Consider the following 72089-nt stretch of genomic DNA (forward strand, 5'->3'; position numbering starts at 1 on the left):
TCATCTCTTTTCTCTCCTCCCCTCCCCCCTTTCTTTGCAGATTAGAATTCATTAGCAATCAAAGAGCCTCCAGAGAGCTCCAGCTCTTAATTACCTACTCATTTGCATTTTTGCATATTAATGACTGCAGGGTTTTGGTAGTGTTTTTGCCGCAGTGGTTTAAAGGTACCTCAGTCCTCTGTTCTCCAGGGAGGCTGAGGGATGGCCAGAGGCTAGGCTCCAAGCCTCTCCCGTCCCCTCTCTCTCCTTCCTGGTGGGAGTTGGACAGGGGACAGGGAGAGGCAGGGTTGGGTGGGAAACATACAGGGAGGGATTCAGGGTGGGGGGGTGGGGGTGGGGTGAGGCTACAGGGGTAGCATGGGTTAGAGGTCAATGTCCCTTATCACCATAAGAAAGAACACATGTCTTCAACACTGCTTAATTATTGTCATATTGAGTAGTTTAGACACCTGATCTGAACGAAATGCACCCCAAGAGAGAGCTGGAAATGTATGCCGCAGAGAGTTGCTCACGTGTGTTTATTGAGGACGGTAGCTAGTTTGGATGAAACTCATGTCTCGCAGCTTGTGGAGGCAGGGGCATTTTTATATCCCCAGAGAAAGGTGTGTACCGGGGAAAATGAGGCTAGTGTGTATGTGTGTGTGTTTGTGTGTCTTCCCCCTTTTGCCTTACATTATAACCCATCTCCATGCGTTCGTAGCTCGTTTAAAATGGCCCCTAACGACTATGATGTGCATGTGCATTTTACATACAATATAAACCCCATGCTTTCACATGTAAGCCGCATAGCATTGTCAAACACGAGTAAACAGGTGCACAACCACAGACACAGACACACACACACACACACACACACACACACACACACACACACACACACACACACACACACACACACACACACACACACACACACACACACACACACACACACACACACACACACTAAGGGAATAATGCCACCAGAGACATCAGACAACAGCTCCCAGGCATCTCCCAGCCCCTGAAGTGCCGCCGTTCCTCTTATCCAATATGTTTTGACTGCAACAATGGGGCATGTACATGGAAAATAACATCATATCCCACTGTGTTTTAGGTACCTTACAAACATAGGAATTAATGACTTGGAGCCTCAAGACATCTGGCCAACAGGTTCGACATGAATGGATTTGAATAAATACACCGTGCCCTAATATATGGAGTGGCATTGTTTTAACTAAGGAGTTTTTCCAAGAAAAATGCTGATTCACTTCTCAACACAAACTATGGAAATGTCAGAATGTCCTATAGGTACGTAGATGCTTGAAAGGGCAAACAAACATATTATTAAATGCCATGATAGTAGTGAATATGCACACACAGCATGCGCCACACACCCATGCATGCGCTTATACACTTCTCCACCTCATCTTATGGTGTGCATCTACAAAATACTAAAACACGCTGCTCACGCAATGAGCTTAACTGCTATTACTGGAGCATTATACAATGTATGTGTGTGTGTGTGTGTGTGTGTGTGTGTGTGTGTGTGTGTGTGTGTGTGTGTGTGTGTGTGTGTGTGTGTGTGTGTGTGTGTGGGTAGGCAGGGCCTGGGGACTGGAGCAATATGTGGGCTGTTGGGGTGAGGTTAATGAGCTGTTCCATGACCTCTGTCACCCTGCAGGACGGCCTGAGGGAGACAGACTTTCTGAGACAAACAGGAAGACAGGGTGACAACAGGCCTGTGGTTGCAGTCAAGACTTCTGGGAGGAATCTAGGGAAATAAAGGGATCACCACACACATGGGTCTGACACCAACAGACATATTATTTCCTATCAAGGGCATTATGCACAAAATACAAAGATGACGCTCAATTTGTTAACACTCTTTCACATAAAAAGGGCAACATTATTGACAGGAGCTGAGCACAGTAGCTACTAGGCTACTGAAGTACTTCCAGCTCAAAGCACATTGTATTTGCGAACAAAATGTGCTGGATGTGACGCTGGTTTATCTATGTGGGAGATATGAGTTGAATTTTAAGCATGACTGCATTTGTGTCCATTTTTATGTATCTGACAAGATGTAAAACAGCAAGTTAGTCTGTGCTGTGGTGCGTGTGTGAAAGAGAGAGGGAGGGAGCATGTGTGTGCAAGAGAGGGGGGCGAGGGGGGGGGAGAGAGAGAGAGAGAGAGAGAGAGAGAGAGAGAGAGAGAGAGAGAGAGAGAGAGAGAGACTGAGAGAGAGAGAGAGAGAGAGAGACAGAGCAGTGATGTGTAGCAGCACCACAGGGATTATTTCATGCTGGAATAGTTCAAAGTAGGGATAACACTGCCACCTTCTGGGAGATTTGAAGAACCAATTTATAAATTCACAACACCTTAACAAAGGAAAAAAAACAAGAGGTTAGAAGTGGTTTGATGCAGTGGTTCTCAAAGTGGGGCCCGAGGACCCCAGGGGTCCTTGAGGGTGTTTCCAGAGTGTCAAAATGTGTTAATTTAGTAACACTTTAACACCCCATTTCCTACTTTCGCAATCCGAAAATTGCTGATCTACAAATTGGGGGATGCAGCATGCTGTGAGATTGTAGAAAAACATTTGAAACAACAAACTACAAATGTTTTATTGGCACAATGTCTTTTCAGAAAATGATTGAGAAGCGCTGGTTTAATGTGTCTGCAAACATATGCCAAGTTTGCAAAAGTGTCATTGAGGAAGGAAAAGAGGTGTGATTTAACCACTTAAACCCCAGCATCAGTATTTCGGAGAAAGCTTTTGCTGAAAATAGCAGATCGACAAGCTCACAAGCTTAGCTTAGAGCCCTGGGGGACTACTACGCTCAACCATATGGGGTGTAAGTGGTTAAATCTTTTAATGACCTTCTCGGACAAGGTCAACATATTGTGTAATTAGCCTATACATTCTTACAAAATGGTGACTTTTGACAACAATGGCAATAATGAAAGTATCACTTAACGATTCACACTAGTGCAGGGGTCTTCAATGTTTTCAGCTCAAGGACCCCCTAGCTGAGAGAGAAATGAAGCAGGGACCCCCTCTATTTTGTATAAAATTGTGTTTCAGATTCAACTTTTTTTCCTCTTTTTTTCCCTCTACACCTATACCTCTTTGCCAAAAATATCAGATCTACAAGCTAACAACGCCTTGCAGCGCGAGGCGTTGTGAGCTTGTAGATCTGATATTTTCGGGCTAAACTTCCCCTCAGAATAAGGATGCTAGGGTTCAAGTGGTTACTGTAAAAAAACAAAAACATCCTCTCACACAAAGATTAGGCGGACCCCCTATAGTAGCTCTGAGGACCCCCTAGGGGTCCCAGACACCTGCACTAGTGACATTAAGCGTATGGTGCATTATGTGTGAGACAGTGGAATGAAAGATAAGGATCATACACACAAAACATTGAAACCATAGTTTTTTTTTTAATAGAAAGATCTTGTATTCTTTAAACCAGACAACCAGATGCCAGACATTTTTGGATATATTAAAAAAAACAAAAGAACAAAAACAAAAAAAAAACTGAAACAAAATGGAATTATATGTTTTTTTTTAGACTGTGTGGATTTAGTGGTCTCATATACAATACAATTTTTCTTATCGCCAAAAAGTGCAAATTCTCCAAAAATCACCTATATACCCCCTGCGGCTTCCAACACATACTGCTATGCAAGTGAAAACAACCTTTTGTGAAGAGAAAAGGGGTTAATTAACATCCAAGCCTGAGTGTCAGGACATTTGTCCCCATAATCTACCCCAGGAACGTTTCAAACTGCTGTAAAGGATTATCTCAATAATCACAGTAACAAATCAATCTATTATAAATAATAGCCTATATCTCTTTCTGTCCCGAGTTAACCATTTACTGAACTATAGATTTACTGTAGGTCTATTTTTTTGATCAACACTTAAAATTCTCTCTGTTAATTCTACTGCAAATATCTTGATTTGACATTAGATGTCACGGCCCGGGACAAACTGTGCAGTTTCGACAAAAACTGCATGATGGTCATTTGGTCATTTCAGCTCTCTTTCAAATGTATTTCTGTACTGTGTGGATACCAGATCCAGTCATTTACTTTTACAATAGACAGGGTATTATAGCAGACAACGACAGATTCTGCAGTGGATACAACACTGCAAGTTTTAACATTCAGCACAGCTAGCCTTCTCTGAAAGCTTTGCGACTGTTACATAGGTTTCTGTACAAGAAAGAAATTCTCCCAAAATTAGATCCATAAGGACCTTTCTCCCAATGAGATCTGAGATTGTAAATGGAGAGAGGATAAGGCGAAGTCCCTGGTCCTATAAAAACTCCATAGTGTAAGTATGCAACCAGCTGGATAGAACAGAAATAAGGTGGTGGTAAACTGGAGACTTTTGTTTGTCTCATGTCCTGATGGGGGCGGCAGCATTGACCAACTTCAAATCCAAATGTCAAATATTCAAGTTTTTCCTTTTTTCCATTTTCATTGTATTTTCTTTTTTTGCATTTAAATAATCATCTGTAATGAAAAAGAAAAATCCCAAAACATTGACAAGAACAACAAAATAACATTTGTGACAACCATTAACGACAGCAAAATTTGGGATGGCCTTTTCGCAAAGTGCTTTGTTTGTTACAATCACAGAAGCTGAAAGGTGCAGTTGGGTAGCCAAATGCTTACACATAAAATCATCAGTGCTAATTTATCATTTATAAACTAAGAGTGTACAAATGTAAGCAAACCAACATTTGTACACATAAATTAACACTGAGGATTTTACTGTGTGCTGTGTCTACATGTCTCTCTTTGTCCCTCTCACACACTGCAGGGGCATTTGGAAGATAGAAAGACTTTAAATAAACCAACTGCAAACTGGTGATTGTTCTCCTCCTGGTGTCACCAAAACACCTTTGAATCTGCCAAGTTTGCAAATTGGGAATCACTGTATGAACTCATGGAATGTATTCTAAATTGTTTTGGGGTGGCTGCAAAAAAAAGCAAAGAAACAGAATCCCATACCCTGCCCACAACCACACCTACCCCCTCTCTTCTAAAATCCCCCCGCTGAGTGTATGATCTTTGATCAAAGGCCAGTCAGCAGCAGAGAGGGTAAGAATGAGGGAGGAAGTAGGAAAAGGCAACATAAACTTCCACCCCTCTCTGTGCTTTTCCATCCTTTCTACTTTTGGAAATGTTACAATCTTGACTATTAGGACCAATTCCCCAGCGCTCCCTCCCCTCCACCAAACGGTTCACTGGATCAATATTAGATGGAGTAATGGGCTGGTCACAGTCCCTTTACAATGAGGGAATCGTTCCTACTTTTAACTTCCCGGGACCCTTGTGTTAAATATTGGTGTGAACCAGACAGGTAAAGACAGGGAAGCAACTTTGAGGGGGAAGGGTACATTTTCACACCTGAGAAGTACTTGCATGGACAGAGAACAGTTCAACAACATAAACCCATGTTGCAATTCCCTCATTGTGAGATCTGTGAGGAGCTCCATTGTACGTCAAGATTTGTAATTTTCCCACACCATCAGTCCTATGAAACCTGGCTCTCTCATATCACCCATGAAAAGCTCTTCTTCGGTACCGTGGCGTGCAGTACATCCACCCTAACCCTCCCACCCCAGCTCCCCCCCCCCCCATCTTTGTGCAAACCATTATACCCCAAGAGACCGAGAAAGACTCCAAGTGCAAACTGTTCCCATTGGGCTGAGAGCGGCTAACAGACTGCAACCTGCCTTTGTGAAGGACCCAGGGCTGTCGAGTGCCAGAGCCATGCTGTGCATGGTGCCGTATCGCATATGCCACGCTCAGCCTGCTGTGCATTGAGCGCCTGATGGAAAATACAAAGATTTCAGGTGTGCATCAGAATGCCAAGGCAAAGCAAACAAGTCTCTCCCTTCTCTGCCACCGCCACCACCATCAGCATCATCATAACAGCCGTTACAAAGTCCAGATTCTTTCAATCATTCACACAGTTATTGTTGTTGTTGGTCATCGTTGTTTTATGGTCTTCGAAAGTTTCACTTCCAATTTCTTGATACAGATTAAGACATGGACAATTTGGAAAAAACAAAACAAAAAAGCAGTAGCCATATGGCTTTAAGACCATCTCAGTGTAGCCTGCGTCAGAGTAACCTTGGTCTGGGGCTGAGGCTATAAGAGAGATACCACTCGTGGAGCCATATAGAGACACAGTTCTGAACTGGTAGATTGATGATCAATTTCAGGTGTATTTAAAAATTAGGACAACCGGACAGAGTTCAGCATTAAGTCACTGTCGACTTTTAGAATATGACCTCAAATTATGGACATAGTGGTGAATTTTCAATGTTGTTCCATGCAGGAAAATACAGGAGACTGTAAAATACAGGAGACTGAGTCCAATTAAGGCACATTGTGACCCTATTATGCTAGTATCCACTTGGTGGGAATGAGCCCCAGCCCCAAACTGCAACGAACTGTCTGGACCCATAAAAACAAGCATAAAGTCTAATTTATAAGATGTATAATTTGTTTAATTTATACTAAGTATAAAATTATACAAAGTATAAATTAGGCTTAAGTCCTCAGACAAGGCCACAAAGTCCCAGATAACATTCTTATTACTGTACAATGTCCACTTGGGTGAGGGTACATTTTGATTCAATTCAATCAATTTAGAAATTAAACTGAAACAATAAAAGCGTTAATCTAAACTACTTATTTTACAAAAGACAAAAACATGTTTTGTTTTTTCCCCAATTGTACAAAGTCTAATTAAACAATGAATTAAAGATCTATGTTCAATGGAGACGGAAAAAATAATAATTCTAAATTGAAAGAATTTAAATTGGAATTCATGCTTGGTAGCCACCCTGAATACATTTGAGCCATCGGACCAGGACAAACATAATGTTCAGAATGTTTTTTGGGAAGGCCTTACCTCCCAAAGGCATCTGTATTTCAACTATGGCCTAGACTTTTGGAACATTTCTTAATGGGAAGAGCAAATGTCAAATTTGCTGTTGTCATACTGCTTCTAGTAACCACAAAAACCTACAGTACATCCAAAACCTCTTTCTAAGAGCCTTCAGATTTGAACATATATAAATTCCATGAATCCAACAAAAGACTGGTAGCTTAAAATGTGCAATGACTTTAATATAAGTCAAGCTTTTTTTCTCTCTCACTCTCTCCTTTGGTATCTGTGGTTGTTGGACGTTTGTATATTACTTAGACTAGATGATTATTTCTGTTGAGGGGTTGGATGGACTCTGTATGGGACCATTGAGTATATTACGCACTGCTCTGTGCTCATGGAAACTCGCAGGCCTTTCTGAGGTCTCCTGCCCTTCTCCCACAAGCAGGACAAGGACATTTAACTTTAGTGCAAACTCTTGCTGTCTCAGCTAAAGCACTCCTTCCAGTGCTATCAGGCTTTATATCCATAACCCCACCCAAAACACCCCTTACCCTACCTCTTAGTTACCCCACCCTCCTGGCACCACAACCCAAAACTATAACCCCAACCTGCGCGCGCACACAGACACACACACACGCGCACACACACACGCACGCACGCACACACACACACACGCTCGCAGCCATGTAAATTAGTTAGAAAAATTTAGCCGTAGCACGACACCTTTTAAAGAGGAAAAAAAATTACAAAGATGGACATAAAGTATAAGCTATTACATCTATTAACCTCTGAGTCTAAAGTCCATAAGGAAAAAAACAAACAGCAATAGAAAACGTGAACTCAAGTAAATGTCTGTATGATTCCACACACTTTTCTGCATAATGTTTTCAGGAGGACATTGGTGTGTGATGGCGTGGTCGGAGAGTCCCAGTCATACCTTCAATATACTGTATGTCTAGTCTACAGGACATTAAGATGCAGGACAATCCTAGAGGGCTTTTTCTCTACTTAAACTTTGGAAGCTTTGGCTGGTGAACAAATAAGTGAGACAAAGACTTTGTAGAAATAACAGTAAGGTCCACGAGGCTTAGCAGTTCTGGATGGCTTCTAGGTCTCAGCGTCGCCAGTTCAAAACCTGACCCATTAACACAAAATTCGTTTCAGTAGTCAATACAATGTACCACTATATGCACAAGACCACACTGCCAAAAGCTCCTCTCATCGTTATGCATGATTTATGCTTTGTCGACAATTTGTTTCAGTTGAAAATATGTTGTTTTTCGTTACGTGACACGAAGCAGGACATTTTGTTGCCCAAGCATACAATTTGGCTTTTGCGTTTGTCCATATACTGTATTGGACAAGGTATACAGTCAGCTTACACAGCTTACTACTGTTATGAGTCAAACAGTACACTAATCAATCAGCTGTTTAGCATAATGGAGTAGCCGAAATGAAGAATTAAAGATGTATAATTTGTATAATCATGTCTAACCAGAAACTGATAAAGATATAGCAATCAAGAGTTATGCAAATATCTCCAAAACCTTGATTTAGCACACCACAGTGTCGCTTGTGGAAAATAACTGATCGGCAATAACACTATCATACTATGGAGTATAAATCAGGCTTAAGGCTGTCACACAACCGAAAACCGACAAGATCCAAGTCTGTTGTTCTTAAAATACAGTATATTTGTTGTCCTGTGTAAATATTGCCACTGAGGTCTGGATCCTATGAAAATATGTTTAGTCATGAGAAGAGCTGGTGACCAGATGGGGTACATACAAAGTTTGTTTATCCAGGCTCGTCCTGAGACCCTCCGGCCTGCCAGCCAGCAACACATGCATGCATGCATGCACTCAGACATGCATGCATCCACCCACCAATGTACAGGCACACACAAGTGCCTTCCCTCCTTTGCCCCTAACCTTCCTCCATCGCATTGCTCTGCATTAAGACATATAGAGAACTCTATATTTTTTGTTACCAACTAACTTCAAGTGCAATCAGTTACATGGGTTAATTTTTGTCTTTTTAAGCATTTTTTAAGGTCACAAAGCCCAACATGTTCGTTTCTGAACCCACCCGACTTCTCTTTTAGAGATCTGTACTCTTTTTTTCTTTTTTTGGCAGTTTGTCATCAAAACCTGAACAAAACCAGTGAAGGTGATCAATGTCACCTCCTAGGAGAGAGGATGGGTTTGATGTCGTCCTCCACTGGCATGTTTCAGAGTACCCGTTTCGTTGACAAAAGTGCCCTTCTCAGTAACAAAGTGCATTCAGAACCTGCTTCTTTCCAAATTAAGGTGCAAAGGACTGATACTCAGAACTACAGCACTGCAGCAGCGTTGGTGGGGTGTGGGGGGTGGGGGGGACTCCATTTTTAGTTCTCTCCTTCACCTACAAGCTCCATTTTCTAGTTTGGAAAAACTGTGGATTTGGACTACAACAACACAGGAACTAGCAAATCCAGATGTATGGAGTCGCTGACAATGTCCAGTGTCCACACATAGTTTGCTGGCTCTGGTGTTTTGTCTTTCTCGAGTGGATGCCTGGACCCTGTGTGTGTGTGTGTGTGTGTGTGTGTGTGTGTGTGTGTGTGTGTGTGTGTGTGTGTGTGTGTGTGTGTGTGTGTGTGTGTGTGTGTGTGTGTGTGTGTGTGTGTGTGTGTGTGTGTGTGTGTGTGTGTGTGGAGAAACAGCATTGGGCTGGCAGTTCAGGGTGCATGTTTGAACAGGCTGTGGCTGACTCACATCATGATGATGTGGCCAGAGGGACCCTGGCTGCCACGCACACATACTCACCCATGTGTGTGTGTGCACGCACATGCGCGTGTATGCATGCATGTGCACAAAGACACATAACACAAAAAACTGCCAGCACCAGGCATCCTCCCCACAGCAACACCCAGTTCTAATACAATAATATCCCCTCCAGGCTGGTTTGGGGGCATTAGAGGACTACAGAGGGAGAGAGAGAGAAGGGAAACAAGGCCTGATTTGATCCCCTCCTGCCTGGAAACGTGGCTGTGCTGGGGGAGATTATTTTTTGGAATGCAACAGACATTGTGAGATCCCCCTCCCCTTCCATGGATTCCCCTCCCCCAACGACCAGCTGCAGCTGTGCTCTTATTTGGCCTCCCAACTTGGACAGGTATTTATTGCTCTCTTCATCACAGGTTGCCTCATGGTTTCGTGGTCCCTAGGGCAAAAACGATTGGAATAAGCGCAATACATAAACCTTTTGCGCATTCTCTCCCGCCGCCAGACACCCTCCTTTAAATATACCCCCTTCCCCTCGCTCTGTTGGATTTCTTTAGTAAAGCTGTGCAAACATAGAAAAGGTGCTCATCTCTCCTTCCCACTCTTATCATTCTCCCATCCAAGGCTCCCTGCCATTCGTTTAACCTGTTGTTGGTTAAATGCTACCCGCGTCTTGTCACACAAGGACAGATTCCGAAAAACTGCACGAAGTTAAGCACATTCATTCATCCAATAATCCGCATCCTTTGGGCAGGAACTATACATGTCAAGTGTTTAAGTTTAGGACCGATTGGGTTTCTCAATTCAGTATTTTTTTTCTTGTTTTCTTATCTAACATTCATACAGTTTGTCTCGTTCACCCCAAAAGCTTCACTCTGTGAGAAATATGACATCAAGCCTAAGAGGAAAAACCCGATTGGTAAGTATACCTCAGCATTAAGAAGGGACTAACGTCATATCCACCATCCGCTGTATATACAATGTATACAATTGTAAAGTGTCAAGTACCCGAAGCAGTCAACTCAAAAAAAGGAACAAACGACATTAACAACAACAAAAATTAAGACAAATCAAAAAGGGAAATAGAAATGCTGAAATCGCAGGGTTGTGAGGGATAAGAGGCAACGTAGTCAAAGCCTACAGATACATCGACGATGGTAGTGCTTTATAAACACAGACCCTCCTCTCCTCATCTTCCCTAGCCCTGCAAACAGAAGAGCCCCCAGAAACATGGATACGGCTCAACGCGAAACATTGTTTTTTCTTAAAAAGTTGAACCATAAATTCTTAAAATAATTATTTTTATAGAGTAAGTAACACTTCAATCAAACCCTTGTCAGATTCTTTCTGGAGCATTTAGAGAAAAGAAATGTTGCATCAAAATTGTGTGGTGGTGAGTTAAGACTTGCATATGCCATAGTGTGGCAATGTTGTTTCTATGGTAACTGTACATTTCAGAACCTGCAAAAGAATAGAAAAAGGGTTGTTTTCACTCAGCGGATTTGTCCTCGTTTCACCCGTACAGCAGCCAGAAGGCGCTTGACAGACACCTTGCTTAGAGCTTGAAGGCTGTGAGGACAAGACCAATATAAATCTAAATTAAACTGCATAGTTTCTCAGAGTTGCTCTGTATCTACTGTACACATTTTGCCCAAGCACATATGCCAATGTACAAAAAACTCCCTAAGATTACAAAGGAAAGAAAATGACCCAGAAAGTGGACGTCGTGGGTGTGTGATTTGAAGCGTTCTTTGCTCTTTTTAAACAGACAAACTGACTTGAGTGTTTGTGTCTACTCTGTTTCCTAAAGCAAATGGAGAAAGAAACATAAAGATTAGATTTTTGTGACACCCTGATTTGGTTTATAGAGGAATAGTTAGTTGTGTTTTTTTCTTTTAAAGTTTGCCTTAGCGTGTTTTTGTTTTTTTCTTCTCCTCTCTGTTCTGTGGCCCATCTCACAGGTCGGTGCAGAGTGACTATGGCGTCCAGCAGTGTCCTCCTTACCCCTGGAGTCTCAGGGCCCCGGCTCCCCCACCCTCTCCTCCAGCTCAGGACTACTGTGTGCATGGGCCATGTCGGCCCCCTCCTCCACCTCTGGAGCCGAGGTCGCCTCCGAGCGCCGCCGGGCCTTGATGCCGCGAGGCCCCCCCGGGACGGCGCCGCCGGGGCCCAGCAGACCGAGAGGGACCTCCGGGTGCCCGGGCTCTCGCACCCGAGGCTTGCGGCCACGGCGGGACGGGATGCCGTTGCATCCGTCCTTCTTGAGGTGGCGGTGCAGGTGATCCGAGCGGACGAAAGTCTTAAAGCAGCTGGAGCACTGGTAGGGACGCAGGCCGGTGTGAACTCGCATGTGGTTCTTCAGGTCGTAGTTGTGGGCGAAGGCGGCCCCGCACTGCGTACACAGGTAAGGCTTCTCTCCCGTATGCTTACGCATGTGAACCTTGAGCTTGTCCTGCCTGAGAGGGCAAAAAAGTAAACAAGATTCATTTGAAAAGCTTGTCGAGTACACTGGAGGACTTGCTCACACCTCTCCAAATACATACTTTACATTACTGCTCTGTCATAGATATTACTCAGCGTGAGTCATGTAAACATAGAGCCACTACATGTTGTAATAATGATAATAATAATAATAATAACAAATTAATTATTCAATGCATATGGGTCAACATACAATATAGGCTTTAGTTGTTTACATGTCCAATTATGCTCCCCCTGACATCTTTTGGAGCCCTTCCAATGGACTAATTCCATGATGGTAGCAAGGTCAACTGAGGACAAGCCATAAACTTTACATTGTTATCTATGCAATTTCTCACTGCTGAAGACTGACAAGAAAGTGCAATGTTCAATGTGTGGCTAGGAACAGTTCAATCAAAACTAAAGTAACAATCAACTTGTCTGTCTAGGCAGAGCTGTAAAATATTAGTTTATGTAAGCTTTATGCGTTCTGAAATTGATTTTTGGTAAACACTTGAAGATAAAAAGTAAAAATGAAGAAATGGTTTTATAAAAGTAAGTGATACATTTTTCTAATGTTTGACCAAAGCTTCCCATTTACACACATTATCATTGTTCTGCCATAACTGTTGGTTTCAGTCCAGAGTTACTACGCTCTAATCCGTGTACAAAGATCACAAATACCACTTGATGACACAATCAATACATCCAGCTCTGGCTCATTGCGTATTGGTATTCTGCTTCTAAATGTTACACCCACCATTCTGCCCTGGTCTCTGTCTAATAGGACTTAGTCCTCTCCCCTAATCCTTCGTACCTCACTCTTCTAGCACTCAAGACTTCTAGCCCTTCACTGAGGACACCTAAACAGACCAGTATTAGTTAAGACAACTAAACAAACATACACACACAGCACCTGAGTGTGTTAGCTTCCATATGAACTAACACATAATCATACAACATCCAACAGCCATGTACTGTAGGTTTGCATTATCTGTGACAAAACTACTCAAATTAGCAAGACACTGAGAGACATGCAGGTAAGTAGGTATACCCCCCCCAACACACACACACAGGCCAGGGCCTTGGAACAAAGTGGCACACTGACAGAGGTGAATTATTTAAAGGACAGGAGTGATTTATTACAGCGTGAGGCACACTCTTAACCCTGATCAAACAGGATTACGATTACAATACCCCTTCCCACTGCCGGACACATCTAGCTGGAAAGCAAGTCAAGATTGGATTCTCCGCCTATCTGCTGGCTAATGCAAAGGGTCCTGGTATTTCGACCCTGTTGCATCTATTTCCTTTGCACTGATTAATTCATTAAGCGAATGGCTTCAAGGAAGAGGCCGTAGCAGGCTTAAACAATTGGGAACCTATGTACACTCCCGGCCCCTCGCCCTGGACGTGCCACAATGAGATGAGCAGCACATGGCAAATTGCATTAGGGAGGTTAAGAGAGAGGGGGCGGGGGGGCAGGGCAGCCATTCTGCTGTGGGCAATAATCAACATTACCAGAGAGATCACAAGTTCAAATTACTGCATTGGCACAGATAGGGCACAACTCTGGTCCTGTAATCCCCCTCAATATCAGAAGAACACAGCACTTTATAGCAGCCCTTTGGAAGATAACACTTTCCCCGGCACAACCCTCTTTTATAGGACCCCTATGTTAACATTCCAGGACTTTGCTATGGAGCCTGTCACAATAAAACAGGCCTTTATGACAACCTGGACACACAGGTTGTCATAAAGGAACAGAAAATGGGATTAGCATTTGGGTGCACATCGGAAGAATTATATATTCAGGCTACAGCATAGGGCGATTAAAAACAAAGATAGGAATTATTAAGCAAATTAAAGGAATTAAAATAGTCACATCATCAAAATGGAGTAGCTAACTTAACACTAAGCTGAGTTGGCTGGTACTAATACCCCTGCCCTTGGTTTTGTATCGACTGCCATTGGTCGTCTACAGAGCTGAGTCCAAGACTATTAGTAGATCTCACACGGGGTGGTCAGCTCATTAATTGGGCTTACCTGGTAAAGCGCACTTTGCAGATGGCGCATTCATAGGGCTTCTCTCCCGTGTGTGTTCGGATGTGGCGGGGCAGCTTGCCTGCTCCCTGAATGACCTTGGAGCATATGGGGCACTTCTGGAAGGCCTTAGAGCGCATCTTCCGCTCTCCTCCGGCCCCTCCTCCTCCTCCACCCCTCTCTCCGCCACTGCCGCGCTCTCCCGCGCCTCCTCCCCCCGCCGACCCTCCCCTCTCTTGGCCCGCGCCGCCCCGTGACGACCACACGGGCAGCAGTCCCTGTGTCACAGCGGCAGCAGAGGCTGTGTCCTCGTGCTGTGCGCTGTTAAAATAATTCAAGTAAAACTCCATGTCGGGATCGTCCCCGTCCCCCGGCTCCTCCCCGGCGGCCGCGCGCTCCATCATCTGCTGCAGGAGGGCGCTGGCCGAGCCCCTCTCCCGGTCTACCGCCTCCCTCCCTCCCCCCTCCCCCACGTCCGCTTCCTGCCCCAGCCTGGACTCGGTGGAGAGGTAGAAGTGGCCGTTCTGGGACGGAGGGTAATAAGACGAGCCTGGCCCTCCCCCGTTGCCCCGCGGCCAGTCTCTAGGCTCCCCCTGCACCCCTGCCTCGCCTTCCTCCTCATCGTCCTCGTCCTCGTCGTCGTCGTCCGGCTCCTGCGTCGGGGCCTGGGCCAGGGCGAGGGCCAGAGGGGAGTAGTACTCACTGGGGCCTCCGGGGGCCCCGTTGCTGTGGGGCCCTCCGTTGCCGTGGTTAAAGTGCAGGTGTGTGGGCAGGTCCCTGAGCTCCGGCGTGCTGCAGCTGCTGCTCCAGTGCGCCCCCCTCTGGAAGTACTCCAGGTATTCCCGGGCCCGCAGACGATTCCCCTGCTCCTTGCCTCCTCTGCCCTTCCCTTCCTCCTCATCCTCGTCTTCATCTCTTTGCTCACTGCCCGCCTGGGAGGGGGTGGGGGGGGGGGGGGGGGCGGAGGGAGTGGGAAGGACAGAGAAAGTGTGTCAGTGGAAGAAATAGGAGACTGACAGAGGGAGATGGAGGGAGTTACGCAGAGAGGCACAAAAGTGCACAGTTACCTCCGTCCACCACGCCATTGCTTGCCCCATCTAAATCACATTCGATGTGAGCATACAGTACATGATCACACACAGAGCGAGGAGGGACACTTCAATGCACTAGGGTACTGCACACACACACACATAACCAATCTATCTGACATGCTTTACATCATGTGAATGTTGAAGCCTAGCTGTGATATGCTGGGTCTGTAGAATGTTGCTAGTGAACGAGCTACCCGCCCCATCGGATCCTCTTCCCAACACACACACACACACACACACACACACACACACACCATCGGCTGAGCATGAGTAAGTGTTAGAGTAACCCTGGAGCTGTGGGTGTATGTGTGGCACTGCGTACGGGACAGATTGAGAAACTAATAAGGCCCATGATGTAACGTGACTATTTGATAACGGATGGAGGGGGCATTGGTATGGTATGACGGCCAGGGGCCCCATTCCCCTTTCAAGTGGCAGAACCAGGAGGACTGGAATCATGATGAGGGATAGCTCACTCATTTCTTGCATAGTGCAAGTTCTTCAACAACACATACCCTTCAAAGTCCCGAACAGCACTGTACTGTGTATCACAAGCCACCGTTCAACAAGACGACTTACCTAGAACGGCAGAGCTGACCAGTGCTCAATATGAATGACATGTTACCTGCGGGGAAAGCACTTTGGTGTCCAGTAGGTGCGTACAGACGTCCTGGACGGGTGGGATCTCCAGCAGGCGGGCGGCGGCCAGGATGTCGGCTACGCTGCTGTGGCTGACCATCAGAGTGGCCGTGTAGGCAAAGTCCAGCAGCGCTCCCAGAGCCTCCGCTGCCACAAAGTCGATGGCGTAGACGCTCTGTTGGTCCGCGGCGGCCCCCGACGTGAAGAGCTTGTGGAAGTAGGTGCTGCACGAGGCCAGGACGGACCGGTGAGCCGGGAACTCGCGGTCCTGGGTGACCAGCAGCACGTCGCAGAGCAGGCCGCTCATCCGCTGCTTGTTCAGGCTCCCGAGGATGTCGGCGCTGTGCTCGGGGAAAGGGATCCCCACGGGGCCCTCCTCCGCCTCCCCGGCCCCTCCTCGGCCTCCTCCGCCCCCGCTCGCCGCCGTCCCCCTGAGCCGCCTTCCCCCTCGCCCGCCGGCCCCTGACGACATCTTCCACCAGCCTGCCGCCGAGCCGCCTAGCACAGCCGCCGCCCGCGTGTCCGTCCTGTCGTCTGTCCGTCTGCCTGTCTGAGGGAGCACGGAGCAGGAGAGGAAGAGGAGGATGAAGCACAGAGGGAAAGGGAAAAGTCGAGTGGAGATCAGTTCACAGTTCATTTCATAGTTTATACAGTATGTGGATGAACGATGGGGAGTTAGAGGAATTCATTGTTTCACCACAGATGTCTACACAAGGCTGCTGAGAATCCAACACACTATAACACACAAGAGCTAAATTGCACGAACGCCAAAATCATGCTGCAAAACCCCCCAAGTGCAAGAGTTCAGTCCATGGTTCATGACCTAATTCCAACTCAACTGCATGTCCCTCCCTAGCCCCGTCCACCCATTAAAAGAGGATTAATTGAAGACCAGTCTTTATCCATATACTTATTGGCAACTCAAGCGTTTATTCTGGGCAACCGTTGTATTTATTTCTTTATTTTTACAATTTACAAGCAGTTGTGTGTTTAAATTCCATGCCATCTATTGAATAGCAAGACACCAGGTCAGTCTTCTCAAATTAAACCTGAATTGTACGATATGTTTGGCCACAAGGCCTGACAATAATGTGCTGTGTGTGAAGGTTTCATAATGTTACATAATTATGCATGTTCCATCTGTCCATTATGTTATTTCCCACTCCTTTCTAAAGCATGTCACCAAAATCAGGCCCAACTCTTCCTAAGACTTTGGGCTGGCTTCCCTGCCTGACAGGTTTGTTGAAACACCTTGGCACCTGAAAGATGACTTCTAAACGCACTTCGGCTGAATGGCCATTAAAACCATCTGTATCCAGACAAAAAGTAATAAGGGGTTCCTTGAAATCGAACCGAGGCATTGGGTCTTAACATTTAAGATATCGCTAACACACATTGATCAGAAAGGTTGTGAGGGAATGGTGGAAGAATCCACGAGGGCTTCAGTACCCAATATGACACTTTTTTTTATGCTTGTGTCTCTCTGCCTGTCAATCCTCCTGCAAGAGAGGCTTACCTCACATGTCCCCCCGCCCCTCGCTCAAAGAAAACAAACTTTCCTCCCTCTCCTGTCTGGGTTCCTCTCCCCATTGTTTTGACAAGGATGTCAACCGTCGGCGAGCAAATACTGTGCACGCATCATATCGCACAGCATCATATTACATTGAGACAAGGGCCCTGAGGGCTGAATTGAATCGTATCGATCCTATTGGGTGCTTAAAATGTATCTGCGCCCAATCACTGATCGCGAATCAAATCAGTCCCAGGGGGTGAGATGCACACCCCTAGTCATAACAAATTAATTAGCAAGACACATTTAAACCACCTTTGACTTAACCTGACATGGAAACAAAAGTGAAACAACCTGTCAGGAGTAGCCAAGTTTATTCTGTTTTGACTGCTGTAGTCGTGAGGTGCGTTTTTAATTACAAGAGATGGGAAGCCAGGGGAAGGTGCTATTGGTGGGGACATTGTGCATTCTTTAATAACCAGAACTGAAGTTATTCTTCATTTAAATTCTCACATTGTTATATAACCGGTCCACTGAGTAAGCGACAATATAGATCAGTATTACTCCCAATATTTCCAACACCTACAGTATGTGACTCTTCATCAACAGGCCCAAGTGCCCAGTCAAGTCCCTCAAGTATCTGGAGGGGAGCCATATTGTAACACCATAAGTCCTGCACACCTCTTTTTCTGCCCATTGATTTTACAGCAACACTATTGGCACAACAAGTGTATTTTGACAAACTTGGGTATAAAACAGAAAATATGAATATTGGCTAAGAGATTACAATGTGTAGTGGTGTGGAATGGCTTGTAACTCAGAATCATTTTTGAATACCGTAAATGCTTTTTTTTGGCCAGCGTTAACATAAGTGAGAGGCCGAACGCAGGACTGAAGATATCTGTGTAACTTGGCTGACATGGCGTGCTGTGCATGTATGCAGCATGGGTGTGGGTGTGTGTGTGTGTGTGTGTGTGTGTGTGTGTGTGTGTGTGTGTGTGTGTGTGTGTGTGTGTGTGTGTGTGTGTGTGTGTGTGTGTGTGTGTGTGTGTGTGTGTGTGTGTGTGTGTGTGTGTGTGTGTGTGTGTGTGTGTGTGTGTGTGTGCGTATATATATACACACATACATGCATGTGCGCATGGCTGTGTACCTGTGTGCATGCACACTCATGCAAATGCAAAAGTAAGAGTTTGCGGGGGACAGAGAAGAGAGAGAGAGAGGGCAGTGGGGATCAGAGTGCATGCCGGGAGACGGGCGGTGCAGCTTGCGCACTCTGTGTCAGTCGGAGTGCCAGAGTGGGGACAGAGGGAGGAGGAGGAGAGCGGGGGGGTGGGGGGGGTGGGGGGGGGGGGGGGGCTGCCAGATACAGCAGACCCTGTGGAAAAACCCCACAGGAGGAGGAAGAGGACACGCAACAAGCTGCAAGGGAACGGTATTAAAAAGGGAGGTTGTCAATCCGGTCTGAGCTGGTTACCCCACCCTGTACTGTGTGCCAAGTTCCAGCAAAGGCTGTCCCCTCGCTCACGTGTGGGGGGAGATTAAAATGATCGACTGAAGCCTGCGCAGGGGGAGGGGGGGGGTTTCGGTGGAACAAGCCATCCTCCATTTGTCAGTTTACAAACACACAAATATATATGTGTGTGTGTAAAGTATATGTATGTATATATATATACACACACACACACACACTATAACTCAAAACACACAAAAAAAACACAAACACGGCAGGCTTGTATGACACGCTCACACGCAGGCAGACAGATAGTCTCCCTGCACCCACCCACCTCCATCTGGCACAGAGTCCCAGCAGGGGGTAAGGCCGGGGGTAAGCAGGGAGGGGGCGCGGGGCACTCTCTATAAGAGCACTTCTTTCAGTTGACATTCCTCAGATTAGCCTTTCTGCTACAGTGCATGTACACCACCACCGTGCCAGGCGTACCTGCCCATACCTCTAGTCTCTCTCGCTTTCCTACCTGTTGGTGACGTTCAGTGTTGCCAGATTTGGCGAGAGATATAAGCAACCAGGTGTATGAAAACAAGCCCAAAAGAAGCGACTATTGGCCACATCACGAGCACTTTTAACCTTTAATTCAATTCAATTCAATTTTATTAAAGTGTCAAATCACAACAAGTTGTCTCAAGACACATGCATGGGGAACTCATTTGAAACAAGCTCTGTGCTTTTATGAGTCTTCCAGTTTAGTAGACCTTGTATTGTGAATTTGTACTTCCATGTACTGTTGTTCTCATGTCTTACTAAATAAAGTACATCAATCAATCAATCAATCACACTTTACATGTAAAGTGTCTCGTTGCCACTGTCGCAAACTTTATGCATCGGCTATTCGAAAATAGCCGATCTACAAGCTTGGCTATTTGTCGCATTGTGAGCTTGTAGATCTGCTATTTTCAAAAAAATACTAGTAAAAAAATGAAACAAAAACATATATTTTTTTTTATAACAACACACATCTGGTACGGGGGTCCCTGGCACAACATATTTTTTAATGTGTGTGTGTGTGTGTGTGTGTGTGTGTGTGGGGGGGGGGGGTCGTGGACAAATACATACTAATTTGGGGGGTACTTGACATGAAAATGTTTGAGAACCACTGGTTTAAACAACATTAGGAAACCAGCCCAAACAAGCAACTACAGTTTACAAACAAGCCCCAAAAAAACGCAACCACCAATATTTACTAGCGACTTTACAGGAAAAACAAGCCCAAAGTCGCTTATAATAAGCAGACATGGCAACACAGGTTGACGTTCACCTCTCCCCTGCTCTGTTCAGCCACATCCACTCCCTTCTCAAAAGCCATGCCTCTCCCTGTCCACACCTTGAGTTCTGGCACCGTGTCAGCTGTGCCCATAGGTCAGAGTTCTCTCTAAAACAGACCTCTCTCCGGAGAGGCAGAAAGTTGGGATGAGTGCACTGTTGTTATCTCCTCGTCACTTCTCTCTTATCTCCCCTTTTTATATTTACCATTTCAATGTCGCTGACATAAAGTAGAATGAATCTGTAGCCGATGCTGAATTAATTTCAACACATGGTTATCTTTTAAAAATGGGTCAATAACAGTTTACATGAGAGCACAACAATGATACAATGGAGACATTGAGAGAGCAATTGATAAAACTGTTTGTACATTCAAATAGGACGTGCCATATTTCAAAGTACCCCTTGTGCTCGACTTATGGTACAGTGTCTACCCACTTGATCTTAGACCCACTCGTTTTTGTTCCTCTCCTTATCTATGTGTCCCTTAACCTTATTCTATTTTTGATAGCTGGCCGACAGCTTAGCCTCTACAAACTCAAACCCAAGAACTCTGATAAAAAACGGCCCATCCGACATTGAAGCAAATTCTATTATCCGCCACTCAGTTCGTATTTGAATACGCTGAGGGAGGGGAGAGAGAGGCTAAAGTCAGAGTGAGGAGGGCAAGTGAGGGACAGTGTTGATTTCGTCGACTAAAACTATGACGAAAAATGTTCGCCGACTACCTTTTTTAACTGACGAAAACTTAAAAAACAAAAACAAATTAAGCTATGATGACTAAAACTAAGACTAAATATGTTGACAATTTCGTCAACAAATAAAAACTAGACTAAAATGTTAGTGAGGGACGAGTGGAGAAGAGATCCAGTAGAACTAAAAGACGCTTGGGTGTTGCGCTCTGAAAATAGCAGATCGGCTATTTTCAGCATACAACCAAGTGTAAAATCAGCCTTTTAGACGCCATCAAGGCACCGCCAAAATACATTTTAGTCGACTAAATCAACTGTAGATTTAGTCGCCTAAAATCTTATGATATTTAGTCGACTAAAACTAGACTAACAGTAAAACATTTCAGATGACTAAAATATGACTAAAACTAAATGGAATTTTATTCAAAAGACTATGACTAAAACTGAATCAAAATTTGCTGTCAAAATCAACACTGGTGAGGGAGAGCAAGCTCGATGGAGGAAGGGGGAGAGCGAAAGAGAGAGAGAGAGAAAACAAGAGGGGGGGGGGGGAGTGGGAGGGAAAGAGGAGAGTAGGGTAGAGAGAGGAGAGAATGAGATGAGACGGATGAAGGATCTAGGGAGAGGGCGACCACATGGCGAACGGTCGTGTCCTTCACAGGTGGAAATAGATCTCAGTGAGCCCTAGCAGAGAGAGAAGAGCCATTCTGCTCTCCTCGGTCTCTCTCTCTCTCTGCCCCTCGCTGCTGCACGTACTGTAGCACCTGCAGAGGAGGCTTTGCTTGCAACATCGCTTACACGTTATCCCCAGGACACACACAGCTGACCCTGGGTCACGGCTTTGTGGGGTAAAGAAGCTGAGCTGAGAGGAGATAACACACACACACACACATACACACACACACCAACTCAATACAGCGTCAATGGAGCACGGAGGCCGGTGTCCCGCATGGAGGGGCCATCCGTCCCCGAATGACCTGCAAAAGAGCAGGTAGAAAGAGGAAACACAGTGCAAACAAACCTGATCCTGACACCTCCTCATGGCTTGAAACATTCCTTATCACTAATTCATGTCTGTGGGTGACAAGGCCCGCAGTCTGGCGTACAGCAGAGCGGCAGAGCGCCCGGCGGGCTGTGTCCCTCTCAGTTCCAGGGGACGGCCCTTCCTTCTCTCTTAAAGGCTGGGCTGCATGCACACACTGGCCTGCTTTGCAAGTCAAACCGCCACTTACTGCAGAACCCACCGGCCCCACCCATATCCTCATCTCCTCTTAACCTTACCTATACTAACCCCTCCGACTCCGCCTCACCACACACACACACACACACACACACACACACTTACGTTTGTATGACTATACTTGTGAGGACGTCAACATTTTAGGATGGCATTGAAAACAGCAGAAATACTGGCTAAAAATTGCAGATGTACAAGCTCACAACGCGTCGCGGCCCGATGCGTTGTGAGCTTAGCTATTTTCCCCGGTGCGCAACACCAGCCTGTAAAGTATACATTAGGTATACCTCTAACCACAAACGTCTAAAGCCAACGTCTAAATGCTTAATAATCCTAACCTGAATCTTTGTCTAATTGTAAACGTATCTCTAAGTTAACTTTTTTACCATAGATAGAACAACCATATATCTTGTGAGGACCAGGAAAGTGGTCCTCACTCCTCACAATGTCTATTTCTCAAATTCTACTATACTTGAGGGGACATTTGGACCTCACAAGTATAGTAATACAAGTACACACACACACACACACACACACACACACACACACGTACTAACCACACAGCAGGGGAAGCTATGTAGATTAGATTTCAGGGATGATTTGAACGCATGGCATACTGGCCAGAGCCGAGCGTCAACTTTGTTTCAGTTCTGTTCCAAGGCTTGTCTCACAGCAGTTCATCATTCACTGACACATACACACACGCTAGCCGTTGCTTTTAGACCAGTGGTTCCCAAACCTTCTCTGGATCAAGGCCCTCTAGAAAATCTCGAAAGCATTCCCGGCCCACCCATCTGATCACTTAACAAGGCAGCCGTGTGGTCACTGGTCAGATGGTTGGTGCATTTTCAGAGTCTATTTTAATGATTGATCAATCGATTGAGTTCCGGCATATGTTTTTTTACATTAATGTTTTTATATTCATGTTATATTATCAATTAAATGTTTGCGTTTTGCCAATTATTTGGGGGCCCACTTGCAATATCATCACGGCCCACCAGCCCACAGGAGTGGAATGGTTGTTTTAAGATAATGTGGCCGTGCACCGAGATCTAGCAGTAGGACTGAATAGTTCACAGTATCTTTGCGTGTGTCTGACACTCATACCAGTCATTCCTAGAATATAATGGAACAGAAACAGAGTTTAACCCTCAATAACTTCAGGTGTGTCTTACAGTAGATACTAGACGAGAATGCAAGCGGAGGAATTATAGATGCTGCGCAGCGATGGTTGGGGCCGAGCGATCTGAGGACTGGTCTGGTCCTGTGTTCAGAGTTTTGTTGATGCTACTCATACACAGAGTTGGCAGAGCCTGGTATCGAACCCAGAACCTTTTTGACTCAAAGGGGAGCACCCATGCATACGCCATGTTAGTTACTGTTCAGTACATGGATCTAGTGAGAAGAAATATAACCCAGCAAAAGTGTTATTGTTTAAGGGAACCATTTGCGGAGTTGTTCTTTAACTTTCACACATCTCTTGCATTACTGTTATAAAACACAGATAGTTGACATTTGACCAATTTATAAATGTTGCTCTTCTTTGTGATAATCAACAAGGGGTGATGTCACCATAGAGAGAGAGAGAAAAGAAGAGAATAACAAAATGTCTTTAAAATGTATTTTTTTTATATCACATGCCTCTAATCCACAAAGCACAATTCTGCATCACCCAGGGCTCGAACTTGAACAACCATACGCACGAAACCCACCAGACACACAAGCATAAGCGCATAGACAGTGCTTTTCTTCCGCTCCATGTTAATGAATACAGCGTATGTGCGGATGCTTTTTTGGTGGGTTGCATTGCGTTAAACACCAAGGGAAAGTCGTGAACTTGATGAGCTACTCACCAAGTGACAAACCACATAATTTGGCTTCACACTATGTGAATTAAAGCTTAGATTTTAGAGTTCTAATTAGGCTACTTGGCTTTTATCACCATGGAGCAACGGTTTAGGTGCTATAGGAAAATGACCAGAGCAAGATTTCAATTGAATCCATGTTTTTTTTGTTTGTTTGCAAAAGTTGCACTGCCATTGATTTAGGGTCATGGGTCAAATCAAGAGAAAACAAGCCTGGAGGAGCGAAACGGGTTCAAACGGGATCCTTCTGATTCTCAGACACTAAAAGTCCTGATTTACTGCATTGCCAAGGTGAATGCTAGTGAAAGAAGCCCCTGTAATTAACAAATGAATATTGGAAACAACTGGGCACAGGGCTATCCGATAGCCAAGTGGTTAGGATGCATACCGCAAGGGCTCTAAAGCCATGACAGCGAGTCCCCGGTTCAATTCCCAGCTGGCCGTACCATTTGCTGTATGTCACTCCCCTGCTCTCTATCTGCATTTCCTGTCTCTCTCTCTTCACTGTATCTGTCTCAATAAAGCATGAAATTGGCAAAAATAAAATTTGCAATTCACCCTGCCATAATATGAAAATGTTATGGCAGTGTGGCATAATATGGAATAAATAAATAAGTAATGAACATTGGACCTATTTCTTTTTCTAAGTTTATGAGAAAAAAAGAGTGATGAAATAATTCCTACAAGTTTATGAAGATTTCTGATCAATTGGGACAACATGTTGGTGAAAGTTCCAAAGTCAGAGCTCTCACAACTGATTTGTCATGGATTTTCAATGTTTTAAACTCCAGACGGTAGCTGTAGCGCCCCCATTAAGACTATTGGCCCACAATGGCAGTTGAGGAACTTTGGCATAGGACTGGACCTGTGTGCCAAGTTGTGTTAATTTTCATGCATGGGAAGGCAGTTTTCCTGATTTGAAGAAGATGATGAAGAAAGAAGAATCGGAAATACAAGAGGGACTGGTAGCATAGCTGCCCCTCTTTTTCTGATGGTGTTTCTGAAAGATAAACAACCTTCTGTAAGCTAAGTGTTTTTTGTTCTTTTACAGCACTGCTTTTATATAGGGTTACTACAGTTATTACTGTACTTACTTTGTAGAAAATGTCTGTCATGCAAAGCATGTGATCTATTCATAGAAGTAATTTCTCATGGATAATAACTATTTGCATGCAGGCTGAGAGCAATATAGGACATTGCCCAGCAGTGACACACTGTACAAGGACACAATATTGAACAATTTGTCTATATTGGATAAAAAAACTCTTCCACACAATAATTTTAAATGTAGGACAACATCTTTTACAAGGACCCTTCTTTCAGAATACCTATACTTTTACTTTATTACAGCACAACAGTAAAATAACATCAAAGTCAGGATTCAGAATATGTGAAAATGGTCTTTCCTCTCCTCTATAATACTCTGGTTATGCCTGTCATTTCAGTTTTTCAACCCTCTCCTCTTTTCTCAACTGCCTACTACCGGTAATTCTACTGGACTGGTGATTAGCAGAGATGGGGAGGGGAATCACTAGACAAGGGTGAAGAGGGTTCAAGGTCGAGGCAAGAGGATTTAATCAGAATCAGTATCGGGACAGTTTCAAGGAAAGGGGGATTTTAAAAGCAAGGGTCTGGGCCAAGTGACTCACTGTTACCAGCGTTGGGAGGAAGCACGACTGGTTGTATTGGGAGTATGGCAGGAAAAGGGCGAGAGTCTGATAAAGCTAAAGTCGAGAGGGCCGGTCTAGGCTGGGCCGTTTCACTAGAAACTAACCAGGAAACTCTGCCAAGCTGGAGACAATGCCAGCAAGAAAGGTGGAGGTTGAGGTGGAATGTAAAACAAACTCACCCATAGGCTCATGCATAACCCCCTGAGTGTATGACACTGACAGCCCGGTAATCTAGGTCTGATGTCAATGATAAACTCATTTAACCTCTCCCTCACTCACCCAATGTGACCCTCATCAACAAGGGAAAACTTAACCACCAGGTGGTCAATAAAAGTTTAGTATGAGGAACTTAGCAGAGTTTTTCTTTTTTATGAAGTCATTAAGGGCTGAGATCCTTTCAGTCAAGTTAAGTTATTATTATAAGTTATTATTATTACAATGTGCTGTCTACTGATATTACCAGTAGCCTACTGTATTGCATTAAACATCAAACTTTTCTTCAATCTTAAATATACTATCTATTAATAGATTTTGGTTGCTCATGACATGAATACCTTCGAGAGCAGATGATTACATCTGCTGTGCTTCTGTTTTGTAAGCCAAGTTTTTCTAATCAGAACTTCAAGACCACTCCATTTCACTGGCATGCTAGCAATCATTTCACCAGAGTATGTGTCACTCACATTTGCTAAATTGTGGATTTCTCATTTTGGAATTAAGAGTATTTGACTTCACTCCACTTCTAGGAGGAGGAGCCACTTTGGAACATGTTTTGACATAGCAGCCTCCTCAAGTCACCAGAGCAGTACAACCACAACCACATTCTGACATTCGTTACAGCTAGAGTAACATGCTCTAACACTGTTGTGCTGTCAACCAGGAAGTGTAGCTAAATCTAACACGTGGCTTCAAAGACGGCACTCAACACATCACAGAGCTGCCAAGTGGAGAGCCCAGGACCGGTCAGTTGGTCAGTCCATGGCAGGTCCAATGTGCCCGGGCTGCACCATTCTGTGCATGCACAGCTCAATGGAGAGAGAGCACTTCCTGTGTGTCTGTGGCAGGCGTGTAACAGAACCCGCTCTGTTATCAGATGACCAGCTCTCTCTTTCTCTCTCCTCCTCCTCTACCCCCTCTCCCTATCTCTCCCTCTGTCCCCACATCTGACCCTCCCCTCTCTCTCTCTCTGTCCATCTCATCATGCTCCATCTTTCTGTCTCAGACACTGCACAGTGCCCACTACATCACCCACTTCCCCTTTCCCCTGCTGAGAAGGCAAAACTTAGACCCACCCACCACCAACCCACCCTCTGCTAATTCTCCTTCCTTTTCTGCAATACTGCAACCTAACCATCTTCACTCCTTCCTCCTCGCCATTACGACCACTAAATCAACAGACCAACAAAAAAAAAAAAAAGAAAAGAAAAGGAGAAAAAAAGGGAGGGGGTAATTTGCATCTTATAACTCGTATATTGATATTTTCACATAACCAAAAGGACAGCCTGGTCTCTCAAGGCACAAATTCTATTGAAGGTCAAAGTGTTATTGCTTAAGGCTGACAACAGGCTGCAGATAAACCCCTTGAGCTTGTCTTTAAAATGTCTCCAGGGGGTGGGGCAGTGGTCGGGCAGAATAAAAAATTGTGCCAACATACAGTAGCACTAAAATACAGCATCAACTCTCACATACTATACAAATGTGGAAGTGTAAAAAAAGTCCAGTTTAACTTAACCTCTGCCCAGACAAACATCCCTGTGCTCTGACTGTGTATCCCAGCCTCTCTCTCTCCCACTCTCTCTCTCTCTCTAATTTGATCAGGTTGTGTTGGCCTCTCCATAATAAACGTCCCAGAACAGAACAAGCCCCTTCACTCCCCCAAAACTCCAGCTAAACAACATGAAAACAACAGAGGGGTCTGTCTGTCCGTCTAACCAGGCTGAGAGCTGTGGTATACAGAGCAGCTGACCAGGGGAGCCAAACTAAAGTGGGAAGTGAAGCTACATTCCCTTGCGTATGAGGCCGATTAACAGGTATGCTATAGGCTATACATGAATGTTTTAACTCATACAGTTTTAACACTCCAGTAAGCACACTGGTTTAAGGGCAAACTTCACAAAACAATGTAGAACTGGCTTGAAATAGCAAGGCTTCGCAGGATTGCTTCCAGTGTATAGATCATAACAGACCATTTTGGACCACATACACAAAACTTTGGACAAATATAGTGTATGTTAAAAAAACAAAGTATCTTTATAATACCGGCCATTTCACCCTAAAATGAAGCCTTGAGCTGCCACAGCAAACCTCACGCAACCTGTCTTCACAGTCAGTCTTGAACCTGCTAGTTTCAGGCTATAGTGGCGCAGGCACAAACATACAGGAATATCAAACTGTATTCAGCCTCACCGCCAAATTGATGGGTGGTGTCTTGGACCTGCCCACAGCCACTGAAGTCCCCTGCAATTCCCCTGGAGTCTATTGTTGGCAACACACACACACACACACACACACACACACACACACACACACACACACACACACACACACACACACACACACACACACACACACACACACACACACACACACACACACACACACACACACACACACACACACACACACACACACACACACACACACACACACACACGTCCTAGTTTAACCTCTTGCTGGAATTTACTTGAACTAAAAGTATAGAGTTACTTGTGTTCTGCAGTGGCATTCAGGAAGCGGCATCGAGGGCAGCATTGACATAAACATTAAACATTTTCGGTGACATTGGACAGAATGAAAAATGTCATTCACTCCGGCTATGCGCTGTGCCTCCTGACAAGGATTCCAAACACTTTCCCAGCGTCTGGGCGTCTTCCTCTTCATTTACTCTCAAGTACTCCCTGCTGCTTGTACCCTCTTTGTGCCCGCACACTTAAAAAACGGGTTCAGCAAGTATGGGATGCCAAAAAAATATGCATCTGTGTATCAGGCAATGCAGGCAGGGTTTGTGTAAAGTCTTCAAACAAACCACAGGCGAGTAGTGCTGTACAGTCAAGATTAGAATCTGCTTTAAGAAACGCTGTGTGTGTGTGTGTGTATATGTACTGTACGTATGTGTATGTATGTGTGGGGGTAAGTATGGTGTGAGCTGAGGAGAGAAACTTGAAATCCATAAATAAATACTGGAGTGCCAAAGGATATTGACCTAAGTTTCCAGACCTTAAGGTTTTAACTTATGGCAGCTTACACAACTAACAAGGTACATTTTCCACAAGAGCTTCCACATTTCCTCCCCTCCCGTGAGAGCGGCAGTTTTTAACTTGCACACCTTTTCCATGTAAACTAATGTGACATAACGCGCCTCTACTACGCCAGCTCTCAACATGGCCCACTCTGCTCCCGTCTGTCAAATAGCTGATGCCATGTCCGTTCATATATCGATCTCACACACAGTGGCCTTAGAAGAATTACCCAGGGGCCCTGAGGAGGAAACAGTAAATGATGTGCATCTTTTTCCATCCGTTTGAAAAAAAAACGAAACATCATCACGACATGCCCATACTAATAATAAAAACACATAAGAAAACCAGCCCGGCAAGGAAACGTTTAAAAAGCCTGCCTGTGGGAATACAAACTTTGACACAATGCGCGTCCTCTTGAGCCGTGTTCTGTGCAGTACCTTACTCTCAGCACTGACCTCCTTTATCTGCAAGTGGGTCAAGAACTCTGAACTCTATCAACCTCCATCTCCCTCTGTTTCACAAACATGCACACACACACACACACACACACTACGGCATTCTATTTCTCTCCCTTCTCTATCTCCCTTCTCGTCTGTTATTTTCTCTTTCACAGTAAAATAAAACAGATTGTCTGTATATATATATATATATATATATTTGGAGTGCTTACCAGCTAGGCAGAAATATTTCCCGGGCCCTGTCTGCCTCTCCTGCCTGCCTGCCGGCCTGCTGTCCTGCCTCCGTCTCTGGGCAGGGCTGGAGCTTTACCAGACAGGAAACTTGCTAGTGGCCCTGGTCGTACAGGCAAGCCCTTGCCTGATCCCACACAAGCAGACACCTACCAGCTCCCCCCCTCTATTTTCAGCCCACAACTCAGGCTCTGCTTGCCTTCCTCCTATTGGCTTGACAGCTGCTCACTCACCACACCTCCTTGCCGGGATAGGCTGGCGGCTGTTCCCTTTCCTGTATGGCCAAGGGCAAGGCACTCTGGGATGTCGAGTCCTTAAATCCTATGTGACCCGCTATGCAGTCCCCACTGTGAACTACGTGTCCCAGCTTCCTCTGCCCTCACCACCCCCACTATCTCCAAGCTTGTTCTAACGTAAGCACTCCGGGCTGAATTATACACTACAGTATGTTGCTAGCAGGCTGCCAGGTATTAAAAGTACAGACCAGCCATCAAACAGGGCCGTGCTTCGTATCAGAAAAAGCTTTCGCTCAGCACTGTCGGAAAACAACAAACAAACATCAGCTATGACACTGTCACACAGTAGCACCTCTAGACACATCTCAGAGACTCTTCCAAGACTCCTGACCTAAATTAACACTTATTCTCATTCTGTTGAAATGTCAAACAACAGTAACAGACTGAAACAAATCCAACGCACATAGCACACAATTTGCACCCCCCTCCAATTGGGGGAACGGGAATGACACTGTCCTGAAAAGTTGTTGTCGCCTGTCCCTTGTCCGACAGAATTATTTTTGGTTCCTCCTTCCTCTTGTCCAGTGCCCCCCCTACCACCACCACCACCACCACCACCATCACCACCCTCTCTCCAGAGAGCCCCCATCCCCCTCCTCCTCTAAGTGCTTCCACCTGCCTGAAAAGTTAATGCCTTGAATACATCCAATAAACTTTATCGCAGGAATTCCCAGAGGTGAAAAAGCAGTCCGGAGGAAGTACTTTAGGAGGATAAGAGGGGAAAAAGGGAACCTTGACTAGTGAATACTGCTGCGACCCACCTCTCCTCCCATGCCAGCCCCCCCCTGCTCTCTCCTTTCTGTCCCCCTCCCTCATTCCTTTCTCTCCTCTCCTCCTTTAGCCTGTTTCTCTCTGGTCGACAGGCCCAGGGCAGACAGCAGGGGGGTAGCAGGGGGGTGTCTTTAGCTCACCTGCGATGGCCGTGGTGGTGCTTGTTGTGGTTAGCTCAGCCCTCTCCTCTCCTCCTCTCCGGAGCTCTCTCTCTCTCCCTCTTAACTGTCGTGCAGCTCAAAGCCCCGTATGCGCTAAACCAAGCAGCAGCAGATCAACTCAATTCCCTTCCTGGTTTCTGGAGGGCAAAGAGGTCCCTCCCTTTCTCTCTCTCTCTCTCTCTCTCACTCTCTCACTCCCCCTCTCTCTTAAAGAAACAGCATTCGCCCCTCTGTTTCCTATTCCTCTTCTCTCAGAGGAGCGAGAAGTAAAGTGTTTCTTCGCAGTTGTTGAAGCGGGGGCAGTTGTAAAAGCACAACATTAAAAAAAAAATGTTGAAAAAAAAATTAAGAGGACAGCATCATCATTAAACCATGGCTATCCGCTGTTAGGTTTTTAGAATAAACGTCGGCGAGTCTTCCCTCTTCTCTGCACTCCCAATGAATGGCACGCGGGGGTGAAATAAAAGTTAGCACTCTCTTCCTCTCCTTCCTCATCTATCACTGCTATTTTCTTTCTGTGAGTAGAGTCGCACCCACCCATCCTACTGCCTGAGGTCATGATGTCCCACCCCAAAAAACAAGCCTTGGCACATTCCAGCACATACAGTAGGGGCTGCCAACAACCCCCTCAACACACTGGCTCAGCCTCATCTCGACATAATACCTGCCAAGCTGCTACAGGTGAGACATCAGGAAATGCATTTACCAGGTACGAAAGCAGGCCTTTGCGATCCACCATGAGGGATGACAGCTTCACTTCTTTCTCTACAGCTTCAAGTGCTTGATGTCTCGGTCTCGGATATTGTGCAATTGCCAACCACCCGCCTGCACAACCCCTGACTCAGTGCGTTGCCAGTGTTTGTGCTGTGTTGAGGGGTGGTGGAGGATGTAGCAACAATTTACTGTGCATACATACCTCACAGGCAGAGAGCTGGTGCAGCACACACACCTGACAATGAACTTGGAAATCATATGCCCCGCATGGATGAATGAATGGCATGAATGACATACCTTATGCAAGGTCGTAAACCTGCCGGTTGGAGGGGTTGCCTGTTTGCCTCCAGTCTCACAGGAAGTTAGAGAGTCCCACATGACAGCATGGCATTGTGGCTTGACGGTGGCACTGCGGAGATCACTATGCGAGGGACTCTAGAGGCTGATTAGGCTGAGGAGAGGCAGTTTCACACACCCTGCCTAGAGGGCACTGTCAAACACCACAACAGGTGACCAAAATACATCAATACAAACAAAAAACAAATACAATATATACAGTGGTGGAAAAAGTACTCACATGTTTTACTTAAGTGAAAGTATCAATACTGCAATGTAGAAATACTCTGTTACAAGTAAAAGTCTGGTAATAGAAATATACTTGAGTAAAAGTACAAAAGTATCAAGTATCAAAATATATTTGAAGTACAAAAGTAAAATTACTCATTGTGCAAGTTTTCAGACATAAAAATGTATTGAAATCTTTTGAAAATAGCAGATCTACAAGCTCACAATGCAACTCCAATTGTAGTGGAGTAAAAGTATAATATTTGCCTCTGAGATGTAGTGGAGTAGAAGTAAAAGTACTGAAAACGGGAAATACTCCAGTAAAGTAAAAAATACCTCAAAATTGTACTTAAGTACAGTACTTGAGTAAATGTACTCAGTTACTTTGCACCACTCATATATTCATGTCATTATATTATATTTCAAACACTGAGTAGGGAATGTACTGCATAATTAAAAGTTGAGATTAAAATACCATTAAAAAAAATACAATTTTGATAAATGCATAATAAAACAATTCTCTTTCGTTTAAGTTTTCAATAACTAAAATAGCTTATTTTCAGCCCCCGGGTGGATGATGTCAGACATTTTTATGACAACGTCGTCGTCCAATATAAAGCAGTCCTCACCCACCCAGACAGACAGACAGCCCCACATCAGCTCTGTGTTTGTCATTTGTGTCTGCCTTATGGTTTCAATTAAAACCTAGACAAAAAAAAGGAGAGAGACGTGGAGAAATCTATTTGAAACCCAGTATTAAGTAATAGCCTATGGTAAAATGTCATTATGACACTTTAAAACATTGTATTTTTCAGATGCAACAAAAATAAAAGTGTAAATAGGCCTGTCACAATAATTACAGTCAACTAAATCGCAATTATTTTTTTGCATAATCGTCATAATCGCCAATCATTTCCATGTTAAAAATGTTCATATATATCAAAAAAAAATCTACAAACTCAGCTTGTAGATCGGCTAATTCCACTATTAATGTTTATCTTTTTAAGCATAAAGTAATTAAATATGTGTTATTTGTCATATCCACCGTGTGCAACTTGTTTACAAAGCCTAAAGCCAAACAGAAGTGTATTTTTTCCCCCATAATGTTCAACACAACAAGAAACACAATTAAAACGTTAATCGCAATTATTTGAGTGACAATGAATCGTCAAGTAAAACGTCATAATCGTGACAGCCCTATGGTGTAACTCGATGTCTGAAGCCCCCTCACCAAGTCACATGTTTCGCATTCAAACCTCAAGAAAAGTAGCCCAAATAAAATACCCAGCCATTCTGGTCATTTGAGGCCGAACCGCACGACTCAGAAGTTCAGTCTGGAACAGTGTAGTTCAGTGTAGAATAGATAGATTACTCACAGAGAAACTAAAGTGGTCGTGGTGTCAGAATCAACGTAGACTAGACAGAAGTTGGTTCCTTCCAAACTATTCGCGGCCGGTAGCTACTCTGGCTCACCTGTGTAATGTGTTGCAAAGGCCACGGGTAACCGCCGGATGAGTGGGCACTGGGTGGGCACCTAAACATTGTGGGCACCTCAATATATTTTTTATGTAAATTATTTGGTGAATTATTTGGAAAATAATTTAATTTGAAAACTCCTAAATTTCAGACCTAAATGTACTCATTTACATTTGTATCCACGGTCATTCCACACGATAAGAATTATTGCCATGCCTATCCATGAAGAAATAAATGCATAGTTATATCGCGTGTTATAGCAAAATCGCACTGAATGCATGCAGATAGTTCAGTGCTTTGTGTGGATTAGGCATAGTTAATAATATCACAACACAACTCGACTGAATTGACCCTATACTGTACATCCACACAGATGAGTTGAAACGGGCATAAGATATATAGTAAACCTTTGTCACAACAAGAAACCGCATGTCACATAGGTGCTTATAGGAGTTGCCGTCTCAAATGAAAAACTGTTAAAGGTACATTCACAAATAAGTTTTTATTTTGATCATTTTTATACATTATAACCTTATCAGACACATTTTTATATTATAATAAAAGAACTCTTCTCCCATGTAATTTACATAAATCAAAATGTGTATATTAAGACTGCAAAGTGCTCCTGTACCTTTTTTTAAATAACTTTGTACATTGAGGTGGCAGTGCATTCCCTTTGTTGAAGATGAATGCAAAGTCTATTGGGGATAATAAGGAAAGTCAGCCAGAAGCAGAGAGGATACAGGAGCAGACTGCAGGCTAGCAAGTTAACATCACCACCACCATACCCCCAAAACCAGACTTGAGTCAAAATGGTCATTAAAAGCCTTTTTAACTGCTTGAAGCATTTGCTTTTGCCTGTCTGGAGTGGTACTTGAGGTTGGCTTGCACTTTTATCACAACAGAGTTGGTTAAATCACAGGGAAAAAAGTAACTGAAAAAAGGCTTCCAATGGCATTCCCCACCAGGAAAACCAGGCTCTGGACTGTGTAGTTTACCAAGAGAGAGAGAGAGAGAGCGAGCGAGCTTGGAGCGCATGTCACATACTCAAAAACATAGCAGTACAGTGGAAACATGACCACATACACTTTGGGGCAATTATTCAAGTACAGACCAACAACAAAGCAGAAAAATCTTAGTAGTCAACATGATTGAAATGACATATTGATGTAACAGAGATTCAGGCATTTGATAACACCAGCTAACCATCATCCCCATCATGATCTTGGGAAACAAAATACCCATACATTAGAAAGATAATAAACCATGCTATATTGTCCAATTAGTACATTTTGATCATTGCTTCCTCATGGTCATCAGAAGACATACAGGCATATTTCAGGGCCCCCGAAAGTGTAATATGACTTCCCCAACATGAAACATGTCACACAAACATTGAAGGTTAATTTAAAGTTATTTTGAGGAAGCAATGTCTATACAATCTGAGTAATTACCTGGAAAAAAAGCAAATGAAATGCCAACATTCAAAGTACATAGATATACTGTTCATGAATGTGCATACAAAATAAAATAAAAATGATCAGGCATTACATCCAAAACCTTAGTAGTCATGAGTACCCTCTTTGGTTTGTCTCTCACCGTTAACAAAGTACAGTAAGTGATTTTTAGCACGATCTCTCTCATTTACCAAGAAGAAAAAAAATTGACTGCTGTTCGATCCATTTGTCCTGTAGGCCTACTCCTAATCAAATATTCAACGGCAGGTAATCGCAAAAAAACCTCAGTTGATAATATCAATAACAAAAAAATAAACAAAAGGATTCTGTTCAAAACATTGCATAATCAATAAATTAACATAATCATCATTAAAACCCAATTTTTAAATTTGTCAGCAGAGAGAGAGAGAATATTTTTAGACTCCTCGTCTCCGTTTCACCCCGACAACTCTCTACCGCAGCAAACTATTAAAGTACAACCCCGCCAGCCATCAGCCGTTGCCATAGAAAAGATTAATACAGAATATTCAACAATACAAAAGTGGTGCTGTGCGATCAATGCAAATTCATCAACCGACACCCTGGCAGCCCTTCGGTGCCTTATGTCTCCCCTTGAAAATGAGTGGCGAAGTGAGCCATAGTTACTCTGACACTGGTGGTGGTGGTGATGGTGGTGAATCTGTGGTCTTACAGTACAGTGACTCAATGGGCCCTGCTGCTGCTGGTGAACAAAAACATGAGGAGGAGACCAAAACAGGTTTTTTGGTTTCTTTGTTTTTCAACCAAAGAATAAGACAAACAGGGTGCCAACGTGTGTGATGACAACGTGTGTGTGTATGTATGTATGCGTGTGTTTGTAAGCATGTACTGTATTTTAAGACCTAGAGGTCTGAGTGAGGGCAGTGGGGCTTGATCCAGGTTTGTTCAGTCAGTGCCACGAGTGGGAGTACTGGGCTGGTTGAGGTTCATGGTTCTACACAGCCAGCCGGCAAAGTCCACCCCTTCCACCTCGGATCGCTTGATAAACGTGTGACTCTGGGGGGGGAAAATGACAGATTTTTAGTTCTGCGCTACTAAACCAAAACATCAGACAAATGTAAAAGAACTGTAATGTCAGAAATCTATGTATGCATTTCAAATGCGGCATCCAGTGAAGTTGTGGACCCACCGTCAGCATCTTGAGATCTGCCCTCTCTGCTGGGTTCTTAATCAGACTACAAACACAAACAAGACAACAACAACAAAGAAGTCAGACCAATGAGATAAAACCTATGCTTTCCATTTCAGTGTAAGAAAACCTTTCATCGGTTAATCTCCCTGACATCTCACTAAACTGACTGCTTAAACCGCCCCCTTCTTAAACATAACCAATTGTTTCGTTCCTAGATGTTTTTCGGTCAACACTAAGTATTACTTTTATGTACCTATTGCAACTTTATAGTACTACTATAATACTTTATAGTTTTGTCCTGGTGCTTTATCCCTTGTATGAAGGGAGTTCATACAAGGGAAGTTGGAGTTGGTAGCCAAAGTCTAATTTACACTAGATTGATTTTCAAGCCAACATCAAGTATTAGCTTAAAATCTGCTATTTTAGGCCAGCGACACAATCATGCAACTACTGTAAGTATAAATTAGGCTTTAGTTTGACACGGCCATGTTGATGCTCACCATTTTGTAACAAATTCCTGGAAGTCGGAGGTGAAGACACCATGTGGCAGCTTAGGAGGAGGCTGAGGAGGAAGCAGGAATCAAATAACATCACCAACAGAAACCAGAACAGAGAGAGAACAAACGTGTGTGTGTGTGTGTGTGTGTGTGTGTGTGTGTGTGTGTGTGTGTGTGCATTTCAAGAGGAGCAAGAGAGAAAAGAGGGAGAAAGAGTTGGGGTGGGGTGAGCTATGAGACTGTATGAGGAAAGAAAGAGTGTAAGAGAATAAGCTGTGTAGTCAGCAGTTCCTCTGACCTCATTCACAATGTAGTCCAGAAGCTCGAATATAGCCATGGCAGGTCGGCTGTCCATCCCATGTCCTGTAGAGGAGTCGCATATCATTAGCAAAATCAGGCATCGTCATCCATGCAATGGCAGTGTTATAACCTTGACATTTTATTTTATATATTTTTTCAGTTCAGAAAGGTACAATAGCAAACTAATCAATATAAAAACTGAGATATGAAATGCAAAACGAAAACTAGCTATACCATCAGTGTTAAGGTCGTCCAAGCAGTGTCTGCATGTGTACGAGTACCATTACGCTTTAGAAATGTTCTGTATAAATCGCATTATCTGTTTATACTGTGTGTGTGTGTGTGTGTGTGTGTGTGTGTGTGTGTGTGTGTGTGTGTGTGTGTGTGTGTGTGTGTGTGTGTGTGTGTGTGTGTGTGTGTGTGTGTGTGTGTGTGTGTGTGTGTGTGTGTGTGTGTGTGTGTGTGTGTGTGTGTGTCTGTGTGTCTGTGTGTGTGGCGCACACACGTGCATTTCTTCATCCCTACCGCTTGCGGGCCTAGTGCCTGGGGGTCTGGGCCTCTGCATGTTGGTGTGAGGCTCTCCCTCTGCCCCACCGTCTATGATGGGCCGTCCGAAGATGGCTTCCAGCTCCTTGGCATCGGGCGGGGGGATGGGAAAGCGGCCGATAGCCAGCTCCACCAGAGACAGACCCATGCTCCACACGTCCGACTGCACCGAATAGTGAGTGCCCTGCAGTCTCTCCGGCTGTTGAGGAACACACAACTACGTCAGAGAGAGCACGGAGAGCCTCTGTGTGCCAAGTCGACAGGCAGGATAGAGAGAGGAATGGGCAGAGATGGCTAGTACGGGGGGGGGGAGGTGGGGGGTGTGTGGAGTGGGTACAGCAAGGACAAGGTGTGGAAGGGGGCAAAAGGACAGAGGATAGTAGGGCTTGGCAGGAAATGAAGGAAGCCTTTGTTCTGTTCAGACTATGAAGGAGTATAAGGATGGTTGTAGGTGTTAGGGCTTATGACAGGCAGAGGCAAAGGGCCATCTACCATTCAGTGAGAACGAACAAGCAGCAAAGTCCTGGGTACTGCAGCCTCCAGGTATATTAAAAGGAGACGAGGTGGGAGAAAGAGAGGGAGAGAGAGAGGGAGAAAGGGGGGAGAGTCGAGGGAGAGGACAGAGCACAGTTGGCAGTGCCTGCCTCAGTGCCAAACAGCCCTTTCCTGGGCACGGCCCTATGCTCTTGGCAGGGACATGAGGGAGGGCCAGAGGAAGGGAGCAGAGAGAGAGAGAGGGAGAGAGGTAGAGAGAGGGAGGGGTCAGTGAAATAGGGAGATGGGAGAGAAAAGAGGAGGAGGGAAAAAGTGGGGATAGGGCCAGAGAAAAAAGAAACGGAGTTGAGGTGTGGAGGGGGCGCAAAGCTGACTCACCGACATGTAGGAGCGCGTTCCAACGAAGGAGTTGGCCATGGAATCGATGAGCTGGCCGCTCACGCCAAAGTCGCACAGCTTGATTTCCCCGCGAGAGTTGACCAGGATGTTGGAGGGCTTGACGTCTGAGTGGTGAGGAGAGGGTGGGCGGACACACACACACACACACACACACACACACACACACACACACACACACACACACACACACACACACACACACAGGGGGGGGGAGACAGGTGCACAAAGGTGAACTCCCTGCTCAGCACCCAGAAGCAGCACATGCCCCATCTTCATACTGCACTTCCTCTACCCCCTTTCTGTCTCCCACACCAAAACAACCAAGCACTGATGAATAGGCCTATAGCAAAAGCTGTGGACACTAGCAAGAAAATATGTCACTGCTAATGGGATTCTGTACAATAAATTACCAAGACTGACCACATCATAAATAAGAGAACTGCCTGGTGTGTTAGTGTAAAGACCCTGGTACTCTGAAGGATGGAGAATAAGTCCTGTATATGACCAAATCTTTCTCACCATGGAGAACCACTTCAGAGAAAAATATTTAGACCAGGACTCCGAAGTCTGCCCGTGAACGAAAAGGCCACCGCGGGTGATGGCAAGCTCAGGCCAAGCCGTTCTGTCTGCGGGGCTCTCTTAAGCAAGGCAGTAAGAAAATAACTAGTGCCGAGCCCCCGTCACAAACAAACCCAGTCCTTCCTCACTACTGGCCCTCAGCGCTGTGGAAAAACATCCTGCACAAAAAAATAAAAATAACGGGGTAGGACTGAAGCCCTGCAATCCATCCTCTGTGGTGTGTGACCCGCCCCCCGCACCACCATCACCACCACCCAAGGACAAACAAGGAGCGACTCTGAGAAAAAGAGGTGGCATGAAAGAGCGGGAGAGCGACAGAGAGGGAGAGGGAGACAGAGGGAGGGGTCGACAGGGCGCGGCTGCTGTATAATCACATCCGAGAGGCTGTAATTACCGCCTGGGCTCGGAGACAACTCTGTCCTTACTGAGACCTGCCACTACTCACTATACAGTACCACCGACCCTATGCTGCGGGAAAGCTATACGCTCGCACCACCCTGAGCTACAATATGGAGGTCAAATCATTCTGTTTTGCACCAGCAGCCCTGATAATGTTGATGTTAATGAGCAATAAATAACGTATTCCTCACTGGGTCCTCCTATCATGACACCACAGCACCACAAGCTCTACTTTATAGTGCTTTTAGAGCACCTCAATGTTTCCAGAAATGTATGCAGCTCTCAATGTACTATGAAATTAAAGCATAGAACAAAGAAACATATAATAATCTAATTTAAAATGTAATAAAACATCATGAATTTGATTCCATGGTAGTTCTTACATAGCCTGGAGGTATGTTATCTTGCTGTAGGGTGAACCCCTGACCAAGTAGGCTGCTGCAAAATGCTATAGTAGCCCTTTTTGTGCCAGTCACTCTGTTCAAGTTCCAGACTCTCAACCCAGCAAGAGGGTTAGGCCATCAGACCATCATGCTTCCTCCTCCATGTTACAGTTGGTATCACGCACTGAGGAACTATTCTTTTGCCTTTTTGGCTTTGGGTCTGGCAGACCTCTTCCCGTCAGAGTTTCCTCCAGTTCCTAAGCAGAGTTGTTCTGATAGCAGTATCAGAAATGCCTACGATACTTCTAAACTGCTGGTATCAGCATTGGCGAGACTATGCAACGATCAGATTCCATATAATTTATCAAGTGATGATAGCTAATTCATCAAGACTTGCGGGCCCTGACCTGTACCATTATGTCTCAAGCGGGAAGAGTGTTAACTCAATTGAATTGACTGCCAAGTGAACTGCCTTAAAATGGTGTGTAATTGTCCCATTGTGCTTTCTGCTAATAAGCTAAAAAGCTATGGGACTAAGTGCCGCTTAGAACAGAAAAGACTAGGGACGGAGGCTTATCCTAACTATGAATACGCAAAATCTCTGCGTATCCATCATGCATCTTGATTTGAGATACACTAGTGTAGGGAACTGTACTATCTGACACCGTGGCCTTTTTATTTTGCAATTTCTTTTAAAGAAAGACCTATACTTTTGAGGGTTATAATGGTCTATCTTCCTTATCGCATTTTCCATTGCCATTATGATAGAAATATACAACTTTTTCCTGCAGTACAATATTGTCCCAATAATGTTTCAGAGGCTGTAGTAACATGCTTTTATAAAAACAGTGTTTGGTAAGTAATCAACAAAGGTTGGGAAACCTGGAGGAATTGTTTGCATCAACTTTCAAGGCTTAATTCAAAAAGGTAGTGCAAGTGATATTTTCTGGTATGATAGTAATCATTGCTCTATATTCTGTTACTTACTAGTCATCAATCATCGCTATAGATCAGGAGTTCTCAGACTTTTCTGAGCACTGAACCCCTTCAGTCTCAAAAGGTTCAACTGAAGATCCCTATGATTAACATTTTTGCTGAATAGGAATAAATGTTTTAATTGCAGTTTACAAACGCAGGTTACACATTTAGTGAAAAATGTACAACTCTGTCTCTCACTTTATTACCATGATAATTCATTAGAACCACATTTTTTGCAGAATTTGGACATAATATATTTTAATTAAAACCTATTTTAAACCCCCTGCAGTACTGCCAAGTAAACCCTCCTATAGTGTATTAAAACTGGAGAGACAGGGAGACCCCGTTACTGAATAAATAAACAGAAAATACATTTTCAGGTGGGTTGCCTATTTCATCTAATATCAGGAGAGAGTACCCATTCATCAGCTTCAATTAGTGTTCTAGTTATAATTTTGTCTGCTCATTTCTTTGTGTCATCACGACTCCTGTTCATGCTGTATGAGTTGAGTTCTCTCTTCTGATTGGATAGAATTGGTAACCTGACTTGAAATCTAATTTCTGTTCACTAAAGAGCTGGAGAGACAGGGAGACCCCTGTTACTGAGCAAACACTCATTAGCAATGATTACTATCAGAATATAGAGCTACAGTATTTACAGCTATACCTTTCATTCCATTGTTGCAAAACAGCGGTAAGTTGTTAACCCAGTAATCATTCCCTTAATAACAACTCTGATATGTACCTTATTCTGGCCGTTCACCACTACCTTTGTACCATTTCAGGTTATTCACTGGACTTGAACAGCTTACATTTAACTGGAGAAATGGGGGTGTTCTAAAACTTTTGAAAAGTAGTGTATTTCACACAACAGTGCACTGGCGAATAGGTTGTGAAGGCATGACCGCATTTGGCAACATTGCATAGGAAAGAACATGGAAGTTGGAACACAGTTGGTTACAAGCTTCAACGCAAAGTAAACAGAGGGCTAAAGTAGGCTAGGTTAACGCCCGATCAAATATTCTTATCAAATCGTCAAATGTTTTATTAGGTCCACCAGGCAAAAATTATCATAGGTATTTGGTAAATACAATGTCAGCAAATGTATTCAGTGGGTGAGCATCACGTTTAAAGAATGAAAAAAACATTTACAAAATACAGTATTTAGGTTAATTCATAGTACAAATATAATGTAATGTATTATGTGCTGAATGAATGGGATTCCTGAATGAACAGCCAACAAAGAATGCTAAATGAGGACTACCAACATGTCGTGATTGCCCCTATAGCAGTTTCTAAATAGTGCTCTATGCAGGGCTGTTGCCAGACGACAACCAAAACATATATTACAGATTTAAACAGGTTCTTAAACTGCTTTCTAGACAGAGAACCATCTGTATATCACAAGAAAAAAATAGGAATTAGCCTTAAATAGCATGCCTGTATGCTATAGTCACACACACACACACACCCTGTAATACTAGTTCACTGGTGCAGTGAGTTAGTGGGAGAGCGAAAGGGGCAAGGGGCTGATGCCTTTTCCCTGTAAAAGCATTATTTCAGATCAAAATCAGATTTAAAACACTATTATTATTAATACTAACTCATAACTGACAGCGTCAATTACAAAGACTCAGTGTTGATTTCGTCGACTAAAACTATGACGAAAAATGGCGGTCGACTACCTTTTTTCACGAACAAAAACTAAATAAAAACTAAGCTATGATGACTAAAACTAAGACTAAATATATTGACAATTTCGTCAACAAATACAAACTAGACTAAAATGTTAGTGAGGGACTATAGTGGAGAAGAGATCCAGTAGAACTAAAAGACAAGTCATTTTATGTTTGGTTGCGCTCTGACAAGATCTACAAGCTCACTGCGACGCGTTGTGAGCTTGTAGATCGGCTATTTTCAGCATGCAACCAAGTGTAAAATCAGCCATTGCGACGCCATCAAGGCACCACCAAGACACATTTTAGTCGGCTAAATCAACTGTAGATTTAGTCGACTATAATCTTATGATATTTAGTCGACGAAACTAGTCAAAATCTGAATCATTTCAGGTGACTAAAACATGACTAAAACTAAATGGAATTTGATTCAAAAGACTATGACTAAAACTGCAAAGACCATCTTCTGAAGAGAAGCGATCACATCTCCGTGAACCTCCCTTAACAGGAATGTTCTTGGAAATCATGCGATTGTACTAGTTATGTAAATGGCTTCTGCCTAGCTTATCATGCTGACAGCTGAGTTGTCAGCATGTTGAGTTGATTTTTCAGCCGGCGCTCTTTATTGGAATAAGATTTGTGCTCAGAATGAGAAAGAGGCGTCAACTATGAAACCTGCTGATCTGTCTTGCAAGACAGATGAGAAAGAACTTCTGCATCATCATATGAACAAATGGCATTGAAGTGGGCTAGAAATGAGCACAAAATATAATGTACTAGTCTATCATTATTCTGTGTATATACTGCACCTTCTGCAGCCCAAAGACCTGATTGTATGTTCCATGTATTCTACCTCTTATGCTCGTACAAAAATATATCTAAAATAAATAGTGGCTTGAATATATAGCTAAATATTTTCATGGTTCAAAACATATTTTCAAATATATATTTATCCAAAAACACAAGTGAAGAAAGTTTTAGAAGCGATATATTTGGGCAATTTGAGTATATTTGCAACTCAATTTATTATTTACTGTAAGGGGAAAAAAAGAACATTTCAATCGTGTAAGGGAACTTAGTCATAAACAGCAGGAACACAGACAATAAGTGTGTTTCAGGCGTTTTAAATAAAGACAATAATAAGTAACATGTTAAAGACTACACTACAGTGCTCTCTGATTTGGGTTTTTGATGTGATTTGATGTACTGTATGTAAATATTGAAAATGCTTATGGAACCGATTGATTGGTTTTGTGTGCACAAAGTACAGGGAAAGAACATTGTCTCCATTTAAAACACCTGCAACGACCTATTTGTATGAACTGACGAAGATCCTGTGCAGGATCAAAATGTTTTTTTTTTCATGAGGTTAAGGTTTCCTTTTGCTGGGTGTTTTTTCTTGGCACAATACCAACTTGGATATGTGTATAGTTTACATTGTATTGTCACATCCTCTGTCATACCATTATGATTATCATCATCTACAATTCTGTGAACAGAAAACAAAAATATAATTACCTCTGTGCATGATCTGATGTTTCTCCCGTAGGTAGGCTAGTCCCCTCAGTACCTAAAAGATAGTAAAATATGTCATACACAACATGCTGAACAGTTGTCTTCCCACACATACACAAACTAAATGTATTCTAATAGTGCGTTCACACGGGCAGATTAAAAGATACAAAGATACAAAAATACACCGCATCCTTGTCGCTGTGTCGCTTTGTATCTGTGTTGCTCAATGCGGTCGCTGACGTCATCAAACGTGCGGACATCGGACTACAGTTGTAGCTTTGTATCTGGAAGTTGTAGTTTTGTATCTTTGTCGCTATAGCTACAGCTACAAACGTCGGATGTATCTTTGTATCTTCATATCGCTGGTTTCCATTGAAAATGAACGGTAGCATGTATCTTTTAATCTGCCCGTGTGAACGCACCAATACACTGGACATATATTTCCAGATATCGATCTCCGCGTATCTACGGCCAATGATCTCCATAAGAATAAGTCAATATTTATTTGTCAACCTGTGCCCCATATTCCTAGCCGTCATCATCATGCATGTACCTGATGTTTTGTAAGAGGATGGATAAACGCATTACAGCATGCTTCTGCTGAATAAACCAGTGTCAATGTTACTGAATTGAAAGCACATGCTTTAAATGCTTTATAAGATTTGTCAGATTTGTCCCGGTAAGACTATAAATGCCAGCTCCACATGACAACCATTTGTCATAATCATTCAAATCACAATTTACCTTAAAAAGAAATAATAATAATAAACTATTCTCTTGAACGTGATTATCAATGCTTGATCACAACTGTCAGTTATGCAAAGGTAGAATTTCAATGTAGTGGGTCCTGGGACCCACGGGTGGTCATCTGAATGGGTTCCCCATTTTTTGACAAATTGTAATGTTTAACTCGTATTCGATATTATGTGGTTTTAACAAAAAATATACATGGTTATATTTATAAATGTATCTGAAAATGTCATATAATCTGAAAAATGTATTTGCAAAAGAAAACATTATACAAATGTCACATCTTCATGATTTAATAGTAGTCTATAAAATTCAGACAAAATAAATAAGGTACTCAGAATGGGCCTTTGACAGTGACTACACATGATTGGTCCATGTCTTAACTAGCCTACGTGCAACAGTAAAGGCAGCGATTACCTTATTTATTTGACATACATCTATGCATTTTTTCTGTTATTTCTGACCATTTGATAACCATGAATGCCTATAACAACAAAATTGGTTTCTAAAGAAATCATGGAATTGTTTAAAACATATTCCTGATGAGTTCTACAATGCTTTGCTATGATATTTGTTATTAATCAAAACAAGTATTAGACCAAGTGATGTCATTCATTTACATAGCATAATGACACAATCCAATTCTTATCAGTCATTTACATGTTATCCATCTGGAAGTCACTGATTATCCTTGTCAAACTAACCTTAGTACTGCCGTGTAAATATATTTTCAGACGGGGAGCGATCAACGCACCTACTAGTAAGTAATGTTCAACAAGAGGCAGGTACGGAGACACAGACAACAGTTTGTTTGTTCTCATCTTACGCTCACACAAACCTGTGCGTGCCAGAGTTTAAGGACGTACAGCTAGGACACAGCGAATTCAGTCATGTTATTTTGTACTTATTTGTCCAATTTGAGACCCAAAGCTCAAAGTACACTTGGAAGACAAATCTTAATATTTATAAACAAGGAAGTGAACTACTTACAGCTATGCTGACTTTGCCCAAAATTTCCTCTGGGATTCTCCTGGCTTCCTTTAGGACTTGGTCCAAGGATCCGCCATCCTGTAAGGAGCATAGACACACAATTAAATAATATGCACATCATTCTATCGAGGTATTTCTATGCACATCGCTCTATCCAGGTATTTCTATGCACATCGCTCTATCCAGGTATTTCTATGCACATCGCTCTATCCAGGTATTTCTATGCACATCACTCTATCCAGGTATTTCTATGCACATCGCTCTATCCAGGTATTTCTATGCACATCGCTCTATCCAGGTATGTCTTTGCAAACCAGGACATTGTATACATTTATTTTTTATTTTTTTAGTAAAAGTACTAAAGAGTCTAATCTTAAATCTGAGCATGCAAACACATGTTCCTTTTCTCTCTGTGCATTCTTTGCCCGTCTGTCTGCGTGTCTCTCACCATGTGCTCCATACAGATACTGATCTCTCCATCACTATAGAAGGCTCCATAGAAGCCCACTATGTAGGGGGAATTGCACTCATGCAGCACCTGCAGCTCTCTGATGATCTGGTTTCTGATGGCGGGCTTGATTTCCAGGTGGATCAACTATGGAAGAAAAACCGGAGAGAGAGAAGGTGCTGTACTGACTAAGACCGATGAAACAAATGTACCAACATCTTTCTCTGTCTTCCCTCCATCTCCAGGGAACACTGGTCCCATTTTGGGAAGAGGAAAAGAATACATTAAGTCCTCTGTATTTATTCTAGGGATTAATCAGAATTTTCAAATATTTGAAAAGTAGTGCCAGTGTCAAAGATGTATACATATTTACACATACCAAAAAATAAATAATAAATGATAGATATATATAAATAATAAATGATATATATATATATAATAAATGATATATATATATATATATAATAAATGATATATATATATACATATATATACACACACACACACACACACACACACACACACACACACACACACACACACACACACACACACACACACACACACACACACACACACACACACACACACACACACACACACACAGCACGTGTATATATATATATATATATATATATACACACACATGCTATGAAGACAGTATAGTAAACAATCTCAGCTCATCACCTTGATGTGGACTGTCACTGTCCAGTTTTAGAGACGGGGCCCGTCTACTGTTTATATCCCATATCCCGGAGGGACTGTGACAATACCACTGCCATGGAAACGGCAATAGGTCACAGCTCGGCGCCTGGGTGTGGACTGTCCAGTTTTATAATTTTGCAAACCCAAGTTTTGGGGATTCTGTTGCCAAGTGGTTGCAAGTTGCAACATGGCTCAAATAAATCTTTAGTCTGAACTTTACGGACATTTGTCCTCTCTACGTTGTGTGACATCAGGCTGCTGTCTACCGGGTCATCACCAGCAGAGCGCCTCTGATTCACCAGATACCGCAGCGCACACAGCCACTGAACATTGATTGATAAGGCAGCCAAAAAGAAACAATGCACCAACACAATACATACAAAACAGCTGTTGGGAAGGACCAAGATATATAACAATGGAAGGTAGTCGCTGACCAACTAAATACAGTTCTGCCGAATTTCAGAAGCCTGTACTAAAAAAAACTTTACAAAAAAATAAACTGTTTGATTCAAATTTGTATGACCCTCCCCTGGAGTCGAACTAAAAATAGTTGACCCTATAACATTTCAAAGGCATGACCCTTCCTTCTTTTGCTCTAATGAGCCCCTTCCATAAATATCGAACGGCCCCCTACAACGACCTTACAAAGACACATGCACATGCCGTTTTTCTGTTTCAGAAAATCAGTTGATAGTACAATGCAATGCTGTCATATGTCCCTGCGACATGCTAGTGTCATGTCCAGGGGCGTGGACTTGTACATCATGCTGCCTCACGCTATAGAAACAGGAGATAGGCTACCGACCGGTTGATTCCCAAGGCTATTAGTTAGGATGGCGAATGGTGTCATTTTTATTTATAGTGCAAAACCCTTTGATTTCAATGATCGAAAGAAGAATAAGCTAATTTATTTCTTCTTTTTAAATAATGTTCAAATGATTTTGGCTGGTCATGGAAATCCCTAAAAACTCATGGTTTTCTGTGCCCACTCTAGGATCCGAGTTCACAACCTCCTCCTAATGTTGGGTCGATGTGGAATTTAGGTTAATTCAGTTCAAGGAAATGGTACAGCTACAACCATGCCCTCCCCTGGCCTTGGAGGCTCCATCAATATTTGTAAAAGAAAACATTTTTTTTCCCATTGCTAGAAAGATGACATACATTATCTGTGACTACATCAACACATATATGTATGAGAAAATACCACAAGAATCTTAATTTCATGACTGAAATGTGAACGAGAGAATGCACCAATATGTCCAGATATTTGGAAAAACGTAATTTGGAAATAACACACAGGAAATGTGTTCTAATTCCCATTAGAGTCGTACAAAAAAAAAAGGTGTAACATCATATCGAAAGAAGGGACTCTTGTTTAAGATTGCATGACACAGTTCATTTGTGCCAACACAAACACAACTGTCTATAGCAGGGGTCTTCAACGTTTTTCAGACCAAGGACCCCTTAGCTGAGAGAGAGATGAAGCAGGGACCCCCACTACATATTGGATTCATGTCAAATGTGTGTTTTCAGACATTTAACCACTTTAAACCCTCAATACTTTGTACACTTTGGCTCTGTACACTGTTTTTCCCCCCTGAATAGAGATGCACGGGTTCAAGTGGTTAATGCAAAAAAATAAAAAGTAAAGTCCCTATCATACAAAGATTTAGCGGCCCCCCTACAGTATCTCTGAGGACCCCCTAGGGGTCCCGGATCCCCTGTTGAAGACCCCTGGTCTATGGCATAATCAAATCTTTGCTTACTGGAATATGTATTGATTCAGTACAAAGTCTCAACAATATATTAAACCTAGTGGGGTTTCACCTTTCGGGCCATGACCAGACTCGAGGGCTTGTGGCGGACCTTGTTGACCACCCCTCCATTTCCAGCGCCAAGCTCACAAATGGGGTGAAAATCATCATCCTTGAGCTCCCCAACCTGAGCCTTCTGGGTGAGGAAAGCCTCCAGACGCTTCCTTTGCTGTTCATCCAGGTCCATTTCACCCAGCTTCTTCTGCAAGGCTTCAAGGTTGGCTCTGTGACACACAGAGGAGGGACAGGTTGAAGTATAAGCCAAGCACTAGCATTTAACAAGACCCAGTAGACAGGGGTCATCACTCCGTCTGTAATTTGCCACGTTTGTGGCAAATTTTAGATTTTAAATTTCTGTCTTTTTACATACATAATATTATAATGTACTTATTTTGATCACAAGACCCAATTACTGAATGTCAGTCTCCAGGTTTTCCTCAGAATACGTATGACACTGATTTACTATGACACTATGGCACATTGGGAGTCCACTATAGGACAGTGATTCTCTAACTTTTTATTTTCAAGGACTACCATAACTCTGAGAATGTACAAATGGAACCAAATGGACCCGCATTTGTGCACTCTCAGAGTTGCATACCTGTAAAGGTCATTTAATGCTACAGCTCTTTATGCGTATCTGGTAATATTATTGTCCACTCATTTGCATGTCCATGGCAAAAATAGAATTTTGACAAAGATGTCCACCACAAGCCAGCATGGCAATGACATCCCTGCCAGTTAGACTGTAGCACTTTAGAAGAATCACAATGTGATTTGATAAAACATGATCTTTCAAATACAATGACATTTTAAAACAGCTGTATCACAACAAGTGCACTACACTTACTCAGATGCAGCATCGATGGACGTGGAGATGGCCTGTCCCTCCCCAATGGGCGTTATGTTGAGGGGAACGGGTCTTCTTTTGGGAGCCATCTCAAACAATAACACTAACCTAAACCTAGCTAAACCAAGTGGTAGTGCAGCAACAACAACAACAATCTGCAAGGTGCTGAACAGAAGCTGATCTAAACCTACCTTGTTCAAAACTCAAGACTAAAAGAGCAACAGGAGTATAGCTTTTTAGGCTGCTAGCAACTTAGCCAACGTTAGCTAACTTAGTTTACTTTTGCGAGCAAATCAGTCAGCTATTTGGATCGATCATAATCGTGCTCTTGGCACGTCTTCTGCAGCTACTGTGGCACTCTGCAGTCAACGCATTGCTGGTTTTTCCCTTCCTTTTTTTATTCTTGGCTGCTAACGTTAGATACTGTGTATCCTATCCACACTGGCATTAGCCACCTAGCTGCTGCTAACAAGCTAGCACCAGATCTTGGAATGTCGTTGCCCCACTGCCCTGCGCTGATCCCTGTTCGGCCCTTTTATTGCTTATCAGCTTTCACCACACGGTGATGATCGCCCACTACACCGGAGAGGAGAGGCAGCTTGGGTGGTCTGGTCTCCTCCTTTGGCTGGTAGAAGTCCCTCCGCTATCAGGAGGTTCTTGAGCCTGGGCTGTGGTGGGGCTTCCTTTCCTTCGAAGCTTGAAATCCAGTGTTGCCAGATAATGAAAAGCAAGCAACCAGGTCTATGAAAACCAAAGAATAAAAGCCTGGAGATCGAGGCTAATGAAAACAAGCCCAAAAGACGCGACTGGATCAAGTTCACAACGCGTCGCCAATCGCCATGCGACGCATTGTGAGCTTGTAGATCTGCTATTAAAAAATAAATAAAATTAAAGTGCAAAATGTGGAATATTTTTTAAACATGATTCTAACCAGGCCTGGAATTTCGTCATTTTAGGGGCAAGGCCACTTGGCCTTTGGTGTTGTCCATTTCTTTTAGGGCACCAAGGCCAAATGCCAGGGCAGGAAGGCCATCAAATATAACAAGATTATAGTCCATTGAATTTAATAAATTCAATTTAAGGGGTTAAGGATTTACAATCGGATCCATGCTCAGCCCTGCACCAATCTTAGTTACTGGATTGGTTTAAAGATAAAGGGACTCAGGGAGTTAAGAATTCAGAATCTCAACAAAAGGCACTGGTGTCTACATGACAAGAAAGAGACAGAGCAGAAAGTGGTACAGTCAGCTGGGCCATTAAGATCACTGTGGCCTCAGGGTATGCCATTTTTTGAGGGGCACAAGGCCAAACTGTTGAACGAACATCTTGCCAAGCTACTATCTGGGTGCAGATAATAACTTTTACTGCATTTTACTGGAACTGGGTGTGATGAGTTTCTTTTTTACTGAGAAATGGCATGCTAAGTTTTGCTTTGCAAGCAGATCAGTAGTTTTCTTCATGTACCGCAGTGAAGAAGTACTGTTTTTACACAAATCTCACCCATTGTACTCATGACCCCTTTTAAGGGTTACTCCGTGCAACAGCCACTTCAAACGTACTTATCTGTTGACATGACCTTTATCCAACCATACAAAAAAGCAGTTTAATAGGCCTTACATATAAAAATGAATTTGTCTTTTGAGTATAATTTCCTTCCAGGGGCAACGAACGGCGACGACCATGGCCTTCGTGGCCTCCCTGAAATTCCTGCCCTGATTTTAACAACACAAATCTTGTATGAGGGTCCCTGGAACAAAACATTTTCAGACGGGGGATGGGGGGGGGGGGGCTCCTCCAGCACAAAATAATATATGTTAATTTAGGTCCTTGACATGAAAATGTTTGAGAACCACTTTGAGAACCGCTTCTTCTTCCTCTGGGGAAGTCTTCCTTCCCATGCATGAAAATAAACAAAACTTTGCACATATCATATGCCAAGCTCAACTGGCATTGTGGACTAATACTCCTGATGGTGGCGCTACAGTAACCAGTTTAACTACACTTCAGAAACAAGCCCAAAAAATACGCAACCACCAATTCTTACAAGCAACGTTACAGAAAAAGGCCCAAAATCGCCTATAATAAACGGTCATGGCAACCCTGCTTGAATCCAGGAAGCAGCAGCAGCATCAAATACAACTGCAGGCACAGGGAGACAAGCCTTTAGAAATAGCGCGAGACTGTGGGCTGTCTGACTGACAGGTTGATTGATGCAGAAGCAATCGTGTTGGTTCCTATTTAAGTGTTAACACTTCCGGTTCGTGTTCTTCAGATTCACCCTACCCCATCTGAAGTGAATTCTATCCAGTGGTGTAAAGTAATTAAGTACATTTACTCATTGTACTGTACAATTTTTTGTTCTTTCATTCATTTCTACACTACATCTCGTATACAATAAACATATTGTACTTTTACTCCTCTACAATTATTTGAAAACTTTAGTCACTAGCTCCTTTGTAGATTTGGATTAATATTACAAAACATACAGTATCCACTTCAGCCCTATATATATTTTGAAAATAGCCAATCTACAAGCTCACAATGCATCGCCATACGTCACATTGTGAGCTTGTAGATCTGCTATTTTCAAAATAGCAGATCTACTTTATACAATTGAAAACTTGTGAAATGGGACATTCTGCAATCTGCATAATGAGTACTTTCTACTTTTTGTGCTTTAAGTACATTTTGATACCAATATTTTTTTACTTACTTTACTCAAGTAAATTTTGAATTCTGAACTTTTACTTATTTCTACATTGCAGTATTGATACTTTTACTTAAGTTTAAAAAAATTGAGTACTTTTTCCACCACTGCCCCCTTGTCATCTGAAGTGCATTCTGTCCTACAGCTCCATCCACTGAGCTAGAGTGTGAACTGAGAATGTGATTGTTATCATCACGTAAAACATCATTGGCTCTAAACTTCTACAACCACATGCACATGCTCTTATCAACCAGATCCAAAATTATAGAAAATCCTTTGTTTACCGGTATTTCACTCCAACCCTATAATAATGTATAAAGAAAACTTTTGTATCATTAGCTTCTTCTTCCTCTGGGGAAATCTGCCTTCCCATGCATGAAAATAAACAAAACTTTGCACATATCATATGCCAAGCTCAACTGGCATTGTGGACTAATAATCCTGATGGTGGCGCTACAGTAACCAGTTTAAAATGGATTATTATGAAGCAAATGGCAATAATTATTTTTTGTATTATTAGTTTCTTCTTCTTCTCGACTTGATCTGTTGACCCTTGATATTAGAGAAATCAACCTTTATTGATTCCCAGGGGGGAATTCAGGTGTCATAGCAGTGTCATAGCAAGTCACTGTAGTGTAGATAGTTTAGCTTCTGGCATAGACTTCTGCAAATTGTCCTTTTACCACCACAAAACATTATCTCTGAAACAATTGCAAGTTGAAAAATTGTTTCCATTACCACAATTTCTGTCCAGCATGATGATCAATCATCATTGAGATTGATAAGGCTGTGTTATCAGGCTGTCCTGACAACACGGGCCACCACACAGGATTACTTTTCTATATGAATAACACTAGAGGTGCTCTGATACTGCTGTACTTACTGTAAACTGCCACATACTGTATGTCTACAATACATTCACATGCCTGATATATGCTGCTAAATGATGTCTCACCTGCACGTGAGGCTATATGCACAAAGGTGACCTTTGAAAGGTCTATGTTCTAAATCTGTTGCTATTCTATTCTATACCTCATGTACATTCTGTCACAATATCTACTGCTATTTTAACTGCATCATGCCATTATCATTTCTATCATTTCTAACCATGCATGTATACATCAAACTCTACTCATAACAGGAATATTTATATCTTACCCGTTTTGTATACAGGTGCATTCCAAAAAATATTGTGGAAAAGACCAAGTATTGAGTGCATAAATAAACATACTTTTCAGAAGGTCGACCTTTCTATATTATATATAATTCTTTAATTGGTCTTATGTAATCTGACCGTTTTTTCTTTGTTCTTTTTTCTATCTCTAGTCTTCTTCCCTTTCCTGAAAACTACACATGACGGGAGCTCGTACACCTGTAACCCTGTAATATGACAATAAAGTTGAAGTTGAGTATTTAACATGTAATTTCAATATCCTAATATACGCTATAGTCAATATATCACCCAGCCCTAATTCCCTCTGGTGTTTAAAGGGCAAAACCACTTTAGTAGAGGTTTGGGTTGTGTAGCTACCTTGCCATGATGTAACCCCAAAGGTGGACAAGAAATCGATAATTCTAAATATGCTCCTCATTGACTTACATTGTACAGTGAAACAGCTCTCAAAGTCACTCTTTTAGCCCATTAACGAACGCAAACAAAGTTGATTCAGACAGTATAGAACATTACCAAACCCAGTACTGTTTGTTTCTGTCAATCTATAATCAATGGAGCAATTATATTTGATTTCTTGTCCACCTTTGCAGTTACTGTGCATCATGGCAAGGTAACTACGCAACCCAAACCTCTACTAAAGTGGTCTTGCCCTTTAAGACAAATACTCCAGGTCCACCTGATTAATTTAAATGATTGATTAAATCATTAACATTTTTCATCCAGAGCAACCTTTGCTCTCATGCAGGCCATACACGTTTCAAGATGTTAAAGGCCTTTGACACATTATCACACGAATTAAACATATGGCACGATCAATAAAATAGCTCAAATGTTTTTGAGCAATATAAGTATTAAATGGTAGCCTATGTAATATATTATCTAATTGCGTCCTTTGCCCAATTAATTCACAACCACATTCCCTGCCATTGACAGAGATCTCCGTCATTTAAAATCCGCCCGTTCACCGCCATTGAGGGAGATCTCCGTCATTGCAAAGATTTTTTTTAAATGATTTTCTTCCGTTTTTCACACAGAACCAGGAGATAACGTGATCCAAAGATTTACTGCTCCATTCAATTCCTGGTTAAAGTATTTTGGAAATATTCTGTATCTCGGCTCCTGTGTTTTACTATGTACTATTTACAAAAATTTACTATTTTTTTTCACGGAAGCACAGTGAAACCCTCCGTGATTAGCAACCGTCAGGGGATCGATCATACTGGAGATAAATATTCTGTGGTTCTTGAAAGATTAGGCAGAATACTTAAAAATGCTGGCAGAAGCTACAGCTTGTTTTAGAAAACCCCTGGCAGTGAATGTGTTACTAGGATATGGCAAGTTTTTGTGAGATCTCCGTGTTTTGAATATATTTTGTAAACATTAGGATATTGCCTTGTCACTGCCTTTTCTTTTGACACAGGAGAGTTGGGCCACCTGAGCTGCTGGATGTTGTGTCTGGAAGATAAAGAGGGGTAGATGTTCATTAAGTTATTTAAGACAAACTATAAACTGGTCTCCAGCATGACGTTAACAGGGATGGGACGATAATCGTCATTGTTTATCGCAAAACAAAACAACGCACACAATAAACATATCGCAGAGGTTTTAAATTATACTGAAATTGTCCGTCATACAATGGACCTGAGGTGGCTCTGTACTTGGACTGCTTTTTTCCCCGCCTACACCAAATCTCTCTTCCAAAAATAGCAGATCTACAAGCTCACAACATGCTGGATGCTGCCATTTTTGGCAAATATGGCATTTTAAGAGTTTTAAGCATATTTTGATTATCACGATAATATCATTAATTGCAATTCTTTTTGGTGACATGACATTTTCATATCGTCCCATCCCTAGACGTCACCATAGTTTTGGTTCAATTACTTCACAAATGCCAGCTACTTGGAACAGTCCTGACAAACGACAAAGTGATCAGATGGCACTTGAGGTTCAGTTTTGATGTAAATTTCAGAGCCATGTGTCAGTGAGCTGGTGGTACGGTATAGGCTATGTTCAGCCATCGTGTGCACATACTTGTCCCCATCCCATGCAGAATCACCAAAAATCTTTTTTGACATATTAGGTATAGTCATTTTTACTATCACAGTATTCCAACTAAGCAAATTAAAATACGACCTCCCGTGATACCTATAAATTACTATTCAACCACAGCCAACAATCTTAGAACGTCAAACACAGAGTCAAAAAGAGGAACTCGATTATATCCCCCTCCCCTGTGCCAAATCTGAACCTCCAAAAGTGACTTGACTCTTGAGTTGAATAGAGATTTCACTATTCCTAACATATTCAACATTTTCTAAGTTCAAAATGACATGATGGCAGACGAGTTTTTAAAAACGATTTTAATTAATTCCACACGTCAATAACAGGTGTTAGAATACGATAATTCTGAATTTACAGTTTTTCCAACAGGTGACAAATTTGTCCCCCAAGATCCAACATTTGGTACAGGACATTACAATCTACAACAGCTCTCTCCCTCAGTCCTTAATGGCATCAGCTTCAACACCGGTACCCATTACATTGTCTCAATGTCTGTATGGAACAACTGGAGGCGATTCAAAGCTTAATAAAATATTATTTAAATTTTATTGTCTTTTAACATGAACATATAAAAAAGACACAACAAACTTGTGGACAATTGTGGATTGTAAGCCTCTGCCCATGCTACCTTACACATTATTTTAATAAGAAGGGAAGCCACTATGAAAGACCGGACCCTCTCCACTCTCTTCATCCCCACATAACCACAAACTTTACCTGGCTCAGTTCAACAGAAGCAACCGGCACCTCTTCTTATTTGTAATCAAATAGGGGGGAAAGGTTTAGGGAAAACTTCACACAAATTTAAATACCTATGAACAAATAATGTCAATTTAAATGTATATAGTAGATTCTTATCAACCAACTGCCTATTTAAAAATGGGTATCTGAGTTCTTCACGTTATGTTGCTTGAATGCAGCTTACGTAGGAAAAAACCTGTTCAGGTCAAGGGAGAGATTATTTCAGGCAAAGTGCCATCAATAAAGGTATGTGCGAATTAACAAAATGGTTTCAGTATAACAGTATATCGATCTGTAAGCCAAGTCAGTGTCAAAAGAGCAAGAAAATGGAAGACCAGATTTTGACTACATCTACTTCTTCAGGCCTCAAACTCAGAACATGCACTTGCGCCAGCTCTGGATCAATGTGTAGATGCAATTTCCCTTGTGCATTTGCGGAGTTATGGATCAGAAGCAGCTTCTGAACCCATAAAACTACACAACAGGGACAAGCATACAAAGAGGTCATATGATGCAGGTCTGATCCCCGATTTCTCAAGTGCCACAAACTGGAGTGGGATAGATTTGGATCTACAGAAGAGCCACGGGATGGCTGAGGTGACATGGTCACAGCCGTCAGAGACAGGAGATAAACACTGCTCATCTGGGACGATGGGTCAAGAGTCAAAATACAATCATCACTGGGTGTAAGGCAATTCACTTCAAACCCAGTGTCCTTTTCCCCCCGCAGTGCTAATGTACAGTATGTAAAACTGAAGCCTGCACATCCAGCCTGAGTATCCTATCCTTTCCGCTCCTCAGAAATAACCATTACTTACTGATAATGCTAAGAGTAGGGGCAGAGTGAGAAATAACCATCAGGCCTACATGGTATACTACAGCCATTATTAAGTAGTTTTTATTACAGCAAAGAATATATGACAGATATTCCTATGGGGATGGGGCCAAAGGAAGTTGTTCGTTGAATTGGCTTACTTTTGTTCCAAAAGGGAGAGACAGTTAGTGAAATTAATTTAAATGTTGATGGGGTTTGTACTTGGCACCGATTCAAAATCAGCTTGGTTGTTTCAGACATGAACCCAACAGAAAGGAAATAAGTTTGAATGGTAGCTTTAACAAGCAAAAGGAACCAGTTTATCAACAGCAATGTCATGGGCCGGACTCATTTACAATAGAGCACACAGGCCTTTTAAGTGTATCGTTTTCCTCAGGATCTCATCTGTACAGCACTCTTACATGGCAAAAATGTATGTACAAATACAGCAAACCACTATTAAAATAAAAGTTGTGAAGCAATTATCAATAAATACTATGATTTTAAGAAATTCAAAATGTGTCAAAAGGATGCGAGCACTTATGAAGGTTACGGTACTCCAGAAGAATAGAGATATGGTTATCATCCAGTTCTTCAACTCCTATGTCTATTTTTCTTCTTGGAAAAGCCTAGGCAAATGACAAACCACAATGAAAAGAAGAACATCTGTCAGAGTGGGTGGGGGTGGGGTGGGAGGTATCATTTGCTGGCCAGCTCTACTAGCCTCTCCACTGAAAGGCTCCAGCCTTCATCATTCAAAAACACTAAACTAAAAAAGGCACCCAAATCTCCTGACCAATTCACATCAACGAATATTTAAAATAAACAAACCTACTTTGGCACAACTGCCACAACATAATTGTGATGAGTGAGTTTTGTCCAGAATGTAATGTTAATAAATCAACCCTCAAGAGTTCCTGTTGTTCAAGCAAGATATCTGCACGTTGCACAGGGCAGTACAGTCCCGGCTGCCAACCTTTTCAACCATCAAACGCCTCTAGTTGGGCATGTCATTGTTATCAAACATTTTCCAAAATAGCAAGAATAGCAGATCTCACAAGCTCCGAGGAGGCGCAATGCAGGGTTGTAGATCTGCTATATTCACAATTTCTTTGTGCGACACAGTCGTACGACAAAATATAAACTAGGGCTTAAGTGCTTGTCATTGACCGATTACCTTGCATTTCATGGCGCTGGGAGGACTAGGAACTGTATGGAACACCTGGGGGAGAAAACTAGGGAAACAAAATCTCCAGTGTAAAATTGGCTTCAGAACATCTCTCATCAATGCTTCTGTCCCCTGTTTCTAAGCTACTCTCTGGTCATGTCTGCTAAGTTTATATGACTGAGGTAGGTTCTCTTTATCTATAAAGGACCAAAAATAAAATAAAAAGAGTTAAGCATCAAACAGAGGGGCAGCAGGAGTTTTTTTTTCTGCCCATCCATTAATAAAAAGGACAAATTCCTGAAAAAACATTTTCAAGCCATGATTTCATTCTCTGAACAAATAAAACCAAAAATAATAATAATTTTAATGGGAGAGGGAGATTCAACTTTCATCACATTTCAGACATCTTCAGCTTGCCCTCCCCCAAAATATGTATGCCAATTCCCCTTATCAGTCGTTTGTGTTTTGACCTCTGACTAACAAACTACTAAAGGCGCCTCCATTTTTCCCCACTTACCCGTTCATCCTAAAAGTGACAAAAATCAGAGACGCATACATCGGAACGCCCACGGCTAAAAGAGCCAGTAAGTCCAAGTCATATAAAGTACAGGGAGGCGGGGAGGTGGTGGAGAGAGGGGAATGAAGAGTTTAGAGGGGGAAGAGGTGTGATGGTAGTTATTCTATTCAGTCAGATCTCCTGAGAGAGAGAGAGAGGGGGTGGCGGTGCAGCGAGGTGGTAGGCTGAAGAGTTAGAAAGCTGTTATTTCCATTGGTGTTCACTACACTAATGTTCTCCTCTCCCCAGGATCAGCTGAGCCCCCCCCCTGCCTCTCTCTCTCTGCCCCTCTCCCCCCCACCTCTCTCTCAGTCTGTCTGTGGAGGTGAAGGGGTGGGGTGTCCGGCCAGTCAGTAGGCAGTGACCAGGTCTTTGTCGTAGTTGTATCGACCCCTCTTAGGGGCAGGACTCTCAGCGCTGTCCTCAGTGTCCTCGCTGTCTCCGCCAGCCCCTCCCCCTTCCTCCTCAGAGGAGGAGTCAAGAGTCAGATCTACAACTGTGCCGCCTCCCGGTGCAAGAGCAGCTCCTCCCACGCCTCCTGCTAAACCCAAGGAGCCGCTCCCCGACTTCCCCGTCAGACTGGTGCTGCTGTGGGCCGGTGAATGGCCATTCACCTCAGGGCTGCCTGTAAATATGAACATTATAATACAACTGTGAATAACAACACAACTATCACATTCACACGTTTTTAGATTCACAGACTTTTTACTCCAGTCAGTGACCTTTTCAGCACAACTTTTCAGAGGGACACAATATGCCCGTTTTGTTCAGACAATGAAGTACTACGGTAAAACACATACCAATGAACAAAAAGTCCATTCAGGTGCTGCCAGTTGTACGTGCGCTTGGGCTCATAACTGGCAGACATGGCATTCTTCAGCAAGTGTTGTAGGTGTAAAAAGGTTTCATATGTCCCCATATTACACACACACACACACACACACAGGCCTCTAGTTTGAAGGTGGTAATCGTTAAAGGGACACTGTAATGTTTTCAAAGTTCAGTGTGCTTTTGATGTGTATTGCAGTTGATTGTTGATGATGATGTGCTGGGAGCTGATGGTAGATGTTTATGTTTATCTCCACCTCAGCAATCCATTGAAAAGTGGATAGACACCCTCATTCTCGACCGATACCAACAATAAGTCACTCCGGCCATTCCGATGGTGATCATAATGTAGAGAAACAATATTTACAATACAATTCATACAATCCAGACTGTGTTCCTACAAATCCCATGTTGTATTTCTGGGAAAAGCATCAGCCTGGCAAACCCATATGGTCTATGGCTGCCATTACATTAACCTGCTTTACATTTTAGTGACTAAAAAACACGAAGCAAGGTGTTTCAGAGTCACACAGAAAACTGCTAAGTTTTACTGCCTGTGAATATAACATAGAACATGAACCATGAAAATGATGATAGTGTCCATTTTAATGTTTATCCGCTTTGCAATTGAAGGAGTTTATTTGGGCACTAAGAAAACCATGTTTGACGGTTTACGGAACGGCTGTGTGTTCCCAGCCAACTCCCTCCACAAACTGTCGGGAAAACCCATTGGGACTACCATTTAATTCACAGGGGCAGTTCCTTATTGACAGCAATGTTAATCTACTTATACTACAGTATTGACCAAATGCCATTTTCTCATTGCCTTTGTGAATGTCTGAGATTGTTTTCCCTGTGTAAATATACAGTATATATATACACACGTCTGTAAATGTATGTCTGCAGAACGATGCACCCCACTACTGATGTCGGCTATTTTTATATCAGCTGTCATTTTAACTGCCTAATTTTATAGATTTTTAAACCATTCACCTTATGTAAGTATCTGCTATTTAACTGCACATTGCATTGCCATTCACACACCGCGCATACATTTTACTCTGCTTATAATTGATATCTGACCATTTTTCTGTTTTTTTCCTCTCTCCATTTATTTCCACCTTTATTGAAAGTGCAATGATGGAGTTGAGTGATAAAAAAAATGATTGCCCAGAATTCGTTGTTGTCTAAAGTTAATCTAATTGAGGGCCAATGTATCAAGCAAAGCAAGTAATCAACATATACACACTTTTTCCCCCCTCTTCAATAAAAACGAGTCAATATATATTGCAAAACGGTGTTCGATATAAAGAAAACATTAATATTAGGTGATTATGGCTTAGCAGAACACTCACATATATCAACAACAGGGTATTCAGGTGTGTTGCTGCGTTCTCTCTCCCTCTCCCTCTCCTTTTCAATACTGATGGGTCGCCAGGAGCCGTCAGTTAAGTATTCGATCTCCTCAATGTCCTCATTCGTCTCCTTCAGGATTTCAGACAGCTGCCTGAAAGATGACAATTAACCACTTTCAAGCTGGCATCCCTAATTTGGGCATTAAAAATGCCCCCTCAAAAAAGAGTTAACATATGCTGTGTTGCGAGCTGGTAGATCAGCTACTTTCACTATTCGCAGCTATTTTCATTATGACAAAGTAGAGTACATATATTGTAGGGCTTATGTGGTTAAGACACATGCAAGTACAACACAAATATAACTGCTATGAAAGTGTTAAATAGCACAGGTCAGTGTGGTCTGAGTTTGTTATTACACATCAGAACACATGCTTCACATCACAGATTTAATTTGGTGTCATGTTAGTCCAGAGGACAGCTTCAGTAGTCTTGTTACTGTTAGTCTCCCTTAATGATCAATGATTAGCATCTTCCTAAAGTTTATCAACGTTAACCCAACAAGCAAGCCAATTTATGGACTTAAATCTGTTGGTATAGAATAAGTTATATTGAAGGTAAAAAAAGAATAAAAAGGCAGATAACCTTTGAATGCCACAAGCTTTTACAGTGAATACACATTTGGTGGAGACAAGTTTTGACCTGCGTCCTTTCAGTTTTCTTTGCGCTCTTTGGTTTCAACATGCAGCGAAGTTCCCTTAAAATGACACATTAATGAACATTTTCCAAAAAGTGAAGAGGAAGCTTGTGACAGGCCTGAGCGTGTCTCGGTCTCCTTACCCATCAATGATGAGCAGTTCGAATGGAGCAGGCTTGTCACATACGGGGCAAGTCCATGTGGGCTTCTTCTCATTCATCTGAAGGAAGAAGACGGCGTCAAAACATTGAAGATGGGCGCAGGTTAAAACTCGACATGGCACACCAATCCGCATCTTCACCAGCTGTGGAAGACATAAAGACAAAGACGTTAGTTTTTAATCAGGCTTTATATTATAAACAGAGTACGGCAACATGCCTTGAAAATGCAGAAACATCAGCAATCACACTGGCATATTGGTAAATTAGTTGAGGGCAAACTATCAAATACTCACAGGACAGATGAGAGAAACCCGGAGACCTGTGGTAGCGATTTCACTCTCTGGGTCAAAACGTAGTTTGTCTTGTACTGGATAGGGAGAAATGGCAGACAGATCATTATGATGCTGCAAGGAGTCTCTGTAGATCAAATCAATGTACAGTTTTTGACAAACATAAAAATTTAAACAGGGAATACATTTTGGTGTTTGAAAAGCTAAATCTGCCCAACATTCAGAAATTATTCTGTTCAGCAATGCAACGATCCTTATATCAACATTTTGACAACATTTAATTTAATATTAACTATAGAGAGGCTTCCAGAGTATTGCAAGTATAGTATTTTGAATGCTAGACATGTACAATGCAAAATGCAACAGCCATAATTATTATGATTGAGTGTTCCAACCAAAAAAGAACAGTAGAAACAGTATTCATCTCAATGTGTGTTAATCACGGCTGCCGATTTACGTTTCTGCCGGGGTGTTCTCATAACAGTTCAATTCCACACCTGCACCATAAACCTGCAATAACCAGCCCATTCTTTTACAAAAGTAGCCCAACGCACGTACGTATTTCAGCACCACAGGGAATGAACAGCGACAGACACACACACACACACACAATATTTACAGTACAGGGATTGGACAGCAAAGGTTTAACTAACGATAGCTATATATTACACAGAATACACATCATAGCTATATACACCATGCAACACAAAGTTATAATCAATGTCATCAAACTTATTTAGTAAAAAAGGCTAACACAAACATTAATTATTGGTCAAGTGCACAATCCAACACAATCACACCACCACACTGTGGCTGTGAGACAATCATTAACACTGTTAATGATGTATATACTTATTGAGACATAGCTATAAGGAGAAGGCGAGCCCTGATGAATGCCTATGATATGTCCTACATGTAGTTATTACACAGAAGATGAGTGAGGTATGCATTTAACGTTACATGAATTAAACTGCAAAAAATATATACTAGCATTAAACTGCCAAAATATATTCTAGCCAGTGTTTCTCCTACCAGTGTTTTGGAACCCACCCCCCCCCCCGAATGAATAATAGTCCCACCTGAATGAAACAGCCTGCGCACATATTCAGATTAATGTTCATGCACAACCTAGTCTACTAATCCGCAACCACTGCATCGGATATGGCTGTGGTGCAAAATGAAAGTAAACGATGGCAACACTGCTAGTTTTACTTTCATTAACCGTCACAACATTGCTTATGTCTATATATTGTTCCTGAATCACCACACGATGCACTGTATTTTGGTTTGCTTCCTGTAATAGTTCCTATAGTAAGTCCAAATACATTCACACATGTAACGCACCAGACCATTGTTCACTTTCAACTGAACAGAGTCCTGAGTTTTTCAGGATGACTATGGTTCAGTTGTTTGATGAGTTCGAATGCATGTTCTTTAAAAAAAAAAAATGTATCCCACGATTTTGTAACCCCGGACAAATCAGTCTAGGTGTGAATGTGCCGTAAATTAGTCATGTTTGGAAGAACAGTGACACAAATACAAAAGCAAAACTTACTCCTTTCTCGGCAGCGATCTGCACTCTCGACAGAGTGGTGTTTAAGTTGGCTGAAGAGGTCAGCTGAAGTGAAGACCCTCACCAAATAGACTGCTACTGAATATCGCTGGAATCAAATGCAGAGATTACGATGCTGCAAGCACCAATTTTAAGTGCCAACAGATCATTGAGTGAACATTTTAATTCTTTAAAATTCCTCATAATTGAATTTAGTTGTGAGAGCTCTCTGAAAAATTAAGTCTTGCAAACCTAAGACAATTTCAACATCTTGACATGCAAATTAAACTGAACACAACAACCTTGTAAAACAAGGTTTCGAGATAATATACAAACTAAGTATTCTGGTAAGAGGCTGACCTTGCCGAAGTTGCCCCATGTGATAGTGACTCTGTTAGTGATAGCGGAGAGATGTAGCCAGGGTGTGATGTTTACAGGACGACATGGGCGACGGGGTTCAACACCAGGCTTGTTGGAGGGATAATAGCCCTGTAGATACACACAAAACCGAAATATGAACAAAAATTATTAACACCCCGTTTCCATGTGAAGTTCCAGGCACATTTTATTTAAATACAATGAAAAAGGAACAGCCTTGTCACGTCATTAATAATTCAAACGGAAATGATGAACATCCCTGAGCTCCTTCCCAGGGGCTTAAATATCATTTATTCATTTACTTTGCATTTTCCAGCTCTTATATTTCTCATACTGAAGATAGTCTACTCACGGGTACGTGACAGTACGACTGGTTGACTTTGACAGCAATGTTGGGAGGGTACTGGTCCTCCTGTACACCAATGGAGTCTGTGTAGCAGATTCTGGAAACGGAACATGACATGAGAGAGGGCGGTTAACATTAATCATAATCAAGTGCTGTATAAGAATGTCTGCTCTACAAGCTTATTATACAACCTCATTGAACCAATCAAGTCATTGATCCTCTTGGTCAATGAATGGCTGGCTGAGTAATTCCGATGTTCAATTTTAATAGGGATTTCGAAATGTGCCTCGCAAGTCTTTGATTGTTTGTCCTCACCGCTTAACATTATGATGAAGTATAAAATAGGGCTTCAATGGTTAACAATAAGACAGAAAAAGAGGTAAGAGTATGTAAATATCTGTAAATCATTACACACACACACACACACAGCACCTTCCAGGCCACAGTGTTATGAAATATCTGTTTCTTTGTGATTTGAACTGATAGGCTGGGTTGTAGGAGTACAAGGGAACTGGTATGAACTTACCTAAGAACCACCTGGATTGATTTTATTCCTGGACGAAGCTCACTAAGTGAGGAGAGAGAGAAACAGGTATTATGATATATGGCAATTACATAGTTTGTAAATATTGATTTTATTTGGTGACATCACATAAAAAGAACATAATAGCACTTTCCTGACATACAGTCATAGCATCACCAAGGATAAAAACACAATAAAGCCAGAGGGCTTATTTAAATTCACAAAAAAGAAAACACTAAACATCATAAACAAAAACACAACAATACATCAGACAGATATACATAAAAAACAGAGTCTAAGAAAGGTGCAGTCAATGCATTTAACCTATTAATGTGCAGTCAATGCTTTTAACCCATTTTAAATAAAATATTGACACTAATGTATCGACACTAAATGACAAACTGTGAACTTTATTATATGTAAAGTGCATGGACCAAACAGTCTGTTAAGTGCATATGTTAGCATTAAGTAACCATTTGGGTAACTAGCAGCAGCAGGGCAGCAGAGCACAGGGCTCAGACCATAGTTATACTAGCTGCTACAAGGAAAAGCTGAACCATAACAGACAGGCTGTAACAAAAACAATAGCTACAGTATCTGGCCTAGAGGAGACATCTTGGCTCCTACAGGCTACCAAATATCATGTCATATCATAATGTATTATATAAGTACTACAAGTGATGGTAAAATATAAAGGTTAGATATAAACCACCAAAACAACAATATAGTATAATTCTTCCTCCAATGTTATGGAGTATTGCAATTAAATAGTTTGTAAATAAAGCTTGTTATGCTGTATGACAGTTACATTGTTTGTAAATAAGTGTGTTTTGGTGTATGGCAGTTAAATAGTTCATAAATAAAGCTTGTTATGCTTTATGACAGTTACATTGCTTGTAAATAAAGCGTGTTTTGGTGTATGGCAGTTAAATAGTTTGTAACTAAAGCAAATAAGAAGTAAACAGACCTGACATGGGTGTAAAGGTGTACATTTCATACCTTGCATTTCTGATCTGGTCTGCTTGGCTCTGTGTTAACTCAAATATGCACTGACTGTCCTGCAGTTTCTCATTGTTCTGGGCAACTGTAAACATTGGACAACAAAACCATCAGTAAAAAATCTTTCCCACCACCGAATAGCGAATACGCTGCTTGAATATGGCTAATAGAAGTTTATAATGAGAAAGTACATGAACCATTGTGTCCCCTACACCAGTAGACTCCAAAAGGATCACTCACTTAGCTCTGTTGGTTGCAACAGCGTCTCCAAGGTTTGGTAGAAGGGCAGTGGCACTAGCTTGACTTCTGCCACGGGTGTAGTGATAGGCTTGGAGATGCCATTGAGGTAGTCTGCGCCCTGAGAGGTGGCAGAGGGGGAGGAACTGAGGGACGAGTAGGCTACCGGGACCCCCTCTGGACGCCGAGCCGCCAACCAGGTGGACGTCTTGGGGAAGCGCGACTCATAGAGCTGCCGGACATTCTTAAGCAGCTCTGGACTATATTCAGTCTGCACCAGCCTCAGGGCACGACCAACCAGGTCCTGCTTCAGCCCGCTTTTGCTGCGGCCCATGGAGGCCAGCAGCGTTTGCAGGTCTGAGACCCGGAAACTTTTCACCATGTTCTAAAAACAAAGACAACACAAAACAGGAAATGTATAATCAGGGAGGAACAGAATGACAAAAATAAGCATTTGCGCCACATGATATACTGAGTATGTGATGATAATTTTTATGGTCCGAGATTTATTGAAACCTGCTTGGGATGCCCGATTACTCATAATTAGGCAGAGCGAGACAATTAATGTTGCAATTGGCACCTTAATAATACAGTTGTTAACCACAAGCCTAAGTAACCTCTAAATGTTATATCTGTCATTATGAAGCACATTTAATTAAATCTAGGATTTTTATTAAATGATATCAAACTAAAAGGTCTATCTCCGATTCTCCGTACTGTACAATCAATGTCAGCCATTAGCCTGCATAACATTTAGGCTAGTACTCAGGTATAAAACAGGAAAGATTTTATAGCACCCCAGACAAAGTTCACATCCTCTACATCAGTGGTTCTCAACCTGTGGGTCGGGACCAAAACGGAGCTCACAATGCCTTGCGAAGCGTTGTGAGCTTGTAGATCTGCTATTTTCACAATATTTATCTTTGGAACAGAGTCAAACAAAATGGGGGGCCCCAGTTCAAATATGATTATTTTTGGGGGGGGTCACGGCCTGAAAAGGTTGAGAACCACTTCTCTACATTGTACCTAGCCTTGATATAAAAGACTGTCATGTATCAAGGCTACATTGTACCATGCAGAAGAAAACAGCTGGCATAGCTCTGAACATAAACCCAGAATGAGGTGGCATTTAGGCAAAGTGCAACAAAAAAAGGGGTTGGTAAATATATATAAATAGAAATACTGCAATAGCTATAACTGTCCGATGAGTACAACTTGGATGCAAGATTGGAGGTTCCTGGTTGACTTTTTTTGTTACATAGGATTGCATTTTGATAGTGATGGATTTGGGAAAGTCTTGTGAGGGCTAAAATGAGTTTGATAAATCAGTCATACATGTAGATTGATAATCAATAGACAAACCTATTCATTTGCTGAAGTGACCAGAAGCAGGTGTATCTGCTTATATAAAAGATACCTGCTTAGAACTTGTTTTTTTAAGTGTCAAACCCTATTATTATGCTCATCATAACCATAATCCATTCGTTACAACCGTTCCTGAAAACACAAAATGCCTAGGTTGATCTGAAACGCACGGAAAAACACTCAGCAGACCAGTGTGTTTACATCTTTATGCTCAGCAGTGACGCGGTAGGCGACCTAGCATGGCTACCCTAGAATGTTTTGTTCCTGGAAAACATCCGCTTTAGTCCGACACACGCACAGGCCTACATACATAGATAAAAAACAGCCATACGTGCGTCTAACTTTGCCAATAACAACTATATTTCGGTCTTTTCCTGGTCGTGTTGTTGGCAAAACGCACACAGTAACGCTTCCACACACAAGGGAACAGAGGCTTCTCTTCTGGGTCATCTTTTACCATTGCAACGGCAGCCTGAACGGTTAACTGCCATAACTGTATGGATTCAACTGTCAATCCATCCATAACATTAAATTGACAGCCAGGTGCATGAATTAAGCTTTCTAGCTCAACAAGCCAGCCGAAAGGACGCTGGACAGTTAAAAAAAGCCGACAGCATGTTAGTAGCAAAGCCAAGCCGAGTGTTTTCAACTGCCCATCATTCATTTCCCCTGTCTGTCTGTCTCTCTCTCTCTCTCTCTCTCTCTTCCTTTTAGCCAGCGTGAAGCTAGCCTACCCCGAGCTAACATTAGTTAGCACAAAGCTAGCAGGACAGGGGCTACCTCATTTTATTTTTCGTAGACCAAAACAGCATATAATTACAACAGTTATGACCGTTGGCCACATTCAAAGGACAAACGTTTGTCGTCACAACGGCAAAAACCGACTCATTTCATCCCTCTCTCATCAACCCGGGCCAGATAGAGCTCTACTTGCCATCGCTTCCACCAGTTCGGCCGCCATCTTCGTACAGCTAGTACCGCGAGAGTCGCAGAGTGTGGCCGGTGCTTTACCAATGAGACGCAGCGGTTCGTGTGTTAGACGGCTGACAGCGGCCAATCGCAGAGGCGCGCACGGAAAGTAGGCGTGACGAGGCATCTTTTAAAGTTACAGTACAACTTTTTAAAAGCACTAAGAGGCAGGTCTCCTTTCCAAAATAAGGCCTCGGTATCCCCAATTTGTGACACATGCTGAAGTATTTGAATACTCACTCTGTTTCGGTTCAATGGTATCGAGCTATTAAACATTTGTGTTTAATAGCTGGCAGGAGATGTCAGTGAAACTTAATCATGGCGTGCCAAGTGGAGCGGCTCGCATGGTCCCTGAAACTCCCGTCCGAGCGAAATAATCTGTTCCGTGTTATACCTCCAACCGTAAGATGCAAGTGTCGATGCTTTGTCTCTTTTACCAGTGAAATTAAAGCAGACCAGGGAACTAAATTCAATATCCAATATTATAAATCTCCAAAAATCCTCCGCAGGGCCCCTAAACATCATGCTATATTTCACTTTTATAACTCTGGCCTGGGAATTGTGTATTAAAGGGAAAACTACAAACTCCATCTCTTGATCCAGTCCGGTTTTTGCCAGCGTTCTTCTTCTGTAGTAGCACAGCCTCATTGATGCATAAAATCAATTGAACAAATTACAATGCCATATCATGCCATAATACGACCGTGGTTTTATTTTAATTTTATGTTGAGATGAAGGTCAAATTTAAATCAGGTTCCTCTTAGTTTCATCTGTCTGCATGGAACCGTTTACTTTACAAGGACTGTCAAACTGTTATGAGTGACTATGTCAAGGTTATATAAGGTTAAATAGACATATAGGCTATGCTTTAATACAATTATTTTTCACAACCAGACCACATAATTAGATTTACATGGTTAGACATTTTAAGGAGTGTATTTATTCTAAATTATATATACTATAATGTAGGCGATATCTCTGTATTATGTCTATCTGTAGGCTTATACCTATATAATAAAATATCTGCAAAATAATATGGTTACAGTTCCAATACAATCATAATGTCCCACACATGACTACTGTGCCTTTATATTTCGAATTGTATTATTTAAACACAAGGGGGCAATATGGTCTGCTTGTTGGACTGCAGGCAATTTAATTCCTTTTCAGAATAAATGCATTGCAATCATGTCTACTCATATCACATTTATCTAAGGTGAATAGCCTATGTATTGCTGCAATTCATCTTTTGCAAAGTAATCCTTTAGAAAAAATAGCATAAGTATAGCATTAGAGAAAAAAAAATAGTCCAACCTAATTCAATACGTTGAAATAAATGTAATAGAAATAAAAGTTGTTTTGTTTAATATCATATTTAAAGTTCTCAAACAGAATAAGTGAAAAATACAGTAAAATATAGGAGACATTTGAACTCAGAGGTGGGTCTAACAAGACCACGTTTGTTCCTTTGAGCTATAAACAGAATATAATGGAGAGATCACAATTTTGTCAAAATAGCTAACTGTGTGAATTGAATACTTTTGCTTCACTTTTAAAAAAAAAGAAGTTAAAAGCTTTAAATTGTGTTAATAATTAGGTTACAAATGGAAATAGACATGGTAGGAGTAAGGGGAAAAGGATCAGGAAACAAACAAAAGGCAAGCAACAACAGTGAATGAAACCACCATCCTTTGGCTCACTCATAAGAGGTCAGGTTGCCTTATGACTATTCATTTCCGCACAATACCTTCACTCCCATGGGTAAAATATAGGCCTGTTTAGTGTAAGTTGAGACTCAGCGTGAACTTGGACAAAACAGCTCTCGACAAGACCACTTCAACAGGATAACACTGCCACCTAAAGGCCTTTGGTGCAATAGCACCCATCCCTTGAACACTTCCTAAATATTGAGCGTGTAATATCCTGTATTTGGAAAGATTTGCTTAGGTTACTACAAAACAAAAATACCCTGTAGCCTACCTTGGGGTCTGGGGAATTATACTAAGATCCCCAAACCCTTGGATGCCGCTGTGTTCCTTTGCCCCTTTCTGTGAGGGAAGGATCCACTGTCTTCACAACCCTAAGAAAAGTCCTTCATATTATCATAGAAATCACAGAAACAAAAAGGAAGATTTTGATCCAAAGTTTATTGGAGACAGTAACATTTAATCAAAGGTTCTCTGCAAGATAAAATGGTCACACTTTGCCCTGTAACTTGACATCATTTCCCACAAGTTGAGGTTGTATTTCTGGTGAGAGAGTCATTGAGAAACTCATCTTTGTCTGTAAACTTGATCCTGTCCACACAGTAAGTCTTCTGCAAAAGAGGAGTGGAGAGCCTTCATTTTTACAGTCTATGGTGGAGAGAGGAGTATTGAATCACATTCTTTTTCTAAAGTAGTACACTTTGTAAGACAATACTGTGACACCAGAATTGTGGAGATAATTTTAGGACAGACTTCTAAACTCAGAGATCACAATGGTGGACAGAAGCAGCAGCAGCAGCAATAGCGGCTGGGTAAGGCTGGGACTGAGCTTCACTATTGACTTCACTATTATCAATAAAGGAGTCAAGAGTTCCAAAGAGGGAACTGGTGGAAAGTCGAACAACGATGCAGTCCGTTCAGACAGTAAACAACTGGCCAGATCACCAGAGCCCTAAACCCAAAGAGGTGGGGATTGACTCGAAGATACCAGGGGAAGAGGCTAGAAAGGTCAGCTGAAGATAATGAAGAGAGGAAAGTGAAAGAAGAGCATGAAATTGGAGAGGAGGGGGGAGGGGAGGTCACCACGGCGACCACTGCCACACCACCATCATCAGAGATCAGGGAACAAGTCTGGGTGGAGTCCTATACTGCACTCATCGCCACGGCCATTTTGTCATCAGAGGAGAACTGAAGAGATAAAGGAGTTAGACAAAGACTTTAATATTAATAGAAAATAAATATATATATATATTACATGCTCAACCCAAAAGTGATCTGTAGTGCAAAGTGTCGGCTATAGGTTAGGACTTAGACAGGGGCCATTTTCGAATTGCAGCCTCCTGAAGGTGTTTCTTTAGGCAGTTTTGAAAGTGAGTAGGGTTTTACACTCCTTTACTCCTTTTGGTAGGGCATTCCACATTTTTGTTGAGCCAAACATGATCCGTGGAGCTGCCTCTGGTGCTATGATCGTGGACTTCATTTACGTTTTGGTAGTATTTTGACAAATACAGGGGGATCCCAATGTCTTGTAGAACAGGCCCATAGCAAGTTGAACAGGATACAAACTGGAAGAACAGCATGTGTCAAAAGTTCATAACCTGCTTCTAAATCTGTGTTTCGTCTAAAGCAGGCAGGAGTGACAGGTAAAGGCCACTAGACAGCCTTTCACTCATCAAAAGACCAGGACCTAATATGTCCAGTATATGTACTGTGGAGGAAACGGATATTTCTTCACCTCTCTGAGCTCCCAACTTCTATTGTAATACATGGCCCCTTTCTTATGAGCTTAGAGCTACCCAGGGCAAAGGATTCTGTATGAGCGTATAAATAAATGGTTTGTGTGATGAAATTAAATGTGTTATATGAATCTATATCTGTAATGCACAATTGTTTCTATAGAAAGTTGAGAATAAAACAATTAGCAGGAGCAAATACATTAATGTTGTTTTAATCATTA

General features: G+C 42.4%; 3 protein-coding genes across 4 annotated transcripts; all 3 read right to left on the reverse strand.

The window, feature by feature from the left end:
* Nucleotides 1-3400: 3400 nt before the first annotated feature.
* Nucleotides 3401-31280, reverse strand: zbtb7a (zinc finger and BTB domain containing 7a). Of its 2 annotated transcripts, none has more exons than XM_084067062.1 (4): nt 30779-31280; nt 15880-16443; nt 14167-15095; nt 3401-12116 (listed from the first exon to the last, which is right to left on the reverse strand). In XM_084067062.1, the coding sequence occupies exons 2-4, from the start codon at nt 16363-16365 to the stop codon at nt 11675-11677; spliced, it is 1857 nt and encodes a 618-aa protein (XP_083923188.1). In that variant the 5' UTR covers nt 16366-16443; nt 30779-31280; the 3' UTR covers nt 3401-11674. The 2 variants fall into 2 exon arrangements, with proteins under 2 accessions (XP_083923188.1, XP_083923189.1); XM_084067063.1 differs by lacking the exon at nt 30779-31280 and adding an exon at nt 29553-29704.
* Nucleotides 31281-34036: 2756 nt separating this feature from the next.
* map2k2a (mitogen-activated protein kinase kinase 2a) lies at nt 34037-50195 on the reverse strand. Its single transcript, XM_084067346.1, has 11 exons — nt 49506-50195; nt 48669-48879; nt 46137-46283; nt 45689-45766; nt 43952-44003; nt 38398-38522; nt 37504-37723; nt 36977-37041; nt 36682-36743; nt 36179-36224; nt 34037-36045 (listed from the first exon to the last, which is right to left on the reverse strand). The coding sequence occupies exons 1-11, from the start codon at nt 49592-49594 to the stop codon at nt 35935-35937; spliced, it is 1206 nt and encodes a 401-aa protein (XP_083923472.1). The 5' UTR covers nt 49595-50195; the 3' UTR covers nt 34037-35934.
* Nucleotides 50196-55977: 5782 nt separating this feature from the next.
* On the reverse strand, nt 55978-68445 carry pias4a (protein inhibitor of activated STAT, 4a). The gene is made up of 11 exons (XM_084067738.1): nt 68392-68445; nt 66096-66477; nt 65856-65940; nt 64860-64901; nt 64340-64430; nt 63970-64098; nt 63613-63718; nt 62061-62134; nt 61750-61910; nt 60913-61064; nt 55978-59354 (listed from the first exon to the last, which is right to left on the reverse strand). The coding sequence occupies exons 1-11, from the start codon at nt 68416-68418 to the stop codon at nt 59080-59082; spliced, it is 1524 nt and encodes a 507-aa protein (XP_083923864.1). The 5' UTR covers nt 68419-68445; the 3' UTR covers nt 55978-59079.
* Between the last annotated feature and the right edge of the window lie 3644 nt (nt 68446-72089).

Source organism: Gymnoscopelus microlampas (genome assembly GCF_963454915.1).
Source record: "Gymnoscopelus microlampas genome assembly, chromosome: 9".
Taxonomy (NCBI): Eukaryota; Metazoa; Chordata; class Actinopteri; order Myctophiformes; family Myctophidae; genus Gymnoscopelus; species Gymnoscopelus microlampas.

What these genes read in the sequence shown, in the direction of transcription:
- map2k2a (XM_084067346.1), bottom strand. Translation starts at nt 49,594, where the DNA reads ATGGCTCCCAAAAGAAGACCCGTTCCCCTCAACATAACGCCCATTGGG. An exon ending in GTCTGGTCATGGCCCGAAAG is followed by an intron (nt 46,284 to 48,668) that starts GTGAAACCCCAC and finishes TTTCTTCCATAG; the next exon opens with TTGATCCACCTGGAAATCAA. An exon ending in AGGCACTAGGCCCGCAAGCG is followed by an intron (nt 37,042 to 37,503) that starts GTAGGGATGAAG and finishes ACTCCTCTACAG; the next exon opens with GACATGGGATGGACAGCCGA.
- pias4a (XM_084067738.1), bottom strand. Translation starts at nt 68,418, where the DNA reads ATGGCGGCCGAACTGGTGGAAGCGATG. An exon ending in TCAATCCAGGTGGTTCTTAG is followed by an intron (nt 64,431 to 64,859) that starts GTAAGTTCATAC and finishes TTCCGTTTCCAG; the next exon opens with AATCTGCTACACAGACTCCA. An exon ending in AGTCGTACTGTCACGTACCC is followed by an intron (nt 64,099 to 64,339) that starts GTGAGTAGACTA and finishes GTGTATCTACAG; the next exon opens with GGCTATTATCCCTCCAACAA.
- zbtb7a (XM_084067062.1), bottom strand. Translation starts at nt 16,365, where the DNA reads ATGTCGTCAGGGGCCGGCGGGCGAGGGGGAAGGCGGCTCAGGGGGACG. An exon ending in CCAAAGTGCTTTCCCCGCAG is followed by an intron (nt 15,096 to 15,879) that starts GTAACATGTCAT and finishes ACCCCCTCCCAG; the next exon opens with GCGGGCAGTGAGCAAAGAGA. An exon ending in TGCAAAGTGCGCTTTACCAG is followed by an intron (nt 12,117 to 14,166) that starts GTAAGCCCAATT and finishes TTGCCCTCTCAG; the next exon opens with GCAGGACAAGCTCAAGGTTC.